The sequence below is a fragment of the Oncorhynchus kisutch genome, linkage group LG6 (assembly GCF_002021735.2).
Source record: "Oncorhynchus kisutch isolate 150728-3 linkage group LG6, Okis_V2, whole genome shotgun sequence".
NCBI lineage: Eukaryota > Metazoa > Chordata > Actinopteri > Salmoniformes > Salmonidae > Oncorhynchus > Oncorhynchus kisutch.
The window spans coordinates 46,293,841-46,365,929 of NC_034179.2; the positions used below are offsets into that span (position 1 = coordinate 46,293,841).

Sequence of the window (72,089 nt, forward strand, 5' to 3'; positions counted from 1 at the left end):
CGCAACCTGGCTCTAACCAGAATAGAAAGAGGAGTGGGAGGCCCCGGTGCACAACTGAGCAAGAAGACTAGTACATTAGAGTGTCTAGTTTGAAAAACAGATGCCTCACAAGTCTCACTGGCAGCTTCATTAAATAGTACCCGCAAAACACAAGTCTCACCGTCAACAGTGAAGAGGCGACTCCGGGATGCTGGCCTTCTAGGCAGAGTTGCAAAGAAAAAGCCATATTTCAGACTGGCCAATAAAAAGAAAAGATGGGCAAAAGAACACAGACACTGGACAGAGGAACTCTGCCTAGAAGGCCAGCATCCCGGAGCCGCCTCTTCACCGTTGATGTTGAGACGGGTGTTTTGAGGGTACTATTTAAAGAAGCTGCCAGAATCCTTTCCAGATCCTTGACATCATTCGTATGCGCTTATGGACTGCCCTCTTCAAGCCAGTTCCGGAGACCGACATGGCCATTGCGTGGTAATAGATCTTTATTTTCATGTCATCCAACAAATGTAAATGCCTGGAGTTTGATGAACAATTACCAGTTGGAGGGACGTTCAAGTGGATTTTTCCACCTTCCCACTTGATTATGAACAAAGCACGTATATTAAAAAGTAAACCAAAAGAAGTTACGCTTTATTCGTCTTTAGTCTGATATTTACTTGGAAATAATATGAGGCTATCCTAATTATACTGTTTAACAATTTCATCCTGGTTTCTTTGGCATTCACTGATACAAAGTAACCAACTATGTAGAATTCTTTGAAGTACTGTGTGTGTGTGTACAGTAAGGATCAGAAAATACCCATTGTTATCCCGTAGGTAAATACCATCTGAAATGGGCTGTAAATAAAGCATTACCAACATAAAGTAAAGAAACCCTTACATTATTACCACAATAAAGCAAAATTACATTATTAAATAGATTTACCCGATAAATACAATTATTTTACAGGGTCTTAGACAGACATGTATTACAGTGCTATGCATAAAGTCAGATTTAACAACAGTCAGCAGGTAACATATGTCCATAAATGATCTGTGTGTACAGTAAGTTTGATTTTAAGCAAAGATAAAAAGGGACAGCATTTTCTTGAAACTGGAGGCATTGAAGCTTTCAGGAAAAAAATCAGAATCACTTTGATAATTATTAATCTGATAATTTTCCCAAAAAATATAACATAAAAACATAGGAGATACACTATGTACTATAACATACACTCTTATCGTAGGTCCCTCAAGATTAAGTTACAAGTCCATGCAATCCTCCATAGTAAATGACGGCTCACTATTTTTTTAAATCCAACCACGATCCCAGCCCACATACACTATATTGCATACTTTAAAATTACCAACCATGCGAACACAACATTAACGGATCAAGAAGCAACTGTGATGTGCCTAAAATAATTCCCAAAAGGTCGAGATCCATCTACTTTTCTAAACAAAGCCTAGTGCTGACAGACTGAGGGCCACGCTCATTTAGCTTTTGCACCGGTGCAAACTTTGCATAATACTTAAAGTAAAAAGATCAAAGAGGAATTCAGATTAAAAAGGGATATATAAATTGGTAGAGTGATTGGTAAATAAACCCAGTTTCATCGTCACCTTGGTTTACTGATTTCTCCCATGTATAAGAAGAGTAGCTAACCTCTGACGCCAAAGCAGAGTGAAATTGACTTTGGACTGGGCAGCAACAAAATATGATTACCATAGGGCATTTCTCACATCCTTCCACCAATTGGAGGTCTCTGAATCTGAAGACACCTATTAGACAATATGAACCAATGGGAGAGCACAAATTCTGGGGCCACATTGTTGACCCAGGGTGTACTAAAACAATGGACACTGGTTCCAGTAAGAGGTGTTGGGTGTGTGAGACGGATGTGAGGTGTGGATGATGGGGAGAGAGGAAGATGGAGAGAGAGAGAGCAAGAGGTGAGGAAGGCCACTGCCCGTTGGGTGAACCCATTGTAATCCAAGCACAGAGGAAGTGACTGTGACACAGCAGCCGGTATGTGGGAACTCAGTGAGGCTGGCCTGGGGTTCACCGCCTCTCCCTCCAACAGCCACTCCCCCTCGGCAGGGGAGAGAGCTGCTCCCTTCATGTGGAATCAGACAGCAGGAAGACCTACAGCAACCCGAGTGCACCTCCTTCTCCAGATCCCCCTCTCTCTCCACCTTTAATAGCAACTGCCCACCAACCCAACCCCTTCTATTTGGCCTCGTCTTGTCCCTTTTCCGCCAGATCGCCTGAGTCAGTGATGTTCCGTGTGGTCTCTATGTGTCACAAGCTCTATCATCCTCAAAGCTCAATGAAGAGTCTCTCTCAGCGCACCACCCCCTGTGATTCTGACTCAGGGGTTATCTTGGGATATCTGAAGCACATGATTTAAGAATTGGGTGAGAGAGGGAGGGTATGCTAATTGTGCTAACATTACTTAAAAACTAATATTTCTGATAAAAAAACTATTCTGGGCTCTATTTAGACAAACCAAATACAATGGAAAATCTCAGTGGTGTGACGTGCCACCAGCGTCTGACAATAGCGATGCTTCGCACCAAGCCAAAATTGGAACACGCACACTAAGTCATATGTGTGTGTGTATATATATTAATATATATTTATATACAGTAAGGTGCTTTACCAAGAAACATCAACAAAATTAAATAAAAGACAGCGTAGACAGTTGGTGTCCAGAAGCTGGTCAGTCTATAAATAAGTCCTGAGTCACACACACACACACACACACACACACACACACACACACACACACACACACACACACTTCTTAGGAGTCCAAGGAGGTGGACGAGATTGTGCGGCTCTTAGTCTTGGGCACCACCAGGATCTCATCTCCGTCTTGGATCATGTACGAGTGGAGTGCCCGACTGCCGTACTTCATCTCCTCAGGTCCCAGCGCGGAGCCTAGCTCGCGGGCGATGTAGTACAGCCGCATGCCGTTGGCTGGCAGGTCCACCAGGGCCCTGAGCTCCTTCTTGAGCTCCCCGACTGTCTGCTCCAACCGCAAGCTTAGAGTCTCCGTCCGCTCGCCCCAGCGCACCTCCAGCGTGGCCATGTAGCGCGGACGCAAGTCCACTTCGGCCAGCGGGGCAAGCCGTCCGTACTTGGACACCAGGACATGGTACCTGTGGAGACCAGACAGAATGGACCGGAGGTTAGGATTTGTCATTTGGTCGAGAGAATGGTGGCGATTGGTCAGTTTTGGCAGGCGCTCTTATGCATATATTATGGCAGGGATTCCAAATTATTTTTGGCCCGTGACCTAATTTTTATTTAAAAATACATTTGACCCCACCATGTGAAAAAAGTGATGTAATAAATGGCCAATGCTTACTTTAAAAAAAATTGGGGCCATGACACCCTAATAGAGCCTTTTGTAGGCCACCAGATCAATCCCCGCCCACATTCGGAAAGTATTCAGACCCCTTCATTTTTTCCAAATTTTGTTACATTACCACCTTATTTTAAAATGGATGAATTAAAAGAAATCCTCATCAATCTACACACAATACCCCACAATGACAAAGCAACAACAACAAAAAAGGTAAAGACAATTTTGCTAAGAAAAATTCTATAAAATAAAAATACCATATTTACAGAATTATTCAGACCCTTTGCTCGCAATTGAGCTCAGGTGCATCCTGTTTCCTTTGAACATCCTTGAGATGTTTCTACAACTTGATTGGAAACCACCTGTGGTAAATTCAATTGATTGGACACAATTTGTAAAAGGCACACACATCTATATAAGGTCCCACAGTTGACAGTGCATGTCAGAGCAAAAACCAAGCCACAAGGTCGAAAGGAATTGTCCATAGAGCTCCGAGACAGGATTGTGTCGAGGCACAGGTCCGAGGAAGGGTACCAAAACATTTCTGCAGCATTGAAGGTCCCCAAGAACACAATGGCCTCCATCATTCTTAAATGGAAGAAGTTTGGAACAACCAAGACTCTTCTGAGAGCAATCAAGGGAGAAGAGCTTTGGTCAGGTAGGTGACCAAGAACCTGATGGAGCACCAGAGTTCCTCTGTGGAGATGGTAGAAACTTCCAGAAGAACGACCATCTCTGCAGCACTCCACCAATCAGGCCTTTATGGAAGAGCGGCCAGATGGAAGCCACTCCTCAGTAAAAAAGACACATGACAGCCCACTTGGAGTTTGCCAAAAAGGCACCTAAAGGACTCTCAGACCATGAGAAACTAGATTCTCCGATCTGATGAAACCAAGATTGAACTCTTTGGCCTGAATGCCAAGCGTTACATCTGGAGGAAACCTGGCACCATCCCTACGGTGAAGCACAGTGGTGGCCATCATGCTGTGGGGATGTTTTTCAGCAGTAGGACTGGGAGTATTGCGTGTAGATTGATTCATTTGTATTTTTTTAATAATAAGGCTGAAACATAAAATGTGTAAAAAGTAAATGGGTCTGACTACTTTCCAAATACGCTGTATGCCAAACTTTATGAGCTAGATTGCCTGTCTTTGCAATTTGTTTATTTTCGTTTGTGCTCATTAGCATATTTAGCTAGCAGCCTCCATGTAAATTCGCTATTACTTATGCAAATGTTGTTAGCATTCTGGTAATAGACGCCCAATTATGTTTCTGGCTGGGTTTTTCGGCGCCCCCTTGTGTACTAAGCTGGTAATACCGTAAATCCCAGGGTGAGAGAAGGACAGTATGACGACATGAGAATCTGGATGCCGCCCAATCCTACTGTTTACCCATATCTATACCCACACATGCAGTCAGAGCCGGCCCTAGATTGTTGGGGGGGCGTAAGCAAAATATATTCGAGTTTCAGAGTTAATTTCCTGCAAATCTATACATTTTGCCATTGGGCAGAGAAAAGACTAGGCAACTTTATAACAAATTTCATGCAATTTTACTCATTTTGCGATGGGACGGAGGGAAAAATGTGCAATTTTACAGCTAATTTACAGAAATTTTACCCATTTTGCCATTAGGTGGAGAGAAATGTTTGCCGTTTTTAATATGATATCTTATGGAGAGTGACTAACAAAATCAATGGGGCCCACCGGTTGTTAATTAGACCATGATTACTACAAGTTTACATAGCTAGCCGCAAGACTAACTTACAATGAAATAAAAGTCAGCTAAGGGCTAATTGAGTGACTGTCAGTGACTGACATACCAAGGGAAAAACTGCTGATGCACAACCTCACCTCGACTGTTCTTCACACACTTTTTTTAAAAGTATTTGGAAATTGATCTGTGGTCCTATAAAAAGGGATGCTGCGGGCCACATGATAGTTTAGCAGTTTTGTATTTTATTAGGATCCCCATTATCTGTTGCAAAAGCAGCACCTACCCTTCCTGGGGTCCACACAAAACCTATCGTATTATCCTTGGACTAACCGCTATCCAAGAAAACAGCTTTCTCTGACACTATGGGGGTAAGTTGGGACAAATGTGTGTGAGTGAATGAGTGTGTGTGTATATTTGATAAGAGTGGTATGTGCTCGTTCGGGAAACACAGCGAGCCATCTACCGCTCTCTCAGCCGTGAGAAAGCGCTCACCCACCTTGAGGGAACGCTGAGTTAGCGATAAGGAACGATTAAATAAAATCCCAGAGGAAAGCCTATTTTCAAAGCTACTGTAACAGTTGGGCCAATCAAACCAATTTCCCCCTCCCTCGCTGAAAACCCCGCCTGGCTAGGGTTTCAGTGTGGGTGTGTGTGTAGCCAGAGTTTCAGCCTAAAGCAGCAAGCGCCACGGGAATTCTCCTCTAACCCCTCAGTCAATGCAGAAAGTGCCATCCTGTGAGAAACCCATTTTTCATTCATTCAAAGGTCTCATTTAATGTGGAAACTTGTATATTGTACCCCTGTAAATTATATTGAGTGAGGTATGGTAATGCTAAATGCAATTTCTAATGGTCCTAGCTTAGTTTGGTGCCTGAAGAAAGCGGTGGCATTCATTTATTCCTGTGTTTCTATACACAGCTAAATGTATTGGGTCCAGGGGAGTCTGGTGGGAGAAGTTATAGGAGGACGGGCTCATTGTAATGGCTGGAATGGAATAAACAAAATGGAGTCAAACACAGTTTCCATATGTTTGACTCCGTTCCATTAATACCATTCCGTCCATTACAATGAGCCCATCCTCCTATAACTCCTCCCACCAGCCTCCTCTGTGTGTGGCTAATACCTTACCTTGTAACTGCCCTAGATCTCTGGTGTTTCATGCTTCTCTCTCTGTTCTTTAATCCACCTCAGCTGCCTAGTCACTTCCCCGGTAATCCCCTCAATTCCTCATCTCTGTCTCTTACTAATTACCCCACGCCGCATCTCACCCTTCTCTTCACACCATAAGCCCCTTCATCTCTCCCTTCTACCCTTCTCTGTAGGCCCTGCTTTCTTTCTCTCTCCTTATCCCAAGCCCAATCCTCTCCCTCTCCCTTCTATCCTTACCCACCCCTCTCATAGCCCCTCCTCTCTCATAGCACCGCCGCCAAAAGGGGATAGCCCGGCCGCCTAAGTCCTTCCCAGTGCTCACTGACCGCATCCAACACACTCTCACACACGTCCACACGTGTACCCACACATGCACACATACACAAAGAAACAGGCTTAGATCCAAGAGCAAGTAAACACTTTCTCTCTCTCTCCTAGCTTTTAAAATGCAAAGAGAAAAAGAAAACCTAAAGAGAATGGTTTGTGGCTTTGAGACACTTCCATTGCAGTACCCTTATTAATCTGAGACACTGTGTCGGTTTGGAGTCAAGTTTTGGGCTACATCAGCTCCGGTTACACACGGAAATGAGTCAACCTCTCGATCCCCCCCTAAGAAAGAAAAAAAAGAGGGTGAACGAGCGAAGGAGGTAAAAAATAAAAATCTACCTGCCACCTTGTGTATCGGTTTTCCGATCTGAGTATTCCAAGGCACAAAGAAGTCATTGAGTGGGCAGAGACTGGCGCCATTGTCTCGCAAATGTTACTTTCCCCCAGTCAGGGACCACGCTCTTCCCCCGCAAATCCCTCCCTTGCATTCTCCTAAGGTTAAGTGGAATGTGGCTGGCAAAAAGCGCGGGCCAATCAGTTTTAAAGCATAGGCCCAAACCAAACCTACCCCCTGAGAAGTCCTGAGATGACAATAGAACACTGGGGGGAGTTAACATAAGCAGAAAGAGGTAGGAGGTAGCTGAGAGGTAGTGAATCAAAGTGATTCCCGTCCATTGTTAAGGTACAGTAGGTGTCTCAGAGGAGGGCTCTTGCTATTATGAACCAGAGATAAGTTTTACATGAGGTTGTTCTTATCAGAAGAAAAACGTATGTATGCGCCTGTTTTACAGTTCCTCTGACAAAGCTCCACTTCAACAAACTAGTGTGTGTCAACAGTACCTATGAGGCAGCGTCTCTTCAGGAAGGTCCAGGTAGTGTCTGATGAAGAACCTCTCAGCGTCTTCTCTCTCCCCTTCCGTCACCACACTACCGTTTAACACAGACACAGATGGCAACCTGCAAAAAGGACAAAGAATATGTATGAGTGTGTCAAATCAAACAGGTGTGTATTCAATTGTGTGTGTGCCTCTTCAAAAGGTATCTTGAATAATCCCACAGCACTTGCCCTCCCCGACCGATTAAAAAACAAATAGATAAAATCACATCCTACCGTTTGTATTTGCACCTTTCTTGAACTAACACAAACACTTGTATTTTCTTACTAGCAGTGACTTTGCTGATAGCCGCTTTATTGAGGAAAGGTTTGACGTACTATGACTGTGCAATGTGGTTGTCTTCCCTAGCTACCTTAACATTAATGCACTGTCACTTTGGATAAGAGGGTCTGCTAAATGACTAAAATGTGTGTGTGTGTACTCACTGTGCCACGGTGAGGCTGCGTCTCTCTTTGTTTGTGTAGGGCTGCAGTAAGGGAAGCCCCATCAGCCTCACCTCCTCCAGCTTAGGGAAGAAATTCAGCCTTTCTATGTCCTCCCATCGGTTCAGCCCTTTAACACACACACACACACACACACACACACACACACACACACACACACACACACACACACACACACACACACACACACACACACACACACACACACACACACACACACACACACACACACACACACACACACACAAAATATCAGAACTCATTCTCTATGGAATCCCAGGATACAGTATTGAATATGGTGTACGGAAGTAGTACAATACATCTATTTTCACATCAGACGGCTCATAGTGTGCTCTTTTCTGAGGTGTGTGTACGTTTTTTTTTTTAAAGACTTGAAATGCCAAATGTACATTTAAAATACTTTGGAATGTAAAAGAGCTTGAGCCCTTCTAACTCGACCTACTGATTTTTAAAGGGTTCCCTGTCCGGCAGAGGGGAAAGAGAGAGGTACAGAAGCAGAGGAGTAGTAAGAACTGGAGAAAAGGGAAAAAAATAGTGAATGGAAAGAGTATAATTGGGTAGAGGAAAGAGGGATATTTGTCTGTATGCTCATCATCATGCTGTGTACGAGTATGTTTGCGTAGGTGTATCTTCATGCTACGCATGTGTGCATGTGATCATGCTGTATGAGCATGTTTGTGAATTTGTGTGCATGCGTGACCCTCCCTTCGGATACCTGAGTTGTTGAGGTTGATGCTGCGCAGGTTAGGAAACAGGCGCTGCAGTGTGTCCTGAGGTGTGTCCTCCTCCACAGAGCCCAGTTTGTTGTTGGACAACACCAGGTTTTGCAGGCCTGGGTACATGGGCCCAAACTTACGCACCTCGTCCCACTCCTGTAGCTGGTTGTCTGTGATCTGAAGCAGGCGCAGGGAGGGGCAGGGAACCGGGGATTCGGCCACTTGGTCGTACTCATTCAGACAAAGGAAGAGCTCCTCTAACCTACAGGGGGCGATGGGTATAAGCATCAAAAAGAGGTAGCTATGTGTAAATGGAATCGAAATACAAAGTATGAGATATGAGTAGGGTGAAGTTGCCCCTAGATGCTGATCTTTGGTAGATTTCACATTTTCCACAATAATGGTTAAGGTTAGGATTGGGGGAAGGGAAGCTGATCCCCAGAGTTACGAGATACATGGAACTACAGTATCCAGGACATACCTGAACATGCCCTGAACATGATACACGGAAATATAATACATGCATTAAACCCAAAATGGACTACGCACCACTTGTTCTGGTATACAGCTATGGGACAGGGCTTGGGAAATGTAACCCCTCAAATTCATAGACATGTATATGGCGTTGAAATACATGTTAAATATGGATACAAGTAAATATAATACATGCCTGGACAAGCCTGAACTTGAGAAGGTCAAAGGTATAATGGCAAAAACACACAAAACACATAGACAAATAGCTAAATACTGAAATACAAAACACACACATTCATGTATTCACGTGTGCCATGTGATTCGCAGTCCAGTGTCTGTCATGACTTACTCAGGGGTCTGGCGTGTGAGTGTGTGTACCGTGTCCCAAGTGACACGCGTGTTGATGAGAACCAGGCGGCGGACCCGGAAGAACACCTCAGCCAGGCCCGGCTCCAGCTCAATCCCACTCAGAGGGTTCATACTCAGGTTAAGGAAGTCCAGGTTGGGGATGTTAGACACAATCGTGCAGATCTCGCAACCAAAAAAAAACAGATTGGAGCTATCACACTTACTGACTGACTGTACTGGCAACCCAATTGTAGATATATGCAGCATCGTGTATACTCTGGCAACCCAAAGACAGATTGGCGCAATTGGAACTGACTGACAGATGAAGGTCTTGTTCGTTGAATGATGTTTTTGGGCAATTGTTTTGTGTGACGTGGTAGGTAGCCGCTCGTGGATACAATCCGTTTCTTTTACCATTGTTACATGCTTATTTAATGCTAGCCAGGAGATACTGGACATTACAAAATAACCAGCTATTGGACTTAAAAAAAAAAAAATTCTGGATAAAACAACACTCTAGATGTGTAGAAGATAAGGCAAAACACTCTGTAGTGCCAGCCTTCCTGCTAATAGCTAGCTGCTGATAAATTAATGGTGCATTACATGACAGCAGGGCTGAGGAGGATGAGGAGAACTACAGTACCCACCTCCCCCCAGTCTTGTAGCTGGTTGTGGGACAGGTCCAGCTCCACCACATGGGCACAAAAGGTGGCCACCTCAGCTTCGTCCCCAGCTTTACTGATGCCACAGCCGTCCAGGACCAGCACACTCGGCAGATTCAGACGATCTGGAGAGAGACAACAATCTTTCTAGTGAATAATTGTTCTTTATTGAATGACATGTACAATACATGATGGACAAAAGCCTGGTATCACTTCTTGTTATTACTCATTTACATCACTACATAGGCAGTGTCCTTGGGGATAAGCTAAGGCATGAGAGAATGACTCATGTGTGTGAATACCATATATAAGGGATACAAGTAGGCCTACATACGGTATTCCTGGGTAACTAGAAGATGAAAACTTGCGTGATTACCTTATATAATACATTTGAGGAGGCCTACATATAGTTGTTACCTCTTAACTATGTTTTTCTAAGAAAAAAGGTAAGTAGGTTGTAGTGTGGCCCTTGACTCTTCTGCTTTGAGGAATAACAACTTTTTCAGACATGTTCATCAGACTATAAATTATCTTCCAGTCACTAAAACAGTTTAGCAGGGAGCGAGACAAAATGCAAGAGAGAAAAGATACATTAAGCCACCTAACCACAAAGTTATTACTTAATCACTGCCTTCAAATGGTCGTTGGAACTGGGAAACATCCCAGTTATGAAGTCATAAATTTGACATGATTGTGTCGGAATAATGACTCATCCAATGATATTAAATCTAAGTAGATGAGCTAGCTAACGTTGCTAATGATAGTTAATTAGCTTGATTAACGTTGACAACAGAGTCAAACTAGCTACATTATCCATATAGACAATGTCAAAAATGTATTTGCTTCATCACCTTTTGATTGAAAAGCTGAAAGGCCAGTGACAAGACATCACAACTCAGGTAAAATTATCACCAACATTCCCACTCGGAAATCCAACTTGGGAGGGCGGTCAAGTAGTTGTTGCCCAATTGGAACCTTGTATTTCCCACTTCTGATGAGCATTTGAAGTAGAGGTCGACCGATTATGATTTTTCAACGCCGATACCGATTATTGGAGGACCGAAAAAATGCCGATACCGATTAAATCGGCCGATTTTTTCATGTATTTGTAATAATGACAATTACAACAATACAGAATGAACACTTATTTTAACTTAAAATAAATCAATAAAATCAATTTAGCCTCAAATAAATAATGAAACATGTTCAATTTGGTTTAAATAATGCAAAAACAAAGTGTTGGAGAAGAAAGTAAAAGTGCAATATGTGCCATGTAAGAAAGCTAACGTTTAAGTTCCTTGCTCAGAACATGAGAACATATGAAAGCTGGTGGTTCCTTTTAACATGAGTCTTCAAAATTCCCAGGTAAGAAGTTTTAGGTTGTAGTTATTATAGGAATTATAGGACTATTTCTCTCTATACCATTTGTATTTCATTAACCTTTGACTACTGGATGTTCTTGTAGGCACTTTAGTATTGCCAGTGTAACAGTATAGCTTCCGTCCCTCTCCTCACTCCTACCTGGGCTCGAACCAGAAACACAATGACAACAGCCACCCTCGAAGCAGCGTTACCCATGCAGAGCAAGGGGAATAACCACTCCAAGTATCAGAGCGAGTAACGTTTGAAATACTATTAGCGTGCACCCCCCTAACTAGCTAGCTATTTCACATCGGTTACACAAGCCTAATCTCGGGAGTTGATATGCTTGATGTCATAAACAGCGCAATGCTTGACGCACAACGAAGAGCTGCTGGCAAAACGCACTAAAGTGATGTTTGAATGAATGCTTACGAGCCTGCTGCTGCCTACCACCGCTCAGTCAGACTGCTCTATCAAATCATAGACTTAGTTATAACATAATAACACACAGAAATACGAGCCTAGGCCATTAATATGGTCAAATCCGGAAACTATCATCCCAAAAATAAGACGTTTATTCTTTCAGTGAAATACGGAACCGTTCCGTATTTTATCTAACGTGTGGCATCCATTAGTCTAAATATTCCTGTTACATTGCACAACCTTCAATGTTATGTCATAATTACGTAAAATTCTGGCAAATTAGGCGGCCCAAACTGTTGCATATACACTGACTCTGCGTTCAATGAACGCAAGAGAAGTGACACAATTTTACCTGGTTAATATTGCCTGCTAACCTGGATTTCTTTTAGCTAAATATGTAGGTTTAAAAATATATACTTATGTGTATTGATTTTAAGAAAGGCATTGATGTTCATGGTTAGGTACACATTGGAGCAACGATACGCACCGCATCGATTATATGCAACGCAGGACACGCTAGATAAACTAGTAATATCAAATCAAATCAAATTTATTTGTCACATACACATGGTTAGCAGATGTTAATGCGAGTGTAGCGAAATGCTTGTGCTTCTAGTTCCGACAATGCAGTAATAACGAACAAGTAATCTAACTAACAATTCCAAAAAAAACTACTGTCTTATACGCAGTGTAAGGGGATAAAGAATATGTACATAAGGATATATGAATGAGTGATGGTACAGAGCAGCATAGGCAAGATACAGTAGATGATATCGAGTACAGTGTATACATATGAGATGAGTATGTAAACCAAGTGGCATAGTTAAAGTGGCTAGTGATACATGTATTACATAAGGATGCAGTCGATGATATAGAGTACAGTATCTACGTATGCATATGAGATGAAAAATGTAGGGTAAGTAACATTATATAAGGTAGCATTGTTTAAAGTGGCTAGTGATATATTTACATCATTTCCCATCAATTCCCATGATTAAAGTGGCTGGAGTAGAGTCAGTGGCATTGACAGTGTGTTGGCAGTAGCCACTCAATGTTAGTGGTGGCTGTTTAACAGTCTGATGGCCTTGAGATAGAAGCTGTTTTTCAGTCTCTCGGTCCCAGCTTTGATGCACCTGTACTGACCTCGCCTTCTGGATGACAGCGGGGTGAACAGGCAGTGGCTCGGGTGGTTGATGTTCTTGATGATCTTTATGGCCTTCCTGTAGCATCGGGTGGTGTAGGTGTCCTGGAGGGCAGGTAGTTTGCCCCCGGTGATGCGTTGTGCAGACCTCACTACCCTCTGGAGAGCCTTACGGTTGAGGGCGGTGCAGTTGCCATACCAGGCGGTGATACAGCCCGCCAGGATGCTCTCGATTGTGCATCTGTAGAAGTTTGTGAGTGCTTTTGGTGACAAGCCGAATTTCTTCAGCCTCCTGAGGTTGAAGAGGCGCTGCTGCGCCTTCTTCACGATGCTGTCTGTGTGAGTGGACCAATTCAGTTTGTCTGTGATGTGTATGCCGAGGAACTTAAAACTTGCTACCCTCTCCACTACTGTTCCATCGATGTGGATGGGGGGGTGTTCCCTCTGCTGTTTCCTGAAGTCCACAATCATCTCCTTAGTTTTGTTGACGTTGAGTGTGAGGTTATTTTCCTGACACCACACTCCGAGGGCCCTCACCTCCTCCCTGTAGGCCGTCTCGTCGTTGTTGGTAATCAAGCCTACCACTGTTGTGTCGTCCGCAAACTTGATGATTGAGTTGGAGGCGTGCGTGGCCACGCAGTCGTGGGTGAACAGGGAGTACAGGAGAGGGCTCAGAACGCACCCTTGTGGGGCCCCAGTGTTGAGGATCAGCGGGGAGGAGATGTTGTTGCCTACCCTCACCACCTGGGGGCGGCCCGTCAGGAAGTCCAGTACCCAGTTGCACAGGGCGGGGTCGAGACCCAGGGTCTCGAGCTTGATGACGAGCTTGGAGGGTACTATGGTGTTGAATGCCGAGCTGTAGTCGATGAACAGCATTCTCACATAGGTATTCCTCTTGTCCAGATGGGTTAGGGCAGTGTGCAGTGTGGTTGAGATTGCATCGTCTGTGGACCTATTTGGGCGGTAAGCAAATTGGAGTGGGTCAAGGGTGTCAGGTAGGGTGGAGGTGATATGGTCCTTGACTAGTCTCTCAAAGCACTTCATGATGACGGATGTGAGTGCTACGGGGCGGTAGTCGTTTAGCTCAGTTACCGTAGCTTTCTTGGGAACAGGAACAATGGTGGCCCTCTTGAAGCATGTGGGAACAGCAGACTGGTATAGGGATTGGTTGAATATGTCCGTAAACACACCGGCCAGCTGGTCTGCGCATGCTCTGAGGGCGCGGCTGGGGATGCCGTCTGGGCCTGCAGCCTTGCGAGGGTTAACACGTTTAAATGTCTTACTCACTTCGGCTGCAGTGAAGGAGAGACCGCATGTTTTCGTTGCAGGCCGTGTCAGTGACACTGTATTGTCCTCAAAGCGGGCAAAAAAGTTGTTTAGTCTGCCTGGGAGCAAGACATCCTGGTCCGTGACTGGGCTGGGTTTCTTCCTGTAGTCCGTGATTGACTGTAGACCCTGCCACATGCCTCTTGTGTCTGAGCCGTTGAATTGAGATTCTACTTTGTCTCTGTACTGGCGCTTAGCTTGTTTGATAGCCTTGCGGAGGGAATAGCTGCAGTGTTTGTATTCAGTCATGTTACCAGACACCTTGCCCTGATTAAAAGCAGTGGTTCGCGCCTTCAGTTCCACACGAATGCTGCCATCAATCCACGGTTTCTGGTTGGGGAATGTTTTAATCGTTGCTATGGGAACGACATCTTCAACGCACGTTCTAATGAACTCGCACACCGAATCAGCGTATTCGTCAATGTTGTTGGCTGACGCAATACGAAACATCTCCCAGTCCACGTGATGGAAGCAGTCTTGGAGTGTGGAGTCAGCTTGGTCGGACCAGCGTTGGACAGACCTCAGCGTGGGAGCTTCTTGTTTTAGTTTCTGTCTGTAGGCAGGGATCAACAAAATGGAGTCGTGGTCAGCTTTTCCGAAAGGGGGGCGGGGAAGGGCCTTATATGCGTCGCGGAAGTTAGAGTAACAATGATCCAGGGTCTTTCCACCCCTGGTTGCGCAATCGATATGCTGATAAAATGTAGGGAGTCTTGTTTTCAGATTAGCCTTGTTAAAATCCCCAGCTACAATGAATGCAGCCTCCGGATAAATCGTTTCCAGTTTGCAGAGAGTTAAATAAAGTTCGTTCAGAGCCATCGATGTGTCTGCTTGGGGGGGGATATATACGGCTGTGATTATAATCGAAGAGAATTCTCTTGGTAGATAATGCGGTCTACATTTGATTGTGAGGAATTCTAAAATCAGGTGAACAGAAGGATTTGAGTTCCTGTATGTTTCTTTCATCACACCATGTCACGTTGGCCATAAGGCATACGCCCCCGCCCCTCTTCTTACCAGAAAGATGTTAGTTTCTGTCCGCGCGATGCGTGGAGAAACCCGCTGGCTGCACCGCTTCGGATTGAGTCTCTCCAGTGAGCCACGTTTCCGTGAAACAGAGAACGTTACAGTCTCTGATGTCCCTCTGGAATGCTACCCTTGCTCGGATTTCATCAACCTTGTTGTCAAGAGACTGGACATTGGCAAGAAGAATGCTAGGGAGTGGTGCACGATGTGCCCGTCTCCGGAGTCTGACCAGAAGACCGCTTCGTTTCCCTCTTTTTCTGAGTCGTTTTTTTGGGTCGCTGCATGGGAACCATCCCGTGGCGCTGGTTGTAAGGCAGAACACAGGATCCGCATCGCGAAAAACATATTCTTGGTCGTACTGGTGGTGAGTTGACGCTGATCTTATATTCAGTAGTTCTTCTCGGCTGTATGTGATGAAACCTAAGATGACCTGGGGTACTAGTGTAAGAAATAACACGTAAAAAAACAAAAAACTGCATAGTTTCCTAGGAACGCGAAGCGAGGCGGCCATCTCATGTGTAGTTAACTAGTGATTATGATTGATAGATTGGTTTTTATAAGATAAGTTTAATGCTAGCTAGCAACTTACCATGGCTTACTTCATTCGCGTAACAGGCAGTCTCCTTGTGGAGTGCAATGAGAGGCAGGTGGTTAGTTAACTGTAAGGTTGCAAGATTGAATCTCCCGAGTTGACAAAGTGAAAATCTGTTGTTCTGCCCCTGAACGAGGCAGTTAACCCACAGTGCCTAGGCAGTCATTGAAAATAAGAATGTGTTCTTAACTGACTTGCTTAGTTAAATAAAGATTAAATAAAGGTGTAAAAAAACTAAATCTGCCAAATCGGTGTCCAAAAATACCGATTTCCGATAGGCCATTCCGATTAAATCGGTCGACCTCTAATTTGAAGGCATCATAAGATATAGCGCCTTGACCGCTCACCTTTAATGGGCGACCCCTGTGGACTGGAAAGCACTACAACACCCATGCCGTTCCCACGGCAGTATGGGAAATTCTCAGGGTTGTACTTCTCACTGACCACTTGGACGAAGGTGCGCAGCGCCTCTTCAGAGGACTCCATGGCCCCAGCTGTCTGATGAGAGAGAGAGTGAGAGAAATGAGTGGAAGACGTACTTCAAATCAAATATTATTTGTCACATGCTCCGAATACAACAGGTGTATAAAAACAGGGAAAATAAAAAAAAAGTGGTCAGATGAAGCACATGCTAAGCTACAGGACTGTTTTGCTAGCACAGACTGGAATATATTCTGGGATTCTTCCGATGGCATTGAGTTGTACACCACATCAGTCACTGGCTTCATCAATAAGTGCATCGATGACATCGTCCCTACAGTGACTGTACGTACATACCCCAACTAGAAGCCATGGATTACAGGCAACATCCACACTGAGCTAAAGGGTAGAGCTGCTACATTCAAGGAGCGGTACTCTAACCCGGAAGGTTATAAGAAATCCCGCTATGCCCTCCGAACAACCATCAAACACGCAAAGCGTCAATACAGGACTAAGATTGAGTCCTACTATACCGGCTCTGACACTCGTTGGATATGGCAGGGCTTGCCAACTATTACAGACTACAAAGGGAAGCATGGCCGCAAGCTGCCCAGTGACACGATGTCACGCCCTGGTCTAAGTATTTTGTGTTTTCTTTATTATTTTGTTCAGGCCAGGGTGTGACATGGGTTTATTATGTGGTGTGTTTAGTCTTGTTTTTTTTGTAGGTATTGGGATTGTGGTATAGTGGGGTTTTCTAGAAAAGTCTATGGTTGCCTGAAGTGGTTCTCAATCAGAGGCAGGTGTTTATCGTTGTCTCTGATTGGGAACCATATTTAGGCAGCCATATTCTTTGACTGTTTCGTGGGTGATTGTTCCTGTCTCTGTGTTAGTTTGCACCAGATTAGGCTTAGGTTTTCGTGTTACATTTATTGTTTTTGTACTGTTCATCTTCATTAAACATGAATCTAAGCAACCACGCTCCGTTTTGGTCCGCCTCTCCTTCACCGCAAGAAAACCGTAACACACGAGCTAAATTGCTTCGAGGCAAGCAACAATGAAACATGCATGAGAGCATCAGCAGTTCCAAACGACTATGTGATCACGCTCTCCATAGCCAATGTGAGTAAGACCTTTAAACAGGTCAACATTCACAAGGCCGCTGGGCCAGACGGATTACCAGCATGTGTACTCCAAGCATGCGCTGATCAACTGGCAAGTGTCTTGACTGACATTTTCAACCTGTCCCTGACTGAGTCTGTAATACCAGATCACCATAGTCCCTGTGCCTAAGGTAACCTTCCGAAATGACTATCGACCCATATCACTCACGTCTGTAGCCATGAAGTGCTTTGAAAAGCTGGCCATGGCTCACATCAGCACCATTATCCCAGAAACCACTACAGATGGCAGTGCGTACAGCCCAGTACATCACTGGAGCCAAGCTTTCTGCCATCCAGGACCTTTATACCAGGCAGTGTCAGAGAAAGGCCTCCAGTCACCCTAGTCATAGTCTGTTCTCTACTACCGCACATCAAGCGATTTCGGAGCACCAAGTCTAGGTCCAAAAGAACCATTTAATAGAATTACCTATTTCAATGACGTAACAAAGATTCACTCTACTCTAATGTTCTTCAACATATCCTGTTCGACTCTCGTGATTTCACTTAACCTGCATAAAGTTTGCCCAACAGTCTATTTGGTGTGGCAAAAGAAAAGCCCATGCACTCTCTCCAACTCCAACTGTCATGGAGTGCTACTGGGTGCGTAGGCTTTAGTGACAGCCCAGCACTATTTCAATTTCAAATAAACAACGAATCATGGTCTTCAGTCTGACTCTGAACCACAATTAGTTGAATCAGGGCCTGGTGTGTTTCTTCTGGGCTGGAACAAAAGTGTACATACTCAGTGGCTCTCCAGGTCTGGAGATAGAGAGCTCTCACCCCTGCTGTAAGGACACAGAGGTCTGATTCTTACAGTGCTTCCTAAATTATCAGACTGATCGGTTTCACTATCTGGTTGGGTTAAGTTCTATCTGTCTGCAAACTGATTCTCTAGCCTGGACCCATCTGAACTCACAATACCCTTTTCACACTACATTGTATCATGTTGACCAGGGCTGGGCGATATATCAAGTTTTATCGTTATATTCACGTTTATATTTTAGCGCGATTTGGAAAATGCCTGTATCGCAAGAATCGATGTTCTGTTATAATGTTGTAACGTTTTACAAATGCAGCATCTCACTGTCTCTTCTCTGTCAGCCCAATGTCAAACCATGTCCAAATTGCATGACAACACGTGCACAGAGGTTATCCACCAAACACAACCCTAGACAGCCTTTCACAAACCACGGCGGAGAAGTGTAGCGGCGGTAAGAGTTCCACCAAAATGGAAAGTGAGGAAGCGAGCTCAGCCTCTCGTGAGGATGAAATCATCCCCCAAAATGGCAGCAATCTTTCAGTAATATGGAAGTGGTTCGGGTTTAAGAGGTCTGATGTTCAGCAAACGAATGTCCTGTGCAAAATGTGTCGAAAGACAATTGCTAGGAAAAGCAGCAGCACAACCAACCTGTTCCATCACTTGCAACTGAAACACGCGGTGGAATGGGAGGAACGCGTGAGACTATGCAATGCCGATTCCAGTCGCCCGATTCCCAAAATGTCTGCTAAAAGACAAACTACCATAGCTGCATCCATTTCAAACGTAATCCCGAAAGACAAGAAAGGTTTGAGGTGGAAGGAGATGCACTGACATATTACATAACGAAAGATATGGTCCCAATCTTTACAGTAGAAAAGCTGCGAGGTACAGTTGACCACAAATATCAGTTGCCAAGCCACAAGTACTTCACGGAAGTAGCCCTGCCTCGATTATACACTGCTACCTGCGAAAGAGTCGCAGAGAAGCTGGCTATTGTTTCTTATTTTTCCACCACAGCAGATCTATGGTCGAGCAGAACGTCAGAGCCATACCTAAGTTTGACAGTCCACTACGTAAATGAAGACTGGAAATGGCAAAATGTCTGCCTCCAGACATCTTACTTCCCCAATGATCATACGGGTGAAGTAATAGCCCAGGTTCTCAAAGACTCTCTGGCATCGTGGAAGATGAGCGAAGACCGACTGGTGTGCATGACAACTGACAGCGGGAGCAACATGATAATAGCATTGCGCTTGAAGAACTGGACCTGCCTGCAGTGCTTTAGTCACAGGCTTCACCTCGCCATCGGATAATTAAAGTGCATTCAAAAAAGTTATGCTCAGGCCAACTGTAGGCTAATGTGTTAGTAGTTGTGTCATTCTGCCAATCCAATAGCAAATAACCACAGGCTGTTTTAATTATAAAAAATGAACTAAATAAATACATTTTCAATCGAAATGATTATATCAATTAAAATCCATGTGTACGTGTGTATACTGGATGTGTTATCGTGTATGTGTATTAGAGGTCGACCGACTAAATCGGAATGGCCGATAAATTAGGGCCGATTTCAAGTTTTCATAACAATCAGAAATCTGTATTTTTGGACACCGATTTGGCCGATTATATATATTTTTTTACACCTTTATTTAATCTTTATTTCATTAGGGAAGTCAGTTAAGAACACGTTCTTATTTTCAATGATGACCTAGGAACGGTGGGTTAACTGTAAGTTGCTAGCTAGCATTAAACTTATCTTATAAAAAATCAATCAATCATAATCACTAGTTAACTACACATGGTTGATGATATTACTAGTTTATCTGGCGTGTCCTGCATTGCATATAATCGATGCGGTGCGTATTCGCGAAAAAGGACTGTAGTTGCTCCAATGTGTAGCTAACCATAAACATCAATGTCTTTCTTAAAAATCAATACACAAGTATATATTTTTAAACCTGCATATTTAGTTAATATTGCCTGCTAACATGACTCGTTGCGAACTGTGAAGACTATTTCTTCCTAACAAAGACAGCCAACTTCGCCAAACGGGGGATGATTTAACAAAAGCGCATTTGCGAAAAAAGCACAATCGTTGCACGACTGTACCTAACCATAAACATCAATGCCTTTCTTAAAATCAATACACAGAAGTATATATTTTTAAACCTGCATATTTAGCTAAAAGAAATCCAGGTTAGCAGGCAATATTAACCAGGTGAAATTGTGTCACTTCTCTTGCGTTCATTGATATACAACAGTTTGGGCCACCTAATTTGCCAGAATTTTACGTAATTATGACATAACATTGAAGGTTGTGCAATGTAACAGGAATATTTAGACTTAGGGATGCCACCCGTTAGATAAAATACGGAACAGAACTTCACTGAAAGAATAAACGTCTTGTTTTCTAAATTTTTGTTTCTGGATTTGACCATATGAATGACCTAAGGCTGGTATTTATGTGTGTTTATTATATTATAATTAAGTCTATGATTTGATATTTCATAGAGCAGTCTGACTGAGAGGTGGTAGGCAGCAGCAGGCTCAGAAGCATTCATTCAAACGGCACATTCCTGCGTTTGCCAGCAGCTCTTCGTAATGCTTGAAGCAAAGCGCTGTTTATGACTTCAAGCCTATCAACTCCCGAGATTAGGCTGGTAATACTAAAGTCCCTATTAGAACCAATAGTCAAAGGTATATGAAATACAAATGGTATAGAGAGAAAAAGTCCTATAATAACTAAAACCTAAAACTTCTTAACTGGGAATTTTGAAGACTCATGTTAAAAGGAACCTCCAGCTTTCATATGTTCTCATGTTCTGAGCAAGGAACTCAAACATGAGCTTTTTTACATGGCACATATTGCACTTTTACTTTCTTCTCTAACACTGTGTTTTTGCATTATTTAAACCAAATTGAACATGCTTCATTTTTTATTCGAGACAAAATTGATTTATGTATGTATTATATTAAGTTAAAATAAGTGTTCATTCAGAATTGTATGAAATAATGACAATTATAACAATTCTGAATGAACACTTATTTTAACTTAATATAATACATAAATTAAAATCAATTCAGTCTCAAATAAAAAATGAAACATGTTCAATTTGGTTTAAATAATGCAAAATCAGTGTTGGAGAGGCAAGTCGGCCGATATACATTTTTTTATTAAAACTGACGATTTTGATCCTCCAATAATCGGTACCGACGTTGAAAAATCATAATCTGTCGACCTCTAATAGATAGGCACACAGGCTTTACTCAGAGTCAGTGGCAGGGCATTAGTAAAGATTTTTAAAAGTAAGGGGCCTAGAAAGCTGCCCTGGAGAATGCCTGTCCACCTGGATTATGTTGGAGAGGCTTCCAGTAAAGAACACCCTCTGTGTTATGTTAGACAAGTAACTTTCTATCTACAATTCTAGCAGGTTATGTAAAGCTGCACTGAAGTCTAACAAAACAGCTCCCACAATATTTCTATTATCAATTTCTGTCAGCCAATCATCAGTCATTTGTGTAAGTGCTGTACATTTTGAATGCCCGTCCCTATGAGCGTGGTGAAAATCTGTTAAAAGGGTTAACTGTGAAATTGAATTGTATGTAAGGGTTGGTAACAGGCTGATTGGCTGGCTATTTGAGTCAGTAAAGGGTGCTTTTCTATTCTTGGGTAGCGGAATTACTTTTGCTTCCCAGGCCCGAGGGCCTGCAATCCTCAGTAATTTTCAATCTTGTAGGCCTAGATTGAAGAGATGGCAAATAGGAGTGCCAATAGCGTATGCTGTCATCCTCAGTAATTTTCCATCCAAGTTATCAGAGCAAGGTAGCTTGTAATTGTTGATAGACAAACAAACCATCTGTACTGACAAATCATGGGTTTCACCACACAGGCAACAAAACAACACGGTGCTCAGTATCCTTCGCTCCCACAATAAGGAAAGGGAAGTAGCTAGATAGTGTAGCCAATATCAGGCCAGGGTGAAGGCTAAAGCACATTTATTGTAGTGATTTTTACTAATAATGAAGAGCAACCAGATGCAGCACTTGACACATTTGTGAAATTGCTTATTCCAGTTACTAATAAGCATGCAACCATTAAGAAAAACTGTTGTCCCTGACACAACCATGAGATGGACCATGAAAATGTACAACTACGTTACAATTTTGTAAAAAACAATTACTCATAAAACAGAATGAATCTGAACACTCACAATTCCCAACTTCGGCAGACTAATTTCTAATTCTTGATTAAGTTTCTATAACCCTTACCGAACCTGAACCATTTTACATTTTAACTTAAATGGGGAAGGGATGTGCAAAGGATCCCGGATAGTACGGACCGGGCGCGCAGGGAGCAGCGACGACATCACTACGTCATCCAAAAACATGGCAGACATTGGATTAATATAAAAGGTTAATATCGTCGGCTGTGAGCGATGACATTTTTTGGGGATCTCTGCTACAATTATTTGAATTATTCAATTCATGTTTTGTGCACAAAGGTGATGACTTAAGAGTCTTAGAGAAGTCCGATTTCAAAATGTCTGTGGCCGTCAAAGGAAATTGTCTTTCTGGTTCGGGTCTCAGTTAAACTGCAGTACTGAAGCATAACTGTATGTCGAAAACGTGATTCTGTCGAAAACGTGATTCTATACCGGAACCGTGGGCCACACAAACAAAGGCTATGTTCGAGAGCATCAATATCACAATGTATCATGGGTAAATTGTCACCGACTAACCTACAAATGATAATGATATTTATGATGAAAGGTGATTTGTAAATAATAATTATTATTATTATTACTTTAATTTGTAAAGCACTTTCATACACCCAAAGCGCTGAAGAAAATAAAACATTTTATAAAAATAATAAAAACTATTCAAAACACAGAACATCTTAAGCAGACAACAATCAAAGCTGTCGTCAGATCTGATAAACAGGAGAACAGAATTGACATAGGCCCTTGAAAGCTTTACTGAACAGCTCAGTCTTTAGCTGTGCCTTAATAAGGATTAAACAGGACCAGAGACTCTGCAGCCTGACCAGGGTTGCCATGTTTGCACTTTTCTTGAAAGATTTGGCTACTTTCAGAACGATGTCGCAGGTGAAAATGTATTGGTCGCAGGTGGCAGGTTTTTGGACTACTTCTAAAATGCACCGAAGCCACCATGGCATTTCGTTTAGATATATATTTCATTGTGACCTGCTGCTGACTATCAGGCAGTGAGTAGGCATTGAGAACACTGTAGGTAGACTGTTTAGATTGGTCATTATGCAGACACCCTCTTTCCATAAAACATATTAATGCGCTAGAACTGCTAGAACTAATACAAAGGGGACAAAGCATTTGATAAGGACTTAAGGCGCTCTAGAGCTCTTTAGATGAATTTGTTCAGAGGTGGTTTAAAGTAAACTTCACTCTAATGTTGACTTTTCTTATGGATAACAATATCATTCAAAGGGATTTTACTCATGCTCAGTTCCTGGGTCCGGAGCGCTGCGAGAGTGGACATTTGAAATGGAAGTTACGGAACTCCCTCGCATGCTTCTGTTATGGGGAAAAAGTCCACAATGAAAATTACATTAAACGTGGAGAATGATAGGCTATATTTGATGGGAAATGATCTGGCAAGTTTAATGAGGGCAAATTATATTTTCTCCTGTGGCATATTCTTAAACTAGCAAGAATGGTGATTTTAATGGTAAAACTAATTTAGCTTCTTAGCCTACCTCGTTAAAAATGACATCAATAAACCCTGAATTCTCACGGTAACTTTATGGAAAAGGGGTTTCATGGGTGTAAATGTGGCAACTCTCTTGCTGGAACAAAAAAAAACTGTGCTAGTTTTCAGGCCTTGTGGGCAGGTTCAGGGGTCATTGGGCTTTACACTTTAGCTTGACATGGCAACCCTGGCCCTGACAGTGACTGAAAGTGTGTTCCACAGCCAAGGAGCCGCACAACCTAAATCCCTGTCACCCATAGTTTTTATTTAGACTGCTGTTGGGCTGCTGAAGGTAGATGGAGTGGCAAAGGGTGCGTGTGGGGTGCCCATAGGGTAGGAGGAGTTCAGACATTTACTTGGTTCCAGAGTTGTGGATAGCTTGGTAACTGTGAACCAGGATTTTAAAGTCAATGTGTAAGTATAATTGATAATAATAGATCAGTCAGTTGGCAGTCGCTTTGATCCGAATACGGCCATAAACTAGATAAATGGAAAGGGCTCATCATCAAGACTGACTGACTGAACAGAATCTGTTCGTATCCACTCGACTCTCGCTGTGCAACAAACGTCATCAATTTGTAAATTTGGGCACCAGGTGTGTCCATATTATAGGCTCTTCAGGGTAGAAGGCAATCTACGACATAACAAGTATTATATGGATGGGCAATGCGACGTCATTGTTACATTGTTATAAACAATGGCATAATGTATCCGTTTTTGTATTCTGAACTGGTTGGTTGTTTTTTGATACAGTGCGATCACCAATTTGTTTAAATAGAGAATCTGGTTCCCAAAACAGTAGCTACTTGGACGGGTAAAGAAATGCTCATGTACTTAAGGCATATATTGCACATCAATCAATGGTGCATAACAATAATAATCAGACAACTGGACCACATCTCTGTCGAAAAGGCATTGAGAAAACATTCCTTACCTTTCTCTGTCGTTTCCTTCGAATGGTTGTTATTGTTATTCAGACCGCTGTGAAGCAGGCTAGAATAAATAAGTACTTCCGGGTCACGGATTTTTAAAATTCCTTCAGGATAAAAGTCACGTCCGGTATACTTTATAAATGAATAATTAGGGCGAAAATGTGCTAAATTATCTATATATTTTATGCTAGTTATCATAGAATGATTTAAAGAATTTATATAAGATATACTTTTGTGTACTCGTGTCATTTTTCCTCCAGAGACAGCAATTCATTTTTGTCATCCCTAGTGAACGTCAGTTCTTGTTTCGTATCTCTGAGGCCATATGAGCCACTGTCCTGTTGTCCCTTTGAGAGGACACTCTGGCGTTTTCAATAATATCACGTGTTGGGGTGTGACCTTGACATAAGAGCTTATCAAGAAATGTCCTCTGTTGTGGACACCCTGATATCCCAACTATGTTTTTCACCTCCTTTTCACCCATTGACCTTAATGGCAATTACAATAAAATATAAAAGATATATATATATATATATAAATAAACATAAATATAAAATCTTGGTAACCCCAAATGTTTTTTTTACATTGGACATACATATTGCACCATTCAAAAGTATCTGTACGTTGTGTCGCACTAAAAGGTGAGTCCATTATAGTTTCCAAATCCACAGATACTTTTGTACGGTGCAATGTGTATGTCCAATATGAAAAACGGATTGGATTTAAGCCGTTAGGCTACTATTTAAGGGCCGCAGAATGAGTAGTGGCACTCCTTGGGTTGTACACTCTGTGGATTTGGAAACTAGAGGGGTTCCTAAGTAGAATGGACCCCCCTTTTTACTGTAAAACAATGTACAGGAAATTGAGTACTACGGTGCATTATATCCAATATGAAAAATGTACTGAATGGCCAATATGAATCGGCTAAATAACAATGCAATTTAAAAGTGTTTTGACTATTATAATAATAATATTATTAATATTGTTACTACTATTATTATTAATAGTAGTAGCATTATTAATAATGTTTTGTTATTTGTATTACTGTTGGTAACAGAATTCCTTTTTTAATATTGTTAAACAAAATTCTAAGTCTGCTCATGTCTGAGGTCATGCTAGGTCCTGCTTAGCCCCTGCTTAGGTCAGTGGTTCCCAAACTGTGGGGCGCCTGAGGTGTAGGCTTTTTTTTTTTTAAGAAACTCAGTCCAGCTTTACACTTAGTCTGGAAAGTTGTAATAGTAGAAATTGGGTAGTGCATCATTAGTTCCTAGTGTAATGTTAGTTATTGCATACCTTAGAGAGCTATTTATAACTTGTCAGAAATGTCTAGATCAACTAGGCAATAAGCAAAACATTTTTATATCAACTAGCCCGTCAGCTAACATTCTTTTATAAAAACATGTTAGCTGACGGGCTAGTGGATCTGATAGTGTTTGTTGAATGACAACAAACACTTAATTGAAGCATCCCTTCCATTGATCAATCACTGACAAAGGGGCGTAGACTTTGGCTACCGACTTCGGCTTGCACTAACAACCAAAAAATAATAATAACAACCAAAAAATTTTTAACAAAAACGTCACAAAATGTCGTCAGTATAATATATGCACAAACTGTTCCGAACTGTTTCATCTGGGAAGCATTCGGACACCTTTACAAGGACGACATGTCCTGAACAGAATCAGCCTATGTTTGTTGTATTGTGAAAGAAATTAGCTGCGGAACAGGCACTTGAACGCACTCATGACTCCATTCTATGCGCATTAAAGTTATAATCGGTTTGTCTGAAGTGCCTTTTGAAAGCCTAACACGTTGAGATCGGAATTTATAACTTAGTTAGCCATGTTGGCAATAGAATAAGTATTCAAATGATGCCCACCTGACCCAGATTGCGATTTATATTTTTTGGATTGCGTAAACAACTACAGTAATTACGTAGGGCTGTGTGCCAAACAAAAAACAACAACAAGTGTATCAGTTCCTCAATGGCAAAGCTAGGAGAGCTAAAAAAACAACACCTTTATAGTAGAAGGGTCTTTCCTTGAGTCATAAAAGTGCATTGACATTACTTAGGAAATGTACACAGTTTGGAGAAGTGTGTGGCCACTTGGAGACACAAGTTAGACCTCACTCAAACCCTTGTAATCCTTATTTCTTATCTTATCTTATATTTCTTATCTTGCACCTATGCTCAAATGTAATTAGTATTCTTATTAGTATCCAGAGTATTTTTTTATTCTGTTTTTTAAACTGCACATAAAATCAACAGTGGAAATGTTTTCAGGGGAACTGTTGTGTCCTCACCTTCTGGTCTGATAATTTCCCCATAATCTCCAAAGAGTTCTCTTTCAAATGCTGCCATGGTCAGGCATATGCTTTTTATTGTTCTTCTGTTAGAAACATTTACATTTGTCCCTGTACATATAGGCCAATTTCCACAAGTGTAAGGGCTAAACAAAAGTCCCCCAGGAAGAAGATACTATCTCAATAGGTGCTAAAGGTAGTTAGCTTCTGTGAATGTCCTAATTAGCTAGTTAGCTAATTTACCAAAAGTTTTCATTACATTTCATATTCATATATTGTAAATGATGATAAACTACTACATGCATTTTGATTGTTGACATTTAGTGCTGTTTGCTGCAATACTTTTTGTTGACATGTTGAAATGAATCCCATACATCCTTTCCGTTGATTTTAAATGTTAAATGAAAGGTAAAAATATCATATGTTGCAATTCTTCTTGTAGTTGGTGTGAATGCCATGTATTATCATCAAGTTCCTCTGCAGTCGATATGAGAAGAACTGAGTAGTTTTCTTAGTTATAACTAGAATGACACATCAAAGGCTTTTCTTCAATGAAGTGCCTTATGTCCTAATATAAATAACAATAACAACCCCCTATTTCTCAACACAGATCTAAAGAACCAGTGAAAAGCGTTCAGGGTGAAGGCAGCGGACGCCATGCCTGGCAATGACTGGACACCGTTTGAGAAGAACCGCTCCTACGGACATCGTGATTGTAGGAGGGGGCGTGGTGGGCTGGTCCATCGTCTACTGGCTGAAGCAGAAGATGATTCTGGACAGGGTGCTGGTGGTGGAGAGGGATCCCACTGTGAGTGGCCTAGGCTGTGTCATGTGACCTCACTCATGCCCTCCAAATACATCTGAAACTCCTGTCTACCAGCGCTTTGGATAAGTTTGTGCCTATGCCAATGTCACAGCATTGTGGAACATACAAGCCATGTACACACTACTGAGCCAAGCAAAACCAAACCAACTGAGCTGAATATTGATGATGTTGATTTTGGTGATGCTGTGTTTTAGGTATGCCACAAACACAATGACTACTGCAGAAGGTGACCAGGTGGATTTCAGAATAATCAAATATGCTAATGCAGGTATGACTCCTGATTTGTACAAGGACACTTTTCACTAAACATTAACTCTCCAATTAATAACTTTCAAGTTTTAATGTTACATGCACAAGTACAGTGAAATGCCTTTCTTGCAAACTCAAATCCCAACAATGCAATAATCAATAATAATGTAATGCTAGAAATAAAAAACACGAGAAATAAGAACAAATATGATGAACACAATAAGTAAGTAAGCATATTATATACAGGGTCAGTTCCAATACCATATTTACAATGTTCAGGGATAGTGGAGTGATGGAAGTACAGACCCCTTGGCTTTTTCCAGATATTGTTGCGTTACAGAATTATTCTAAATTGGATTTGATTTGATTTTTTTTTGTGCAAATGTCTGAAAATGTATTAAAAATGATTATTTATGAGTATTTAGACCCTTTACTTAGTACTTTGTTGAAGCACCTTTAGCAGCGATTACAACCTTGAGTCTTCTTGGGTATGACGCTACAAGCTTAGCACACCTGTATTTGGGGAGTTTCGCCCATTATTTTCTGCAGATTCTTTCAAGCTCTGTCAGGTTGGATGGGGAGCGTCGCTGCACAACTATTTTCAGGTCTCTCCAGAGATGTTTGATCAGGTTCAAGCTCTTGCTGGGCCACTCAAGGATATTCAGAGACCTGCCACAAAGCCACACCTGCATTTTCTTAGCTGTATCCTTAGGGTTGTTGTCCTGTTGGAAGGTGAAGGTCCTGAGCACTCTGGGGCAGATTTTCATCAAGGATCTCTCTGTACTTTGCTCCGTTCATCTTTCCCTCAATCCTGACTATTCTCCATGTCCCTGCCGCTGAATAACATCCCCACAGCATGATGGTGCTACCACTATACTTCACCGTAGGGATTGTTCCAGGTTTCCTCCAAACTCCAAGCGGGCTGTCATGTGCCTATTACTGAGAAGTGGCTTCTGTTTGGCCACTCTACCATAAAGGCCTGATTGGTGGAGTGCTGCAGAGATAGTTGATCTTCTGGAAGGTTCTCCCATCTCCACAGAGGAACTCTGGAGCTCTGTCAGAGTGACCATCTGGTTCTTGGTCACTCCCCTGATCAAGGCCCTTCTCCCCCGATTGCTCAGTTTGGTCAGGCGGTGTTAAGGCTTTCTTTCGTCGAAGGAGAGGCGGACCAAAATGCAGCGTGGTTATTTCGATACATGTTTAATAAAAGATAAACACGAACAATACAAAACAATAAACGTAACGTGAAATCCTAAACAGCCTATTCTGGTGCAAACTAACACAGAGACAGGAACAATCACCCACGAAACACTCAAAGAATATGGCTGCCTAAATATGGTTCCCAATCAGAGACAACGATAAACACCTGCCTCTGATTGAGAACCACTCAAGGCAACCATAGACTTTTCTAGACAACCTCACTATACCACAATCCCAATACCTACAAAAACCCCAAGACAAAACACACCACATAAATAACCCATGTCACACCCTGGCCTGACCAAAATAATAAAGAAAACACAAAATACTTAGACCAGGGCGTGACAGGCGGCCAGCTATAGGAAGAGTCTTGGTGGTTCCAAACTTCTTCCATTTAAGAATGATGGAGGCAACTGTGTTCTTGGGACCTTCAATACTGCAGACATTTTTTTGGACCCTTCCCCAGATCTGTGCCTGGACACAATCCTGTCTCGGAGCTCTACGGACAATTCCTTCGACCTCATGGCTTGGTTTCTTCTCTGATATGCACTGTCAACTGTGGGACCTTACATAGACTGGTGTGTGCCTTTCCAAATCATGTCCACTCAATTGAATTTAATACAGGCGGACTTCAATCAAGTTGTAGGAACATCTCAAGGATGATCAATGGAAGCAGGATGCACCTTAGCTCAATTTCAATTCTCATAGCAAAGGGTCTGAATACTGATGTAAATAAGGTATTTGTGTTTTTCATTTGTAATACATTTGCAAAAAAAATTATAAACCTGTTTTCGCTTTGCCGTTATGGGGTATTGTGTGTAGATTCATGAGGAAACAAATTAATAGAATTTTAGAAAAATGCTGTAATGTAACAAAATGTGGAAAAAGTCAACGGGTCTGAATAATTTCAGAATGCACTGTAGATATGTGTCAGGGTAAGGTGACTAGGCAACAGCATATAAGATAAACAGAGTACCCACTGTGACTATTAAAACCTACCCTAACCAGCATTGTTTAAAGTGGCTAGTAATATATTTTACATCAATTTCCATCAATTCCCATTATTAAAGTGGCTGGAGTTGAGTCAGTGTGTTGGCAGCAGCCACTCAATATTAGTGGTGGCTGTTTAACGGTCTGATGGCCATGAGATAGAAGCTATTTTTCAGTCTCTCGGTCCCTGCTTTGATGCACCTGTACTGACCTCGCCTTCTGGATGATAGCGGGGTGAACAGGCAGTTGCTCGGGTGGTTGTTGTCCTTGATGATCTTTATGGCCTTCCTGTAACATCGGGTGGTGTAGGTGTCCTGGAGGGCAGGTAGTTTGCCCCCCGGTGATGCGTTGTGCAGACCTCACTACCCTCTGTTCGTTAAGCCAAGGAGTGCTTGGTGATAAAGGAGGAAGCAGCCTGCACAAAGGGGAGGAGTAAGGTGAGAACAAAGTGCGTTATGAAGAGTGGGAGAAGAGAGAACAATATCTGTGTGATTACCCATTATGACGTGGACTGTCGGATTACGCCCCTCGTGTACCGAACCGGATTGGCTGAGAACCCGAGTGTGAGGATTACCCCTGGAGAACTGAACGGACAACGAGAACGGCTTGCGGACTGTGAAGTAATTGGTGAATTCCCCCTCCTTCCCCCAGTGTACCTAAATCCCTAATAAACTCACCATTTGCATTCTAGTTGTGCTACTGGTTCATGTTTTGTTATTGAACTTGTTGACGTGGAAACCCCACACCCTTGAGCCTTCTACAATACATATGAGATGAGTGATGCAAGAGATGTAAACATTATTAAAGTCACATTATTAAAGTGACTAGTGATCCATTTATTAAAGTGGCCAATGATTTTAAGTCTGTATGTAGGCAGCAGCCTCTGTGTTAGTGATGGCTGTTTAACAGTCTGATGGCCATGAGATAGAAGTTGTTTTTCAGTTTCTCGGTCCCAGCTTTGATACACCTGTACTGACCTCTCCTTCTGGATGGTAGTGGGTGAACAGGCAGTGGCTCGGGTGGCTGTCCATGGTTCGTACTTTCAGTTTTGCTCGAATGCCGCCATCTATCCACGATGTCTTATAAACTCACTCACCAAATCACAGTATATGTCGATATTATTCTCTGAGGCTACCAAGAACATGTCCCAGTCCACGTGATCAAAACAATCTTGAAGCGTGGATTCCGATTGGTCAGACTAGCGTTGAATAGCCCTTAGCACGGGTACATCCTGTTTGAGTTCATGCTTTTAGGAAGGAGCAAAATGAAGTTGTGGTCAGATTTAACGAAAAGGAGGGCGGGGGAGGGCCTTGTATAAATCGGAAGTTCTAGTAGCAGTGATCCAGTGTTTTAAACCAGCACGAGTGCTACAGGCAAAATGCTAATTGAATTTAGGTAGCCTTGTCCTCAAATTTGCTTTGTTAAAATCGGCAGCTACAATAAATGCAGCCTCAGGATATATGGTTTCCAGTTTGCAAAGTTCCTGAAGTTCCTTGAGGGCTGTCGTGGTATCGCCTTGAGGGGGATATACACGGCTGTGACAATAACCGAGGAGAATTTCCTTGGGAGGTAATACGGTTGGCATTTGATTGTGGGGAATTCTAGGTCAGGTGAACAAAAATACTTGTTCCTGTATGTTGTTACAATTATTCCATGAGATGTTAATCATGAAGCATACACCACCGCCCTTCTTCTTCCCGGAGAGACGTTTATTCCTGTTGGCGCGACGCACAACGAATCCAGGTGGCTGTACCGAATCCGACAGAATATCCCAAGAGAGCCATGTTTCTGTGAAATAGTATGTTACAATCCCTGATGTCCCTCTGGAAAGCAACCCTTGCCCGAATTTCGTCTACCTTTTTATCTAGAGGCTGGACATTAGCGAGTAATATATTCGAAAGTGGTGGGGGGTGTGCGCGCATCGGAAGTCTGACCAGAAGACGCTCCATCTGCCTCTTCTCTGGCGCCATTTGGGTCAGCCTCTGGAAACAGTTCAAATGCCCTGGGTGGTTGGGAACAAAAGATCCGCTTTGGAAAAGTTGTATTCCTGGTCCTAGGACTGACGTCGCTCTGATATCCAATAGTTCTTCCCGCCTGTATGTAATAGCCCAGAAAATCTTAAGTGTTAACAATGTAAGAAATACATAAAAAACTAAATAGTGCAAGGACTAGAAGCGAGGCAGGCCTCTCTGTCTGTCAGACACTAAAAAAAGTGTCAATAAATAAGTTATTACCATTCTGCTGATTTATGAAGGTTCTCTCATGAATCAAAGGTTGCTGTTGGGTGTGAGTTATTTAAATAGGTTCACCCATGCTGGAGACCACGGCTTGATTAAACCTGTTACAATGGTGCCAACATTTTGTGGCTGATCTTTCAGCGGGTGAGTGGTAAATGTGTGTGTATTTGTTTAGCAAAAAAAAAAAAAAAAAATACTATTTTGGCATTAATGCGTGTCTCATGAGTTTGTAAACATTGTAAAAAAGCAAAAAAACAAACATTGAGTTAATAAAGCTGCATACAAACATGGTCTTTTTTTGGCTTTCTTGAGTAAGGCAGCTCCAAAACGCAGGTGTTTCAGCCTAGCTCAGTGCTTTCTGTGGTGGTGGGGAAGCCAGCGGAAAATACAGCGCGTTGGGGTTGGTAATGTTCTCTATTTGCGCCGTGATTGGCTCAGTGTTCTGTCATTCATGGGGACACTACATCACCGCAAAATCTATGGGTAGTGCTTGAAAATTCAAGCCCCTTAAGTGCTGCCATATTTACATTAGAAGTGCCCATTCAAGAAGGCTCAAGTTCATTGTCCACAGATAAAATGTCAAATCACATATGTACCGTAGCTTTGGCTGGACTGATCGTGTCAACGAAAAAATCATACTTTCAAAATCTTAGCTAGTAAACTAGCAGTCAAAATCATGAATCAAGTTGACAATTTACTGGCAAATCATTTTCAATCCTTGTCATATGAAGAGAAATTATGAAGAGATATCATAGATAAAATGTATCCATGCTCATCGGCCAGTGGACATAACATTATACAACAAGTTGGAAATCGCTAATTCAACAATGAGTGGTTTGGAAGGAATCAGTGGCTAACTGCAAGCATTGCAAAGCAATCACTAGCTTGCTATTCAGTGGAGTGGGTGTGTGGTCCAAGTCTGGGTTTAAGGGTCTCTTTTCCAAGCGTTAAAGGATAAACACTCAAAATGTGCCATTCTGTCAATCCAGCATGACTTCTGTCGCGTTCAAAACAACTGGAAACTCGGAACTGGCTAATCTCAGAATTCGGTGAGTTCAAGACAGTGGTCCTAAAATTCTGAATCAAATGGCTAAATTATACATATTATGACCATCTTAAAACAATGCCTTATGTTAGCTTAGTAATTATTGCGATCTAAGTGCTTAGACCTAGGTCAAAACTGTAAATAGGCCACACAGGAACATTTCATGTCATCTTGGTAAGCCACTCCAGTGTAGATTTGGCTTTGAATGATTGACCTGCTGAAATGGGAATTCATATCCCAGTGTCTGTTGGAAAGCAGAATGAACCAGGTTTTCCTGTAGGATTTTGCCTGTGCTTAGTTGTATTCCATTTATTTTTATCCTAAAAAAACTCCCTAGTCCTTGCCGATGACAAGCATACCCATAACATGATGCAGCCGCCAACATGCTTGAAAATATGAAGAGTTGTACTCAGTGATGTCTTGTGTTGGATTTGCCCCAAGCATAATGCTTTGTATTCAGGACAAAAAGTTCATTCCTTTGCTTAAAGCACATCAGAAGGTTATAAACAACTTCTCTGACAGAAAACAGCCTATGTGACATCGATATTAGTTTATGTCATAAACTCAGTGTCGTCCAAAACTGAGTTTTTTAAGTCAGTTCATCACTTGAGGGTTGGGTTTTGATTTAGACTATGCTCACTTGCCAACTAACACGGGATACACAGCTGGGGTGTTTGCACTCTATCCAATCCTACCACATAACACACAAACAGCAGACAGTTTCCCAACAGTGCAGAGGATTTGTCAAATTTTTACATAAGACAACACATCACGAATTTTTTACTTGTGAAATACTGGACCAAACATGTTAGCTAGATGTAAAATTGATGTAAAACTAAAACCTCTGCAAAAATGCAAAAATGTATTACAGATTTCTTGAGTTACCTTATTTTGAGGAAGTGATACTGGCTTTGTTCCTATGGTGTCTCATGGGGGACAAACATTACATCAATAACTGCCACATCGAAATCCTGACACCCACTATTATTGAACACAGAATGAGTTCATGCAACTGATTTGTTAAGCACATTTTTACTCCTGAACTTATTTAGGCTTGCCATAACAAAGGGGTTAAATACTTGACTCAAGGCATTTCAGCTTTTCATTTTAAAATTAATTTGTTAACATTTCTCCAAACAAAATGACATTTTTGCTTCATGGGGTATTGTGTGTAGATCAGTGACACAAATACTTAATTTAATTCATAACATTCAGGCTGTATCAATTTTTTTGGGGAAAAGTTAAAGGATGTGAATACTTTCTGAAGGTGTTGTATATGGTTCTTATCATGACACAAGGCGAGACCCAGATGCAGACACAGGAGGCAGATGGTTGGAGTCAAATTTTTTAACTTAATCCCAAAAAGGGGTAGGCAAGAGAATGATCGTGTACAGGTAAAAGGTGAAAACTAGTTCAGAGTCCAATAGGTACCGAAGGGCAGGCAGATTCAAGGTCAGAGCAGGCAGGATGATCAGGCAGGTGGGTAAGTAGTCCAGAGTCAGGCAGCAAAAGAGAATAGAAAAGGGGTACGGGGGAAAAACACGCTGGTTGACTTGACTAAACATAAAGGACGAACTGGAACAGAGAGACAGGAAACACAGGGATATATACACTGAGAAAAATAAGCAACACCTGGAGTGGGTGGAGAAAATCCCAGGGACAGGTGAAACAGATCAGGGCATCACAGTTCTAGCCCAGCAGCTTATTTTGATGTAGGCCCAACCAATGGTCGTTTGGAGCTGAGATAGGCCTACTCTTATTTTCAGGCCATCACATTCTTTGTCAACACGACTTGTTTTGTCACATTCAGAACATGTTTAGCTGAAGTGTTTCACTGAAGGCCTGTTTCAGGGCTTTAGTGAACCACGAAACGAACATACGTTTCAGAGCAATGGAAATGTGTAATCATATATTGAAAAACAAACTCATTGTATTGTGATGGACATTTTATGGTGTGTATGTGATTGTATGTTTAGCACAATGCTGCATTGTAATAACCTGTCTTGGTTGGGTTCACGCGAGTGACTGGTTGAGTGCACAGAGGAAACCCCACTTTCACTCATAAGCAATTTGGTAGTACGCCCAGAACATTGCTCTGCAAACTAGAAGAAGTGATACACTATGTCAGTTTCAAGGTAAGAATCCTTCATATGGTATCAGTCAGTCAGTCCCATACAGAAACCATCTATGCTTATAACTTGTTTGTGTAGCAGTATAAAATAACTGAATGGGAACATCCTCTTCAGAGTTTTCATCAAGCTTGTATTGAGTTTGTGAACCTCTACTTGCGTTAATAAAGATTGCTTAATTTACTTTGAGTTTGAGTCCTTAGTGGTGAATTTCCACGACAGTATTTAATAACTTGGCCTGGGTGTATACGTTTGGTGTGTGGTCACGTAAGAATGAAAGGAATTTCCATATTGGCTGCATAGCAGAAACAACACATTTGTAGTTTCCTCCTTTTCAGAACTTCCCATCAGAGACTGAAAGAGTTAGATTCTGCAGCACTCTCTCAAACACACAGATGAGCTTCGAGATGAATTACTCTGTGATTATACTGATTCTCACTGGAGCCGCTTGCACTTCTGCAGAAAGTAAGAGTTTGATTGATGTTTTATGCTGTACCAGTGTAAATGCCTTTGTTCATGTTTGATATACATTACCGGTCAAAAGTTTTAGAACACATACTCATTCAAGGGTTTTTCTTTATTTTTTACTATTTTCTACATTGTAAAATAATAATGAAGACATCAAAACTATGAAATAACACATATGGAATAATTTAGTAACCAAAAAAAGTGTTAAACAAATCAAAATAAATGTTATATTTGAGATTCTTCAAATAGCGCCCTTTGCCTTGATGACAGCTTTGCACACTCTTGGCATTCTCTCAACCAGCTTCATAAGGTTGTCACCTGGAATGCATTTCAATTAACAGGTGTTTTCTTCTTAAAAGTTCATTTGTGGAATTTATTTCCTTCTTAATGCATTTGAGTCAATCAGTTGTGTATTATGGCAAGAACAGCTCAAATAAGCAAAGAGAAACGACAGACCATCATTACTTTAAGACATGAAGGTCAGTCAATACCGGACATTTTGAGAACTTGGAAAGTTTCTCCAAGTGAAGTCGCAAAAACCATCAGGTGCTATGATAAAACTTGCTTTCATGAGGACTGCCACAGGAATGGAAGCTCCAGAGTTACCTCTGCTGCAGAGGATAAGTTCATTAGAGTTACTAGCCTCAGAAATTGCAGCCCAAATAAACACTTCACAGAGTTTTATTTTACCTTTATTTAACTAGGCAAGTCAGTTAAGAACAAATTATTATTTTCAATGATGGCCTAGGAACAGTGGGTTAGCTGCCTTGTTTAGGGGCAGCACGACAGATTTTTACCTTGTCAGCTCAGGGATTTAATCTTGCAACCTTGCGGTTATTAGTCCAACGCTCCAACCACTAGGCTACCTGCCGCCCCAGACACATCTCAATATCAACTGTTCAGAGGAGACTGTGAATCAGGCCTTCATGGTCAAATTGCTGCAAAGAAACCACTACTAAAGGACACCAATACGAATAAGAGACTTGCTTAAGCCAAGAAACATGAGCAATGGACTTTAGACTGTTGGAAATTTGTCCTTTGGTCTGGAGTCCAAAATGGAGATTTTTGGTTCTAACCGCCCGTGTCTTTGTGAGACGCAGTGTGGATGAACGGATGACCTCCGCATGTGTATTTCCCACAGTTCTAATGCTTCCGTAATGACAGACGCTGGGAGACGAGAAGCAAGAACAGGGTGTGGATTTAATAATAAATAGACTTGAAACAAAACAATAACAGCTTCTGGACAGAAAAACACAACAACATCAATGCTGACTCCGGAATGAAAGTGACAGATAAAGGGGAGGTAAATCCATGTGAGTACAGGTGAGTCCGATAATTAAGCGCAGGTGCGCGTAACAATGGTGGCAGGTGTGCGTAATGATGAGTGAACTGATGACACACCTCGAGCACCGGAGAGGGGGCACGGGAGCGGACATGACAGTACCCCCCCACTAGTGGCGCCACCTGACGTCCTACCTGGGCGAGCCTGACGGTCTGGCCGAGGCGTGGGAGCCTGACGAGCAAGCTGAGGTATCCCCGATTGCGTCGGTAGTGGCACCCGGACCCGACGTCATCCCCCCCAAAAAATTATAATAAAAATAAAAAAACATCCCTGATGCCTCCAATTGTGGAGTCAGCATTCTATAACAGTTCCGTATTGACAGACGCTGGGAGACGAGATGCAAGTACAGGGTGTGGATTTAATAATAAATAGACATGAAACAAAACAAGAACAGCATCTGGACAGGAGAAACATATCAACATCAATGCTGACTCTGGAATGAAACTGAGGAGGTGACAGATATAGGGGAGGTAAATGACGTGATGGTGTCCAGGTGAGTCACAAAATTAATTGCAGGTGCGCATAATGACCGTGGTAGGTGTGCGTAATGATGAGTGAACTGATGACCTCGAGCACCGGAGAGGGAGCAGACGTGACAACCCTAAAGCATGGAGGAGGAGGTGTTATGGCATGGGGGTGCTTTGCTGGTGACACTGTCTGTGATTTATTTAGAATTCAAGGAACACTTAACAAACATGGCCACCACAGCATTCTGCAGCGATACGCCATCCCATCTTGTTTGGGCTTAGTGGGACTATCATTTGCTTTTCAACGACCCAACACATTAAATCAAATGAAATTGTATTGGTCACATACACATGGTTAGCAGATGTTAATGCAAGTGTAGCAAAATGCTTGTGCTTCTAGTTCCGACAGTGCAGTAATATCTAACAAGTAATCTAATGATTCCACAACAACAACCTAATACACACAAATCTAAGTAAAGGGATGGAATAAGAATATGACATATGGATGAGCGAACACACTTCAAGGCTGTGTAAGGGCTATTTTACCAAGAAGGAGAGTGATGAAGTGCTGCATCAGATGACCTGGCCTCCACTATCCCCTGACTTCAACCAAATTGAGATGGTTTGGGATGACTCGAACCGCAGAGTGAATGAAAAGCAGCCAACAAGTACTCAGCATATGTGGGACCTCCTTCAAGACTGTTGGAAAAGTATTCCAGGTGAAGCTGGTTAAGAGAATGCCAAGAGTGTGCAAAGCTTTCATTAAGGTAGCTATTTGAAGAATCTCAAATGTAAAATATATTTTGATTTGTTTAACACTGTTTTGGATACTACATCATTCCATATGTGTTATTTCATAGTTTTGATGTCTTCACTATTATTCTACAATGTAGAAAATAGTGAAACATGTAGAAAAACATTTGAATGAGTATGTGTTCTAAAACTTTTGACTGGTAGTGTAGATATTACCATCCTGGACAAATTATATAAACCTCAGTTGATTAATTTGAAGTAATGTGTTTTCCCCCCATTTCAGCTCATCATGAAATTCACTTTATCTTCGGATGCTTTGAGTCAAGTGATCCTGCGGTGGGACTTGAGATTGATGGAGATGAAGTCTTCTATGGCGACTTCAATAAAAACAGTAATACATGTCTAATAGCAGATGTAGTGTTTACATTACCTAAATTCGTATCTATTACACCAGAGGATAAAGAAAGGGCTTGTGAATATGCTACCATTAGCAGAGTTTGGTGCAAAGACGGCATCGCATGGGGCAAAAAGTCTGAACCGAAAATACCAAAAATCAAAGGTAAGTGAAGATTGATGGAAATGTCTCACATAAATTGATAAATAATCAGTGATTCAATATGATTTGTGCGTCTCCAAAATCAATCTTTGTTAGAGTGGTCTGTCGAGCGGAGTTAATGTCATTTACTATGCATGCCAGTCTCTCTTGGCTAAGGGTTGAGGAGAGACTGACTGCATCACTTCTTTTTATATGAAACATTAATGAGTTGAAAATCCCAAACTTACACACAGCCCTGACACACACTTAACAAACCACACATGCCACCAGGGGTCTTTTCACAGTCCCTGAATCCAGAACAAATTCAAGAAAGCGTACAGTTCCATCTCATATTGCTCAAATGAACAGCAAACCTGGTTTAAAAAAAACAGATAAAGCAACACCTCACAGCACAACGCCTCTCCCCTATTTGACATAGATAGTTTGTGTGTACATTATGTGTTGATATGTAGGCTACGTGTGCCTTTTTACAATTGATGTAGTTCTGTTCTTGTCTATTAATATTCTTTATTATGTCATGTTTCATGTTTTGTGTGGACCCCAGGAAGAGGAGCTGCTGCTTTCGCAACAGCTAATGGGGCTCCTAATAAAATACCAAATACCACATATGCTATTTTTTGATTGGGTCTATGTACAGTATCTGCCTTAATCCCAAATTAATGGGACAATAGGCAGTGACATTTCGAAAGTCTGACAAACTTCAATTTTTTGAGTGAATACAGTTTCAGGCTTTTGTTGCCCTCTAGATGCCCCTGAGAGCACCATCTACCCCAGGGATGAGGTGGAACTGGGGGTGGAGAACACCCTCATCTGTTTTGTGAATGATTTCTTTCCCCCACCTGTCAAAGTCAACTGGACCAAGAATGGAATGGAGGTGACTGAGGGATTGTCTCTCAGTCGTTACTATCCTAATAAAGATGGAACGTTCCACCAGTTCTCCAGCCTGAGTTTCACCCCACAAAAGGAAGACGTCTACATCTGCGCTGTGGTGCACACGGCCCTGAAGGACCCCAAAACCAGGGGTGAGAGAGGACATCATATTTTTGTACATGTGTACATGGTTCTATACTGAACAAAAATATAAACGCAACATGCAACAATTTCAACGAGTTACAGTTCATATAAGGAGTCAATTGAAATAAATTCATTAGACCCTAATCTATGGATTTCACATGACTGGGAAGGCAGCGCAGCCATGAGTGGGCCTGGAAGGCCATTGGCCCACCCACTGGGGAGCTAGCCCCAGCCAATCAGATGAGTCCGGGTAGCTGGTCTTAGACGATCCCGCCAGGGAAGAAGCCGGATGTTGAGGTCCTGGGTTGGCGTGGTTACATGTGATCTGCAGTTGTGAGACCTGTTGGACATACATCAAATTCTCTAAAATTACGTTGGAGGTGGCTTATGGCAGAGAAATTAACAATAAATTATCTGGTAACAGCTCTGGTGGACATTCTTGAAGTCAGCATGCCAACTGCATATTCCCTCAGAACTTGAGGCATCTATGGCATTGTGTTGTGTGACAAAACTGCACATTTTAGAGTGGTCTTTTATTGTCCCCAGCACAAGGTGCACCTGTGTAATGATCATGCTGTTTAATCAGCTTCTTGATATGCCACACCAGTCAGGTGGATGGATTATCTTGGCAAAGCGAAATGCTCACTAATAGGGATGTAATGAAATTTGTGGACAAAATTTGAGAGAAATAAGGTTTTGTGGAAAATGTCTGGGGTCTTTTATTTCAGCTCATGAAACATGGGATCAACACTTTACATGTTGCGTTTATATTTTTGTTCAGTATATTTACTTTAATATTAAACCTTAAGTAGGAACTCAAACAACTCTGAAATTGAGACCTGAAACAAACCATTCCAAGGCAGTGTGTGATGAGTGGTTGTGTATTGTGCTGATTCTGGTGACACATCTTGTCTTCCAGAATATAAGGTCAGTGGGTCCAGTGTTGGTCCTGGTCCTGCTGTATTCTGTGGAGTGGGCCTCACTCTTGGGCTGCTGGGGGTGGCTACTGGAATATCCTTCATCTACAAAGGAAAGAGAGCCACTGAGTCTCAGGAATAATGATGGGAAGTGAGGCACTGGACTAGAGTGATCTAGCCATTATGATTTGAGCCATTAAGTGTCATAATCATCACATTAAATTCTGCGCAATATTGGTAAATCAGTCAACACTGTACGCCATTACTCGCTGTTGATTTCTGTCTATTCGAAAAAGTGTAGAAGGTGAATTGTATTTTTTAGAAGTGTTTTTTTTTTACAATGAAAAATAAATAAATTGGGAGATACTGTAAGGTTCTGCTTTTCTTTGTAAACCTTGTGTTCTGGAATGTAGCCCTGTCTTTCATTCTTGTTCACTGATTTCTCCTGTGTTTATTTCTCACCTGGTCTCATCAGCTCCCTATTTAGTTCAGTTCTTTCTGTTTGTATGGTTGTGATGTATTGTTTGTTGTTGACTGCCTAACTGTGTTTGACCATTGCCTGCATGTGACCAAGATTCCTGCCTTATGGGAAGGCTTAATAAATCCTCTTTGGGCTAGGTGGGACACTAGCGCCCCAACTCAACAACATCCGGTGAAATTGCACAGCGCGAATTTCAAAATACAAAAATCGTAATATTAAACATTCATGAAAATACAAGAGTCTTACATCGTTTAAAAGCTTAACTTCTTGTTAATCCAACCGCGTTGTCATATTTCAAAAAGGCTTTATGGTGAAAGCATACAATGCAATTATCTCAGGACAGCGCCCCGCATACACCAGCATTAAAAAGATTTTCTAAACAAGCAGAGGTGTCACAAAAATCAGAAATAGCGATAAAATAAATCACTTACCTTTGAAGATCTTCCTCTGTTTGCAATCCCAAGGGTCCCAGCTACACAAAAAATGGTTGTTTTGTTTGATAAAGTCCTTTATATCCCCAAAAAGTCAGTTTAGTTGGCGCGTTTGAGTCAGTAATCCACCCGTTCCACTCGTTCAACATGCAGACAAAGGAATTCCAAAAGTTACCCGGTAAACTTCATCCAAACATGTCAAACAACATTTCTAATCAATCCTCAGGTATCCTAATATGTAAACAAATGATCAAATGTAGTATGTTCAATACCAGAGATAAATAACGAAGTGCACACCCTCATCCACGAGCGCCACAAGACTACAGTCCAATTGAGAGCCACCTTGAAAAACTACAACTACTCTGTCATTTTTCAAAAAACAAGCCGGAAACTCTTTCTAAAGACTGTTGACATCTAGTGGAAGCCATAGGAACTGCAATCTGGGAGGAATTCCTTTGAATATCTCTTAGACAAGCATTGGAATGGCCTGTGACCTAAATAACTACAATAAAATAGGATGGATTCTCCTTGGGGTTTCACCTGCCATATCAGTACTGTTATACTCACAGACATTACTTTAACAGTTTTAGAAACTTCAGAGTGTTTTCCATCCAATGTTACCAATTCTATGCATATCCTAGCTTCTGGGCATGAGCAACAGGCAGTTTACTTTGGGCACGTCAGTCATCCGAACTACCGAATACTGCCCCCTAGCCTTAAACATCTGCTGCGTTCTGCGCGTGAATCTACACCTTTTTCTCCCGGAGTATTCATTACAGATAGAGTACCTGTCAAAAGTTTGGACACACCTACTCATTCAAGGGTTTTTTCTTGTAGTAACCAAAAAAGTGTTTATATACTGTGTATATATATATATATATATATACAGCGTGGAGAACAAGTATTTGATACACTGCCGATTTTGCAGGTTTTCCTACTTACAAAGCATGTAGAGGTCTGTAATTTGTATAATAGGTACACTTCAACTGTGAGAGATGGAATCTAAAACAAAAATCCAGAAAATCACATTGTATGATTTTTAAGTAATTAATTTATATTTTATTGCATGATATAAGTATTTGATCACCTACCAACCAGTAAGAATTCCAACTCTCACAGACCTGTTAGTTTTTCTTTAAGAAGCCCTCCTGTTCTCGACTCATTACCTGTATTAACTGCACCTGTTTGAACTCATTACCTGTATAAAAGACACCTGTCCACACACTCAATCAAACAGACTCCAACATCTCCACGATGGCCTAGACCAGAGAGCTGTGTATGGACATCAGGGATAAAATTGGAGACCTGCACAAGGCTGGGATGGGCTACAGGACAGTAGGCAAGCAGCTTGGTGAGAAGGCAACAACTGTTGGCGCAATTATTAGAAAATGGAAGAAGTTCAAGATCACCCTGGGTCTGGGGCTCCATGCAAGATCTCACCTCGTGGGGCATCAATGATCATAAAGAAGGTGAGGAATCAGCCCAGAACTACACGGCAGGACCTGGTCAATGACCTGAAGAGAGCTGGGACCACAGTGTCAAAGAAAACCATTGGTAACACACTACGCCGTCATGGATTAAAATCCTGCAGCTCATGCAAGGTCCCCCTGCTCAAGCCAGCACATGTCCAGGCCCATCTGAAGTTTGCCAATGACCATCTGAATGATCCAGAGGAGGAATGGGAGAAGGTCATGTGGTCTGATGAGACAAAAATAGAGCTTTTTGGTCTAAACTCCACTCGCCGTGTTTGGAGGAAGAAGAAGGATGAGTACAACCCCAAGAACACCATCCCAACCGTGAAGCATGGAGGTGGAAACATCATTCTTTGGGGATGCTTTTCTGCAAAGGGGACGACTGCACCGTATTGAGGGGAGGTTGGATGGGGCCATGTATCGCAAGATCTTGGCAAACAACATCCTTCCCTCAGTAAGAGCATTGAAGATGGGTCGTGGCTGGGTCTTCCAGCATGACAACGACCCGAAACACACAGCCAGGGCAACTAAGGAGTGGCTCCGTAAGAAGCATCTCAAGGTCCTGGAGTGGCCTAGCCAGTCTCCAGACCTGAACCCAATAGAAAATCTTTGGAGGGAGCTGAATGTCCATATTGCCCAGCGACAGCCCCGAAACCTGAAGGATTTGGAGAAGGTCTGTATGGAGGAGTGGGCCAAAATCCCTATGATCTCTGTAATTGCAAACAAAGGTTCCTGTACCAAATATTATGTTCTGCTTTTCTGATGTATCAAATACTTATGTCATGCAATAAAATGCAAATTAAATACTTAAAAATCATACAATGTGATTTTCTGGATTTTTATTTTAGATTCCGTCTCTCACAGTTGAAGTGAACCTATTATAAATATTACAGACCTCTACATGATTTGTAAGTAGGAAAACCTGCAAAATCGGTACTGTATCAAATACTTGTTCTCCCCACTGTATGTATATATATATAATATTTGAGATTCTCTAAGTAGCCACCCTTAGCCTTGATGACATCTTTTCACACTCTTGGCTTTCTCTCAACCAGCTTCACCTGGAATGCTTTTCCAACTGTCTTGAAGGAGTTCCCACATATGTTGAGCACTTGTTGGCTGCTTTTCCTTCACTCTGCGGTCAAATCAAATCAAAATCAAATCAAATTTATTTATATAGCCCTTCGTACATCAGCTGATATCTCAAAGTGCTGTACAGAAACCCAGCCTAAAACCCCAAACAGCAAAAGCAATGCAGGTGTAGAAGCACGGTGGCTAGGAAAAACTCCCTAGAAAGGCCAAAACCTAGGAAGAAACCTAGAGAGGAACCAGGCTATGTGGGGTGGCCAGTCCTCTTCTGGCTGTGCCGGGTGGAGATTATAACAGAACATGGCCAAGATGTTCAAATGTTCATAAATGACCAGCATCGTATAATAATAAGGCAGAACAATTGAAACTGGAGCAGCAGCACGGTCAGGTGGACTGGGGACAGCAAGGAGTCATCATGTCAGGTAGTCCTGGAGCATGGTCCTAGGGCTCAGGTCAGTTGAAACTGGAGCAGCAGCACGGCCAGGTGGACTGGGGACAGCAAGGAGTCATCATGTCAGGTAGTCCTGGGGCATGGTCCTAGGGCTCAGGTCCTAGGGCTCAGGTCCTCCGAAAGAGAGAAAGAGAGAATTAGAGAATTAGAGAACGCACACTTAGATTCACACAGGACACCGAATAGGACAGGAGAGGTACTCCAGATATAACAAACTGACCCTAGCCCCCCGACACATAAACTACTGCAGCATAAATACTGGAGGCTGAGACAGGAGGGGTCAGGAGACACTGTGGCCCCATCCGAGGACACCCCCGGACAGGGCCAAACAGGAAGGATATAACCCCACCCACTCTGCCAAAGCACAGCCCCCACACCACTAGAGGGATTTCTTCAACCACCAACTTACCATCCTGAGACAAGGCCGAGTATAGCCCACAAAGATCTCCGCCATGGCACAACCTAAGGGGGGGCGCCAAACCAGACAGGATGACCACATCAGTGAATCAACCCACTCAGGTGACGCACACCGTATCCAAAGGAACATACAGTAGTGAGTGCCAACATTGATACACTTTTTCGTACTTGTCCCCTATGGGAATCGAACCGACAACCTTAGAATTGCATGCCGCTGCTCCACCAACTGAGCCACATCATCACAAACCACTTTATGTCTCAATGTACTCAATTACTGTATTGTGCATTGTTTTTCTTCATGGTGATGGAAAGTCTACAGGTACAAACCTAGATGACCAGCCTATGTACAACACAGTAATGTACATTTACATTAAGTGGTTTGTAAGGATGGTCAATTAATACTGCACAAAAGTGGTTGTTTTCCTTGTTATTGAATAAAAATAAATACAAATATTTGATGTGGATGTTTTGTGTATTTGCCCATATTATGGCACCTTTTGATGTACACTACAGTTCAATAGTTTGGGGTCACTTAGAAATGTCTTTGTTTTTGAAAGAAAATCAATTTTTTTGTCCATTAAAATAACATCAAATTGATCAGAAATACAGTGTAGACATTGTTTATGGCATTCAATCAGATCCCATGTTCTTGCAATGAAACAACACATTTGTATGGCTAGTTATAAGCTAGTAATTTACACACTATAAGATAAGGATGGGCAATAATTATGGCTCGAGAGCCACATAGGGATTTTGAAATTCAATGGAGGGCTGCACAAATTATTTTTGGACCAATTTCTTCAGGGGGGCATTTAATGGCTGGCGGCCAGATATATCCTAATAATTATATTTCTGAAGTGTGCATAACTTCAAATCCGTCTATTAAAAAATACTTTTACATGTCCTTTTTCTGTTATTATAGTTGATTCCTCAGATGAAGATTTTGCACACAATGATGCATGGTGTCGGTTTAGCTCCAGCGATTTACATGATATGGAGTATATTTTAGAGCATCATTTTAACAAGATCATGGTGGCTCAGTACAACAGCACCACAGAGAGGTGGACAGGATACACAGCATGGGGAGTGATATCTGCAGAAAAGTGGAATGAGGACCCAGATGAGATCCCCAGGAGGAGATCAGATATGGATGTGTTATGCAAGCCATATGCTAATCGGATCTACAACACAACAGAGATGTTTATGGGTGATTATAACAATTCACTAACAACTGGAAGTTATCCTTCACTTGATTTGTTTTATGTCTATAGCATGTGCTCTGCAGTACTTGATAACATGTCCCAAAAAATTCAGTTACATTATTGCGCTTCAACAAAACATAGACCATGGAGTAATACTGTAGGTCAGTTGTAATAATCTAGTAAAGTACAGTAGTTCAAAGCCATATTCTTCTAAATAAAGGAGAAATTGTTGGAATGAACCATAAACAACTGGAAATCTTACTGACTGTGGATTTAACTGCTTGAGCTGGGAAGGGACAGTCTAAGGAGACTTTTCTGACTAGCATCCCATTGACAGCCCGACTAGCCAAAATCTTAAACTTACCCTTTACCAACCAAACCCTTAACCTAATTTAGACACATTTGGAAATTCAACATTGGAGTGCTGGTCAGGCACATTTCCCACCATTTTAGGCTACAGATCTCTGTAGCAAGCACTCAACATTTCTGCTTGAAACCTTATTTTTCCTGTTATAACGTATCATCATTGATTCATTGACCTCCTTCTCTAGTTGAGCCCAATGTCACACTGAGGCTAGAGGGGCCATCCAGTGACTCCAGCCTTGTGTGTAGCGTCCACTTCTTCTACCCCAAACACATCAGAGTGACGTGGCTGAGGAACGGGGAGGAAGTGACCTCAGATGTGACCTCCACTGACGTACTGGCCAATGGACTCTAGAGCTACCAGATACAGTCCTATTTGAAGTACACACCCACAACTGGAGAGAGAATCACCTGTATGGTGGAGCACATCAGCCAGACTGAGCCCAAACTGTATTACTGGGGTAAGGGTATGGGTGGAGTAAGGGTGTGTGGGTGGAGTAAGTGTATAAGTGAGAATGACTTCACCTGACTCCCCAACAGGGCTGCAGAACAGTGGCTATTTCATCTTAGGGCTCACTAATATGAACATGGGGACAAGGAAAGACAACTCTTAACTCATCAGCTGGAGAGTAGAACAGTCACAAGTCATCTCTGAAATGTTCACCAGTTTGTGTCGTATAGCCCAATGTCTCTGTTGAATAGGGAGATTAAAATACTATTTTCTTTTGCGTGTGGTTTGGAGACCATAATCTTTGTTAAACGTGTAATTGCAGACCCCTCCTTGCCTAAGTCTGAGAAGAATAAGATAGTGATCGGTGTCTGTGGGCTGCTGCTGGGGGTGGTCTTTGTAGTAGCTGGACTGATCTACTGGAAGAAATCTACTGGTGAGGAACTACAAGACTCATTCAAAATGACTGAAAAGCCACAGATAATGCTACTCACTGTATATCTCTGGTTGTACTGCTATCTGCCTGTACTACTGTTGTAGACTCAGTGCTCGATGAAGGTTTATTCTCATGCCTCTTAATTCAGTATCTCTGTTTTACTTTCAACAGGACGGCTGTTGGATCTTATTGGTGAACTTGATTATGGGACTTGTGATTGAGGCCATGTGGACAAAGGCTTGCTGATCAAATCCCTGTCGTTAACTGATGGTAGCTGATATAGTTAGCTTTTTAGCTGCTGTTGCCTCTAGCAGCTGTCCCCCCCCTATTCAAAATGCCAACATTGCACCAATCATGGCCTGCTTGCAAAAATGTAAATATTATAGTTTAATTTTAAGACATTAGCTTGCCTAAACACACAAGTAAAGGTTGGGCTGGTGGATAAAGATACATGAACTGGATTTAGATTCGATGATGAATAGGATCCTTGAGTACATTTGCACAAATGACAGTGAAGGCTACTCCTCCACAAATTCCCAGGCTACACGTGCCTGAATTGCTTACCCATATGGAAAAATATTATAAGAATCTTATGAGGTCCTTTGTATGTTGAAGAAAATATGAATAATATTTTTATATATGTCAGTCTATACTCATAGAAAAAAAATATTATTTGGGTTTCTATATAGAACCTTTTATAGAACCCCTAAAAGGTGTCGAAAGCATTCCACAGGGATGCTGGCCCATGTTGACTCCAATGCTTCCCACAGTTGTGTCAAGTTGGTTGGATGTCCTTTGGGTGGTGGACCATTCTTGATCCACACAGGAAACTTTTAAGTTTAAAGGTTGACCCAAACCGGTAAGCCTGGCACCTACGACCATACCCCGTTCAAAGGCACTTCAATATTTTGTCTTGCCCATTCACCCTCTGAATGGCACACATACACAATCCATGTCTCAAGGCTTAAGAATCCTTCTTTAACCTGTCACCTCCCTTTCATCTACACTGATTACACTTTATATACATCACAGAAGACTAAAATGTACTGTTTGACATTGAAACACCAGATTTGAGATTTAAAAAAAAGTTATAATCTTTATTATTTATGAAATTATGAAAATATGAATAACATTCCACCCATGAGACCAAAGAAGGCGATTTTGGTCATTGACTGCAGGAAAGGGCTACCTCATGTTTTTGCACTTTTTTCCCCTTCTTCTTCTCTGGAACCACAGGCAACAATCCAGCCTAAAACCCCAAACAGCAAGCAATGCAGGTATAGAAGCACGGTGGCTAGGAAAAACTCCCTAGAAAGGCCAGAACCTATGAAGAAACCTAGAGAGGAACCAGGCTATGAGGGGTGGCCAGTCCTCTTCTGGCTCTGCCGGGTGGAGATTATAACAGAACATGGCCAAGATGTTCAAATGTTCATAGATGACCAGCAGGGTCAAATGATAATAATCACAGTGGTTGTCAAGGGTGCAACAGGTCAGCACCTCAGAAGTAAATGTCAGTTGGCTTTTCATAGCCGATCATTCAGAGTATCTCTACCGCTCCTGCTGTCTCTAGAGACTTGAAAACAGTAGGTCTGGGACAGGTAGCACGTCCGGTGAACAGGTCAGGGTTCCATAGCCGCAGGCAGAACAGTTGAAACTGTAGCAGCAGCATGACCAGGTGGACTGGGGACAGCAAGGAGTCATCAGGCCAGGTAGTCCTGAGGCATGGTCCTAGGGCTCAGGTCCTCTGAGAGAGAGAAAGAAAGAGAGAAAGAAAGAAGGAAATTAAGGAAGAGAGAGAGAAAAAGAGAGAGCATACTTACATTCACACAGGACACTGGATAAGACAGGAGAAATACTCCAGATATAACAGGCTGACCCTAGCCCCCCGACACAAACTATTGTAGCATAAATACTGGAGGCTGAGACAGTAGCGGTTGGGAGACACTGTGGAATGGCCGATTGTCCAATGGCCGATGAGCTCCGATACATTTTATCTATAATTTCTCTTCATATGACAAGGATTAAAAGGATTTGCTAGTAGATTGTCAAATTGATTCATGATGAAAACTGCTAGCTAATATTTTGAAAGTATGTCCAAACAAAGCTACTGTAGATAATATGATTTGAAGTCCTTTTATCTGTGGCCAATGACCTTGAGCCTTTTTGGATGGGCACTTCTAATGTAATTCTATGGCAGAACCCAAGGGGCTTGAATTGTCTAGCTCTACCCTTGGACTTGGCGATGACATAGTGTCCCCATGAGTGACAGAACACTGAGCGAATCACGGCGCAACGCTCCGTATTTTCTGCTGGCTTGCCCAACCACCACAGAAAGCACTGAGCTAGGCTGAAACACCTGCATTTTGGAGCTGCCTTACTCAAGAAAACAAAAAAGAGACCATGTTTATATGATTTTTTTTTTTTTTACATGGTTTGCAAATTGATATGTGACACGTATTAATGCTAAAATAACATGCAAAACAGACATAGCCCCTCAAAAACTGCTTTTGTACTGTTTAATAAGAACTGTTTTGCAAAACGTTGATGTTTAAATAAATGTTTTTCAAGAATTGCTGGTGTCCTGATACCTTTTCTCTTATGTGATCTGATCGAGTAAATCCAAAGTAAACATGTGAACCTTTCTGAGTTGGTCTAAATTAATACATCATGTAAGAATGAATATATAATAGGATTAATCATTCAGCTAAAATAACACAATTTCATGGATCTATTTGAGTTCAATCAACTTAATATAATATTTTTTTCCTCAATTTATTTGACCACATCCAAATAACATACTCAAGCTTATCTACTCATAAAACCAATCGAAACGTAACAATATTATGTGTACATTTGTTGCCTATAATATTTTGAGTAGATTCAACAAATCACTTTTTACAGTGTGCATTTCAGTTACACCATGCCCAAACCGGACGCACACAGATTTTGTCCCCACACACAAAACACGATCATGATGCGCAGGTTGAAATATCAAAACAAACTCTGAACCAATTATATTAATTTGGGGACAGGTTGAAAAGCATTAAACATTTATGGCAATTTAGCTAGCTAGCTTGCAGTTGCTAGCTAATTTGTCCTATTTAGCTAGCTAGCTTGCTGTTGCTAGCTAATTTGTCCTGGGATATAAACATTGAGTTGTCATTTTACCTGAAATGCACAAGGTCCTCGACTCCGACAATGAATCCACACATAAAACGGTCAACCAAATCGTTTCTAGTCATCTGTCCTCCTTCCAGGCTTATTTTTCCTCTTTGGACTTTATATGGCAATTGGCAACTAACTTTCATAATAAGGTGCATTACCACAACCGACCTCAGTTCATCTTTCAATCATATGCACAACAGTTTCAACAGTTGAAACTGGAGCAGCAGCATGGCCAGGTGGACTGGGGACAGCAAGGAGTCATCATGTCAGGTAATCCTGGGGCATGGTCCTAGGGCTCAGGTCCTCCTCCGAGAGAAGGAGAGAATTAGAGAACGCACACTTAGATTCACATAGGACACCGAATAGGACAGGAGAAGTACTCCAGATATAACACACTGACCCTAGCCCCCCGACACATAAACTACTGCAGCATAAATACTGGAGGCTGGCCTCCAACTGCTCTTAAACGCTAGTAAAACCAAATGCATGCTTTTCAACCGGTCGCTGCCTGCACCTGCATGCCCGACTAGCATCACCACCCTGGATGGTTCCGACCTAGAATATGTGGACGTCTATAAGTACCTAGGTGTCTGGCTAGACTGCAAACTCTCCTTCCAGACTCATATCAAACATCTCCAATCGAAAATCAAATCAAGAGTCGGCTTTCTATTCCGCAACAAAGCCTCCTTCACTCAAGCCGCCAAGCTTACCCTAGTAAAACTGACTATCCTACCGATCCTCGACTTCGGCGATGTCATCTACAAAATGGCTTCCAACACTCTACTCAGCAAACTGGATGCAGTATATCACAGTGCCATCCGTTTTGTCACTAAAGCACCTTATACCACCCACCACTGCGACTTGTATGCTCTAGTCGGCTGGCCCTCGCTACATATTCGTCGCCAGACCCACTGGCTCCAGGTCATCTACAAGTCTATGCTAGGTAAAGCTCCGCCTTATCTCAGCTCACTGGTCACGATGGCAACACCCATCCGTAGCACGCGCTCCAGCAGGTGTATCTCACTGATCATCCCTAAAGCCAACACCTCATTTGGCCGCCTTTCGTTCCAGTAGTCTGCTGCCTGTGACTGGAACGAATTGCAAAAATCGCTGAAGTTGGAGACTTTTATCTCCCTCACCAACTTCAAACATCAGCTATCTGAGCAGCTAACCGATCGCTGCAGCTGTACATAGTCTATTGGTAAATAGCCCACCCTTTTCACCTACCTCATCCCCATACTGTTTTTATTTATTTACTTTTCTGCTCTTCTGCACACCAATATCTCTACCTGTACATGACCATCTGATCTTTTATCACTCCAGTGTTAATCTGCAAAATTGTAATTATTTGCCTACCTCCTCATGCCTTTTGCACACATTGTATATAGACCCCCCCTTTGTTTTCTACTGTGTTATTGACTTGTTAATTGTTTACTCCATGTGTAACTCTTTGTTGTATGCTCACACTGCTATGCTTTATCTTGGCCAGGTCGCAGTTGCAAATGAGAACTTGTTCTCAACTAGCCTACCTGGTTAAATAAAGGTGAAATAAAATAAAATAAAATAAAAGGAGGGGTCAGGAGACACTGTGGATAATCTGGATATGTGTGCAACAAAAATTCAACATTCACCTTTGCTACCATTTCAATGGAATGCTATATTTGCCTTGCAGCATTGGGTTGCAGAAGCAGTTGCAGCACATTCTCTGTGGTGCATACCTTTGATTTATCGAATATATGCCTCAAATTGTGTGTGTAGAAGGCTTGACAGAAATGGTAGCAGAAAGTGAATGTTGAACTTTTGTTGCACACATATCTAGATTATGCTGCGTATCATTTTGCGCAAATAGGCTCTAGGTGTGATCGAGGCTTCAAGCCATTAGACAATTTGATGCTTCAAACAATGCAACTAGTTTAACAGCAAAGTAGCTGAATTTGCATTTGTTTAAGCTGTTTTGGTACATCCATAACAATGAGCTAATGATGCGCGATTTCGCCTGGCATAGAAAATGTGCTCTCTCGTTAGAACACAGTTCAGAGGAGCTAGCCATCTACACAGCTAACGCAATCACTTCAAACTGAAGCTTGTAAGACAACAATTACCTGCATGTCATGTCAATTGACCTGTTTTTCAATTGAAATTTCTTTGTATACATTATACCCATAAAATTATGTTGATTCCTGATTTCGACTGGCTGAGAATATATGTCTGTTCATTCGATCGGTTAGGTTGCCAGAGACTCGACCCAGTCATGAAGTCTTTTTGTTTTATACTGAACAAAAATACAACAACATGCAACAATTTCAAAGATTTTACTGAGGTACAGTTCATATAAGGAAATCAGTCGATTGAAATAAATGCATTCGGCCCTAATCTAGGGATTTCACATGACTAGGAATACAGATATGCATCTGTTGGTCACAGATACTTTTTTTAATGTAGGGGCATTAGAATGTTGTCCCACTTCTCTTCAATGGCTGTGAGAAGTTGCTGGATATTGGCGGGAACTGGAACACGCTATCATACACGTCGATCCAGAGCATCCTAAACATGCTCAATGGGTGACATGTCTGGTGAGTTTGCAGGCCATAACTGGGACATTTTCAGCTTCCAGGAATTGTGTAAAAGTGGGTGAATTATCTTGACAAAGGAGAAATTCTTACTAACAGGGATGTAAACAAATTTGTGCTCAACATTTGAGAGAAATAAGCTTTTTGTGGTATGGAACATTCCTTTTATTTCAGCTCATGAAACATAGGACCAATACTTTACATGTTGTGTTCATATTTTTGTTCAGTGTATATATCCATAACAATTATGCTGATTCATGATTTCGACTGACTGAGAAAAGATGTCCTTCGCGTCTAGACACGTTAATTGTCAATTGGACAGTAGAGATCAAGATTCACTATTGAAACAATGCTGCAAATGTTGAGAGACAGACAGCAACGTTTGTACAAACCCCCCTTGTTTCAAACCACATGTTAGGCTAGAGGCAAGGGGAAATAATGTCTAGATGCTTTTTACATTGGAGATCAAGTTCATTCATTGGCTGGCTGGGCTGATGGGACAATGGATGAGCAGGGATTTCTCAGATGCAATAGAAAACAAGATTACTATTTTTTCGTCATAGGCTTACCCGTGCGAAACAGTTTTTTTTGGTATGGCTTAGAATGTATTTTAACCAATCACAATGCTTGTTTTGACCAAGCAGTCGTAGAAATCTATTTTAAGATACCTTACTGGAATTATGGAAAATCACCCTCAAAATGAACCTTTCCTTCAAACGAGGAGAAACTATTTTACCAGGTGCCATCCTGCTGCACAGTTGTGATATGTACACTGGGTGAAGTATCACTGTACAGGTGCATGTGGACATTGCATTTAAGTGGAACTGACAGCGTTTTAACTACTTTGCGGATATGAAACAGACAATCATAATATCAGTCAAAAATATCAAATTCACAGTTGATGCTGCATAAACAACTTCATAAGAGGTTTTAAAAAGAGATTCTTCTTGACTCAATATTCCATGGCGTACACTAAGGCATTGTTGGCAGAATAGATGGATGCAGTTCAATGCATGATTAATACATTATCACAATACAGATACAATACATTTCTTGGTAGTCCCAAAAATATTGCTAAAAGGCTGTAAATCACTTCTGGCCTGGTACATTGTTTGCTGCCGCCATTCGGGATGCACTGTTTCAGTTTCAAAGGCTCAATATTTTGGACATAAACGGACGAATGTAACAAAGGCTGGGAATGTCAATGCATTCAAACTAGCAAGGGCAATGATAGCTAGCTGTAGTTTATGCTTTCAGTACTAGATCAATTTTCTGATCCTTTGATGGGGTGGACAACATGTCAGTTCATGCTACAAGAGGTCTGATAGGCTGGAGGACCTCCTCTGGAAATTGTAATAATTACCGTGTAAGTCTATAGAAGGGGTGAGAACCATGAGCCTCCAAGGCTTTGTATTGAAGTCAATGTACCCAGAGTACGGAAGCCAGCTAAATAGTGTGTTTTAATCAATTATTTGGTGATGTGATTATATTTAGTATAGTTTTATCTAAAAAGGATTCACATTTTTATGTTTTACATTTTAAATCTTTATGAAATTCACTGAGGAGGATGGTCCTCCCCTTCCTCCTCTGAGGAGCCTCCAATGCTGTCAACACACAGTCCGTTTCTAAGTGAATGATGGCAGGCCTGTGTGGCAATGGCTTGTTTGCATTACGGCCTACTGTAGCTCTGATTGACTATGGTGCACCAGTCTGTGTAGACTCTTCTCCTGGGTGAGACAGATGTTTTTATTAGGTTTTATTAACTGCAGGGTCTATTAATTGTCCAAATGCACTTTCCCTTTTTATATTGCTATAGAATTTTCACAAATGCCTTAGTATACATCATTCCCAAACATTCTAAGAATTTATGAAAATGTGAAAACGACCATATCCAAGTGATTGCTTGTCAGAAAATTTTAAAAAGTATCATATTCTTCCTTGGGGTGCATATAAACAAATTTTAATAAGATTTCATGTTTCTAAAATGCTGTCAGTTCCACTTTAAAGGTGAATGGAAACACTTAAGGAAGTACAGCTTAGCAAAATATGTATTCCATCCACGAATACTAAACATGTGCATTTAACACACACACATATATATATATATAATATATATATATATACAGTACCAGTCAAAAGTTTGGACACGAGTTGACACTTGCAGGACAAGGGGCAAGGGAAGAATTCATTAATTTTAAATTTTAAACAAAAACATAATTACTTTTATGATACGTGTTTGAGCCGTCATGTGCATTAGTAGAACAATTTCTAACTTAATTACATTCATTTTACTTACACTTGTATGTTGACTTCTCCATATTAATGTTGGTTTTAAGTTTTGCCTGACTTTTCTTAGCGGATGTACAATCATCACAAATTGAATTATGGGGCATTTCAGGCCTGGAGTGAAAATAATTGTACACTCGCAAACTGAGGGGCTTACGTTGCCAACTTCCCTTGCTTGGCTACTTGGCACCACACGTCCTGCTAGGGCACCTCCCCCCACTGCTCAACTGACACAGTAGCACACAGAACGCAAAAAATATTCTTAGAAATATTTAACCTCCACACATTAACAAGTCCAATAGCTCAAATGAAAGATAAACACCTTGTTCATCTAGCCACCAAGTCAGATTTCTAAAATGTTTTACGGCGAAAACATAGCACATATTTATGTCAAACCACCACCAAAGATAGGCTAATTTACATAGCCATTTTGTAGAACAATAGATGCAATCACAAAAGCAGGATTAAAAGTAAAATAATTCACTAACCTTTTGAAAGTCTTCATCAGATGACAGGAATAGGACATGTTATACAGTACATTTATGTTTTTTTCAATAATATGCTAATTCTATCCATAAATCACGGTTTACATAGAAGGTCATGGCTAAAAAATGCTACAACAATGCCTGGAGAAATTATGGTAACTCTGCCAGATAACAGAAATACACATCATAAACGTTGACTAAATATACATGTTCTACATATACTTAGAAAGATACACTTCTTCTTAATAAAACAGCTGTGTTACATTTATTTTTAACTTTACAGATTTCGTTCACTAGGCTATAATGTGAGTCGGCGCTCAGGAATTAGCATTTTGGCTCCTCCACAGAAACCCAAATTTAACACATAAATGTTCCCTTACCTTTGCTGTTCTTCCATCAGAAGACCTGGAAGGGTTTATACTTACCAAAAACAGCTTTAGTTTTGAAGTCTGTGTCTTTCGCTTATCAAACACGACATATTTCGGTTGAAATGCAGCCAAAAAGTAAAGTTAGTTCGCACCAAAACGTCGAAATTACATATTATATGTCACTAAACTTGTCAAACTTGGTTCAGAACACAGCGTTAGCATGCTATATAGCTTCACCGCAATTCTCAGGACAAAGAGAAACACACGCATCGTTTAATCAATCTTGAAAGAAAGACAGCACAGGCGCAGATTGCGCGTGAGAGTAACCTGTATTCTCGCGCCACCGAAAGGATTCGGCCCGTCATTAATCTCGTGAAGCGCGATTTACACAATGAGAAGCCCCATTGAAAGCGGACACCGCGCTGAAGGCATAGGAAGTGTTCCCAGGACCGTAGGTGCTTGGGAAGGGTGAGGGCGATGACGTCAAAGTTGGGCCAACTTTTTGGATGACAAGAGAGAGTTTGGGAGAATGAGTGCCCTGAGAGTTCTGCTTTACTTACAGACATAATTTAAACGGTTTTAGAAGCTTTAGAGTGTTTTCTATTCAATAATATTTATTATATGCATATATTAGCAATTCTTTACAGATTTGTTTCCTGTTTACTATGGGCACGCATTTCACCAACGGGGGCAGTATTCTGCCCTAGCCTTAACAGGCTAATCATTTGGACCAAAGACAAAGATGGCCGCGGGGATTCCCCCGAGAGAATAAGGCGAGGGTAAGTTGAGGAGGGTGTGTCTTTTATGAGTTTGAAACGCAGCATATATATTTTTAAAGTGAGCACAATTTTTGCGTTTACTACTTGTCCAGTCATCCATGTTTTATTCATGTCATGTAGCTAATAACCGTATCTGAGCTGGCCAACCTAGCTAGTGGTATGGTAGACTCAAAGACGGTACCATAGATTTTTTATAATTAGCCTAAGATAGACCAGAGCTTGTTGTTTCCAATGGGAGCAAATTAATCATAGTGGGCAGAACAAGCATGGAGGTGGGTAGAGCCAAGCAGGAGCTAGGGAGATCATATTGGCTAGTTATATCATTTATTTGCATACTTCCGTTAGTGAACACCTACTCTGTGAAGTGTACATGTGCAATAACTAAATTTGCCCTTGCACTCCTTCTAAACAACACAATTTTTTACAACTTTGGTAAAGTCTACAAAATGCAGTCCACTCTGTGATTCGAGTTTAAGAAACAGAAAATTGTATGGAGATAAAATGTTTAATCAATGAGAAAATTAGCAGGCTTCCTGTCATCAACATATTTGGTGTTGAGTGGAAACGTTAACCGGATGCTTCACATTTATACATCTGGTGAAATATCTGTGACAGTACAGTGGTAGATTGAAAGGTATATTAGCTAGCTTATCACATTACTGTGTGATGCGATGACCTACTTGATTATATTAACTTGCTAGGCTAGTACAGAAATTTGCATCCTGTAGTACAAACTCAAAAAGTTCTGGGACACTGTAAAGTCCATGGAGAATAATAGCACCTCCTCCCAGCTGCCCACTGCACTGAGGCTAGGAAACACTGTCACTACTGATAAATCCCAAATAATTGAGAATTTCAATAAGCATTTTTCTACAGCTGGCCATGCTTTCCACCTGGCTATCCCTACCCCTGTCAACAGCCCTGCGCTCCTCACAGCAACTCGCCCAAACCTCCCCCACTTCTCCTTCACCCAAATCCAGATATCTGATGTTCTGAAAGAGCTGCAAAATCTGGACCCCTACAAATCAGCGTAACTAGACAATCTGGACCCTCTCTTTCTAAAATGATCTGCCAAAATTGTTGCAACCCCTATTACTAGCCTGTTCAACCTCTCTTTCATATCGTCTGAGATTCCCATAGATTGGAAATTTGCCGCTGTCATCCACCTCTTCAAAGGAGGATACACTCTAGACCAAACTGCTACAGACCTATATCTATTCTACCCTGCCTTTCTAAGGTTTTTGAAAGCCAAATTAACAAACAGATTACCGACCATTTCGAATCTCACTGTACCTTCTCCGCTATGCATTCTGGTGTCAGAGCTGGTCATGGGTGCACCTCAGCCACACTCAAGGTCCTAAACGATATCATAACCACCATCGATAAGAGACATTACTGTGCAGCCGTATTCATCGACCTGGCTAAGGCTTTTGACACTGTCAATCACTGCATTCTTATTGGCAGACTCAACAGCCTTGGTTTCTCAAATGATTGCCTCGCTTGGTTCACCAACTACGTCTCCGATAAAGTTCAGTATGTCAAATCAGAGGGCCTGTTGTCCAGACCTCTGGTAGTCTCTATGGGGGTGCCACAGGGTTAAATTCTCGGGCCGACTGTATTCATCAATGATGTCGCTCTCACTGCTGGTGATTCTTTGATACACCTCTACGCAAACAACACCATTCTGTATACCCTTCGTTGGACACTGTGTTAACTAACCTCCAGATGAGCTTCAATGCCATACAACTCTCCTTCCGTGGACTCCAACTGCTCTTAAATGCAAGTAAAACTAAATGCATGCTCTTCAACCGATCGCTGCCCACACCTGCCCGCCCGACTAGCATCACTACTCTGGACGGACTGAGAATATGTGGACAACTACAAATACCTAGGTGTCTGTTAGACTGTAAACTCTCCTTCCAGACTCATATTAAACATCTCCAATCCAAAATTAAATCTAGAGTCGGCTTCCTATTTCGCAACAAAGCATCCTTCACTCATGCTGCCAAACATACCCTCGTAAAACTGACCATCCTACCGATCCTCGACTTCGGTGATGTCATTTACAAAATAGCTTCCAACACTCTACTCAGCATATTGGATGCAGTCTATCACAGTGCCATCCGTTTTGTCACCATAGCCCCATATACTACCCACCACTGTGAACTGTATGCTCTCGTTGGCTGGCCCTCGCTTCATACTCGTCGCCAAACCCACTGGCTTCAAGTCATCTACAAGTCTCTGCAAGGTAAAGCTCACTGGTCACCATAGCAGCACCCACCCGTAGCACGCGCTCCAGCAGGTATATCTCACTGATCACCCCAAAAGCCAATTTTTCCTTTGGCTGCCTCTCCTTCCAGTTCTCTGCTGCCAATGACTGGAACGAACTGCAAAAATCTCTGAAGCTGGAGACTCTTACTAGCTGAAGATGGAGACTCTCACTAGCTTTAAGCATTAGCTGTCAGAGCTGCTCACAGATCACTGCACCTGTACATAGCTCATCTGTAAATAGCCCATCCAATCTACCTCATCCCCATACTGTATTTATTTATTTATCTTGCTCCTTTACACCCCAGTATCTCAACTTGCACATTCATCTTCTGCACATCCTCCCATTCCAGTGTTTAATTGCTATATTGTAATTAATTTGCCACCATTATTGACTTACCTCTCTTATCATACCTCATTTGCACATGCTGTATATAGATTTTTCTACTGTATTATTGATTGTGTTTGTTTATTCCATGTGTAATATATTTTGGACTGTGATAAAACATTCCAAAAAATGCACACCCTCCCACCCTATTTCTCTCTATCACGCACGCACGCACACGCACACACGCATGTACACGTACACACACACGCACGCACACACACACACACACACGCCCACCCACCCTATTTCTCTCTATCACGCACGCACACGCACGCACACGCACACGCGCACGCACACACACACGCACACGCACACACACACACGTTTAAATGAGTTCAAGCACACAGTAGAAATAGAGCAGCAAGCAGCAATGCCAGGGTTCAAGCTGTGGGCCTTCTGTGCCACCATCAGGAGAAATTGGACATCTCCTATAAGACATGTCTATGTCCTGGAAAGTTGGCTGTTGTATACAACATTTTCGAGCCACATTATTGCATATTGAGCAACAACCATCCAGGTTTAGGGACACCGACCTCGTAGAGGTTAATATGAGTTACTTCTATACTTCTTACCACGTTTGACAAATATCAGAACTCAAAATCAAACATGATCATGCAATATGCTTTTGATGTATTTTGGACCACTTTAAACGTCTTCTCCAGAACCGCTGGACATATTGGCACCACATTTTGTATAATCTATGTACAGTGCCTTGCAAAAGTATTCACCCCCTTGGCATGTTTCCTATTTTGTTTCATTATAACCTGTAATTTAAATGGATTTTTATATGGATGTAATGGACATACAGTACACAAAATAGTCCAAATTGGTAAAGAGGAATTTTAAAAATAACTTGTTTTAAAAATTAAAAAAAATTAAAAAATTGAAATGCGGTGCGTGAATATGTATTATATTCCCGTTGCTATGAAGCCCCTAAATTAGATCTGGTGCAACCAATTACCTTCAGAGGTCATATAATTAGTTAAATAAAGTCCACCTATGTGCAATCTATGTGTCAAATGATCTGTCACATGATCTCAGTGTATATACACACCTGTTCTGATAGGCCCCAGAGTCTGCAACACCACTAAGCAAGGGGCACCACCAAGCAAGTGGCACCATGAAAGCCAAGGAGCTCTCCAAACAGGTCAGGGACAAAGTTGTGGAGAAGTACAGATCAGGGTTGGGTTATGAAAAATATCAGAAACTTTGAACATCCCACGAAGCACCATTAAATCCATTATTTAAAAATGGAAAGAATATGGCACCACAACAAACCTGCCAAGAGAGGGCCGCCCACGAACACTCAAGGTCCAGGCAAGGAGGGCATTAATCAGAGGCAACAAAGAGACCAAAGATAACCCTGAAGAAGCTGCAAAGCTCCACAGTGGAGACTGGAGTGTCTTTCCATAGGACCACATTAAACCGTACACTCCACAGAGCTGGGCTTAACGGAAGAGTGGCCAGAAAAAAGCCATTGCTTAAAAAAAATAAGCAAACACGTTTGGTGTTCGCCAAAAGGCATGTGGGAGTCTCCCCAAACATATGGAAGATGGTACTCTGGTTAGATGAGACAAAAATGTTGCTTTTAAGCCATCAAGGAAAATTCTATGTCTGGCGCAAACCCAACATCTCACATCACCCCAAGAACACCATCCCCACAGTGAAGCATGGTGGTGGCAGCATCACCTGCGTGCTTCTACACCTGCATTGCTTGCTGTTTGGGGTTTTAGGCTGGGTTTCTGTACAGCACTTTGAGATATCAGCTGATGTACGAAGGGCTATATAAATAAATTTGATTTGATTTGATTTGATGCTGTGTGTATGTTTTTCCATTGGCAGGGACTGGGAAACTGGTCAGAATTGAAGGAATGATGGATGGCACTAAATACATGGGAATTCTTGAGAGAAACCTGTTTCAGTCTTTAAGAGATTTGAGACTGGGACGGAGGTTCACCTTCCAGCAGGACAATGACCCTAAGCATACTTCTAAAGAAACACTAGAGTGGTTTAAGGGGAAACATTTCCAATTGAAAATCTGTGGTATGACTAAAAAACAACTTGAAGGAGCTGGATGGAGCAGTTTTGCCTTGAAGAATAGGTAAAAATCCCAGTGGCTAGATCTGCCAAGCTTATAGAGACATACCCCAAGAGACTTGCAGCTGTAATTACTGCAAAAGGTGGCTCTACAAAGTATTGACTTTGGGGGGCTGAATAGTTGCTCAAGATTTCTGTTTTATTGTCTTATTTCTTGTTTCTTTCCCAATAAAAAATATATTGCATCTTCAAATTGGTAGTCATGTTGTGTAAATCAAATGATACAACCCCCCCCAAATCAATTTTAATTCCAGGTTGTAAGCCAACAAAATAGGAAAAATGCCAAAGGGGGTGAATACTTTCGCAAGCCACTGTACCCATGTCATTAAATGCAATATCTTCCAGGAATGTATCTCAAACAAATCAAATCAAATCTTATTTGTCACATACACATGGTTAGCAGATGTTAATGCGAGATGGTATTGAGTACAGTATATACATATGAGATGTATATGGCCAATATGAGCCAATGAGCTTGCATTCAGTTTTTCTGAACCATACTTTACAGGTCAGCTAGACTCATATCACTGAGCATATGTGCCAAATTTCATCACTCTGAGTCAAAAAGATATAGAGATATAAACACAGAGTTTTGTTACAAATGTCTGTGTCTGATTTATATGCATTTATGTACCAGCCCATTTTAATGTTTATGTTGTTTGACTTATTAGCCTGACAAATGTAGACCTTGATCCATAGATTTTCAGTGCATTCGGAAAGTATTCAGACCCCTTTACTTTTTCCAGAGGTTGTTATATTACAGCCTTTTTTCATCAATCTACACACAATACCCCATAACGACAAAGCAAAAATGGGTTACGAAATTTGTGCAAATTTCTTCTAGATAAAAAACTGATATCACATTTACATAAGTATTCAGACCCTTTCCTCAGTACATTGTTGAAGCATCCTTTGGCAGTAATTACAGCCTAGAGTCTTCTTGGGTATGTCGCTACAAGCTTGACGCACAGTATTCTTGGGGATCTTCAATGCTGCAGACATTTTTTGGTGCCCTTTCCCAGATCTGTGCTTCCACAAATCCTGTATCAGAGCTCTACGGACAATTCCTTCGACCTCATGGCTTGGTTATTGCTCTGACATGCACTGTCAACTGTGGGACCTTATATAGACAGGTGAGTGCCTCGCTCGCACGCACGCACGCACACACACACACACATCAATTGTGATTCTAAGAGCAGCTAGGTAATACACGTAAATTGTTACAACTGAAATGCACTTACTGATGGGGTTTCACATGTCTCCAAAGACACCAGGATGGTCATTAAACCTCAGAACGTATCCTCCAACGCAGGCATCTTTCCAGCTGTGATGAACACAGACACACACAGATTAGACCTAGAGAAAGGAGTCCATTATCAGGTTGGCTTCAAAAAGTATTCCTGGCATTATTCCACATTTTGTTGTGTTACAGCCTGAATTGAAAATTAAATAATTAAATAATTTTCTTTTTCTCACCCATCTTGACATAATACCCCATAATGACAAAGTGAAAACATGTTTTTATTTATTTTTGCAAATGTATTGAAAACGTAATACAGAAATATCTAATTTAAATAAGTATTCACACCCCTGAGTCAATACTTTGTGGAAGCATCTTTGGCGGCATTTACAGCTGTGAGTCTTGCTGGGTAAGTCAAAGAGGTTTCCAAATCTGGATTGTGCAATATTATCCTGTTATTCTTTTCAAAATTCTTCAAGAGCTGCCAAATTGGTTGTTGATCATTGCTAGACAACCATTTTCAGATCTTGCCATAGATTTTCAAGTAGATTTAAGTCAAAACTGTAACTCGGCCACTCAGGAACATTCACTGTCTTCTTGGTAAGCAAATCCAGTGTAGATTTGGCCTTGTGTTTTAGGTTATTGTCCGGCTGAAAGGTGAATTCACCTCCCAGTGTCTGGTGCAAAGCAGACTGAACAAGGTTTTCCTTTCGGTTTTTGCCTGTTCTTAGCTCCATTTATTTTGTTTTTATCCTGAGAAATTCCCCAGTCATTAATAATTACAAGCATACCCATAACATGGTGCAGCCACCACTACGCTTGACAATATGGAGAGTGGTACTCAGTAATTTCTTGTTTTGAATTTGCCCCAAACATAACACTTTGTATGTAGAACAAAATGGTAATTGCTTTCGTCACATTTTTTGCAGTATTACTTGTTTGTTACTTGCCTTGTTGCAAACAGGATGCATGTTTTGGAATAGTTCTATTCTGTACAGGCTTCCTTCTTTTCACTCTGTCAATTAGGTTAGTATTGTGGAGTAACTACAATGTTGATCCATCTTCAGTTTTCTCCTATCAAAGCCATTAAACTCTGTAACAGTTTAAAGGTCACCATTGGCCTCATGGTGAAATCCCTGAGTGGTTTCCTTAGTCTCCAGCAACTGAGTTAGGAAGGACGCCTGTATCTTTGTAGTGACTGGGTGTATTAATACACCATCCAAAGTGTAATGAATAACTTCACCATGCTCAAAGGGATATTCCATGCCTGCTTTATTTTTTTATTTTTTTTTATACCTATCTACCAATAGATGTCCTTCTTTGCTAGGCATTGGAAAACCCCCCTGGTCTTTGTGGTTGAATCTGTGTTTGGAACTAACTGCTCGACTGAGGGACCTTACAATAATCTATGTGTGGGGTACAGAGATTAGTTAATCATTCAAAAATCTAATTGTAGACCTCCACATGCCACATTTCCAAATGCCTGAAGGTTCCACGTTCATCTGTACAAACAATAGTACGCAAGTATAAACACGATAGGACCACGCAGCCGTCATACCACTCAGGAAGGAGACGTGTACAGTCTCCTAGAGATGAACGTACTTTGGTGCGAAAAGTGCAAATCAATCCAAGAACAACAGCAAAGGACCTTGTGAAGATGCTGGAGCAAACAGGTACAACAGTATCTATATCCACAATAAAACGAGTCCTATGTCAACATAACCTGAAAGGCCGCTCAGCAAGGAAGAAGCCACTGCTCCAAAACCACCATAACAAAGCCAGACTACAGTTTGCAACTGCACATGGGGACAAACATTGTAATTTTGGGAGAAATGTCCTCTGGTCTGATGAAACAAAAAAATAACTGTTTGGCCATAATGACCATCGTTATGTTTGGAGGAAAAAGGTGGAGGCTTTTAAGCCGAAAAACACCATCCCAACCGTGAAGCACGGGGGTGGCAGCATCATGTTGTAGGGGTGCTTTGCTGCAGGAGGGACTGGTGCACTTCACAAAATAGATGGCATCATGAGCTGAGAAAATTATGTGGATATATTAACGCAACATCTCAAGACATCAGTCAGGAAGTTAAAGCTTGGTCGCAAATGGGTCTTCCAAATGGGCAATGACCCAAAGCATACTTCCAAAGTTGTGGAAAAATGGCTTAAGGACAACAAAGTCAAGATATTGGAGTGGCCATCACAAAGCCCTCACCTCAATCCTATAGAAAATTTGTGGGCAGAACTGAGAAGCGTGTGCGAGCAAGGAGGCCTACAAACCTGACTCAGTTACACCAGCTCTGTCAGGAGAAAATGGGCCAAAATTCACCCAACTTATTGTGGGAAGCTTGTGGAAGACTGCCCGAAACGTTTGACCCAGGTTAAACGATTTAAAGGCAATGCTACCAAATACTAATTAAGTGTATGTAAACTTCTGATCCAATGAGAATGTGATGAAAGAAATAAAAGCTGAAATAATTCAATCTCTCTACTATTATTCTGACATTTCACATTCTTAAAATAAAGTGGTGATCTTAACTGACCTAAGACAGGGAATTTTTACTGGGATTAAATGTCAGGAATTGTGAAAAACTGAGTTTAAATGTATTTGGCTAAGGTGTATGTAAACCTCCAACTTCAACTGTATATGGGGGATACAATCTTCCCAGCTCTGCAGATTTTGCTGCAAGGAGGCAGAATCCTTCTATCATTTATTTTGGTACTGTCCATATGTAGCTCGTTTTTGGTCACAGGTCAAGGACTGGCTGAAGAATTGCAACATTTACCGAGAACTAACGCTGCAGATAGCCATACCGGGTGATTTGAAGTCACTTTACAAATGAACTCGGATAACCTGTACCCCCTCACATTGACTCGATACCAGTACACCCTGCATATAGCCTCGTGATTGTTATGTAATTTTCTTGTTAATTTAGATTTATTTTTTAATCTACTTGTTTATTTAGTAAATATTTCTTGAACTTTATTGTTGGTTAAGGGCTTATAAGTAAGCATTTCACCAGTTGTATTTGGCGTAACTGACAAATCAAATTTGATTTGATCCTAGCCCAGGCCAACACACCCTGTACCACTCAACACACCCTGTAACTCTTCTGAAGTCAATTCTCGTACCTACCTCCAAGTACATCTCTGCCGCTGCCACCACAGCATCTATTTTCTGTGATTTCTGCGGTACAGTTGATAAAAAGCCAACCATACTCAAACATATTTCTCATTGGCCTATCTTTCTTCACTGCCTCAGCATAGAGCAGACATCTTCTGCACTTCTCTGACCCTGGCAACCTCAACCTGCTCTCACAGGACACCTCCAATGACCAGCAACATGAGCACCCCTATCGTTGACACACATTTTCCCACTAAAACTACACATTCCTCTTTCCCATGTCCTCCAGCACACTTCCCACATCTTGGATTCTCCCTCCAACACACTGCTGCAACATGCCAATAAAGATGACACCTATAACACAGCAGTCTTTTTGGCACTAAAGCTCTAACAGCATAACTCATGTTTAACATTACTTTGTCAGGTAAAGACTCTGAATAAAAGCTGTTTCACCATGCTCCCTACCAGGTCTGCGTCACACCAAAAGGCGGGCGCCACAAACACAAGGAATCTTCAACATAAATTGCTCTACCTCCACACTTACAGCTACCGCAGAAATCACTCTCTTCAATGGTGCCCTGTACCTAAGCGCAAAGTAAGATACAGGTCTTCCACAAGTTGCCTCGCATGAAGCGCCAGCTTCATCTGATATGAAGAAACACAAACCAACATCAAGCTCCACCCACTCAACAGCACCCACCATCTTTCCCACCCAACCTGAAACCACCCATGGATCAGCCGAAAGGCTTGGTTCCACCTTCTCCAAAAATCTCACACCCACTGGACCAAATGTATCTTTAACAGTTAGGTTTGATAGCTAAACGTGAGAATTGTGTTCCATCGTGCAGCGTATAATGTCTGAAGGGAAACAAGTGCTTTCCGCTCTGGTGTAGTTTATTTATTTACACATTGGCTCTTTTAATGTTTTGATCACATGAGGAATGGAACTCCATAATACACTGAACAAAAATTAGGCCCTACTCTATGGATTTCACGACTGGGAATACAGATATGCAGCTGTTGGTCACAGATACAAAAAGTAGGGACGTGGATCAGAAAACCAGTCAGTATCTGGTGTGACTACCATTTTCATCATGCAGCCCGACATCTCGTTTGCATAGAGTTGATCAGGGTGTTCATTGTGGACTGTTGTCTCACTCCTCTTCAATGGCTGCGCAGTTGCTGGATATTGGCGGGAACTGGATCACGCTTTCATCCACGTTGATGCAGTGCATCCCAAACATGCTCAATGGGTGACCTGTCTGGTGAGTGTGTAGGCCATGGAAGAACTGGGACATTTTCAGCTTCCAGGAATTGAGTACAGATCCTTGTGTCATTGGACCGTACATTATCACGCTGAAACATGGGGTGATGGCGGCGGATGAATGGCAAGACAATGGGCCTCAGGATCTCGTCATGGTATCTCTGTGCATTCAAACATCGATCCCCCCAAAAAAACTGTTCATTGTCCGTAGCGATTGCCTGCTAATTCCATAATCCCGCTAACAACATGGGGGCACTCTATTCACAATGTTGACATCATCAAACCGCTGGCCCACACGAGGTCTGCCATCTACCCGGTACAGTGGAAACCAGGATTAATCCGTGAAAAGCACACTTCTCCAGTGTGCCAGTGGCCATCAAAGGTGAGCATTTGCTCAGTAAAGTCGGTTACGATGCCGAAATGCAGCCAGGTCAAATTCTCTAAAACGACGTTGGAGGCGGTAGAGAAATTAACATTAAATTACCTTGCAACAGCTCTGGTGGAAATTCCAATAGCACACTTCCTCAAAACTTGAGACAACTGTGGTATTGTGTTGTGTGAAACTGCACGTTTAGAGTGGCCTTTTTTTGTCCCCAGTACAAGGTGCACCTGTGTAATGATCATACTGTTTAATCAGCTTCCTCATATGCCACACCTGTCAGGTGGATGGAAAATCTTGACAAAGGAGAAATGCTCACTAACAGTAATAAACACATTTGTGCACAACATTGAAAAATAAGCTTTTTGTGCATATGAAAAATGTCTGCAATCTTTTATTTTAGCTCATGAAACCAACACTTTACATGATGTGTTTATATTTTTTTTTCAGTGTAGCCATCTCTGTGATATCCAAGCCAACGCTGCATGCATTTAACATAGCACAACCTTCAAGTATCAGACTACGTTACATAGAATTCAACACAACCATTATGTGGTGTTCTAATAGAAAAGACGCAATTATCACAATTTTCCAACCAAAACATTTACATAGAGGAAATTTGAAACAACACTCAAAATAAGAGGCCACTTGACCATGCCAAAATTAAGTTCTATGAACTTTTTTTTGTTTTTGTGTGGAGGGAGGCAGGTGCAGTGTTCTCAGTTTATACAAAATAAAGGGAGGGAGGGTAAACTCTTCCTTGGTTGGCCTGCCCTTGTCTTAAGTCCAGACACATGTGAATGTGATGTCCAGTCATAGTGCCCAGCCTGCTCTCCATCACTGGAGGGCCTCTGTGTTCCCTGGCTGAGGGCCTGTCTCAGGGAGCTCCAGCTTTTCACACTTAGTCAGTTTCAGGGTTAAGTGCTGGGAGATCTCATTGGGGTCGGTGTACAGAGCAGCAGGGACATTCTGGAAGACAAGGAGGGAGATTTTGCAAATGACTAACCCTCTACGATAGTATGATAGTATCAGCTGCACAGTGACATGCATGAAGTAGCATGAATGATTTGGACAATATGTTTTAGACAAAATCATACATACTTTTTAGCAAAGGGTGGAAATGCTGACCACTTGTGGTTAAAAATCGACCTGAGATTTTGGGAGCTCAAACCCTGGCCGAGTCATACCAAAGGCCTTATAGTTGAATGCTCTTTCCTTGAGTCATAGAATTGCATTGAAATGACTTAGAATATGTGCAATTTGGCGGTGTGGCCACTTGGAGACAAAAGTTAGACCTCTCGCTCAAACCATTGTAATAGTTTTTTCTTATCCTGCACCTACTCCAAAATGTCAATGAATATTCTTATGTTACTGAATGTATCCAGAGTATTTTCAGATTTCGTTATTGACAAATGCTTTAAAAAGTTCAGCAAATGTAAAACGCCCATCAACAGGTTAATGTTTGGATTTAATCCCCTGTCAGGTGAACTGTTGTGATAATTTCCCCATAACCTTCAAAGTGTTTTTGTTCAAATGCAACACTGGTCACACATGTTTTTTCCACAAGTATAAGGGGGTTTAAGGATCTGAGGCATCAGTGCTCCAAGCTTTCAGGGAGAAGACTATACTAAACTACACATGTACTCTCCAAACAGAAAATACAATTCTCACCTGCAATTCTGAAATGTTGCTTTCTCGAGTACTATACTCTCTGATCATGTAATTCTTTCCAGCCTGTAAAGAAAACCAGGGTAAGTGATGACTCATTTCATAAGTAGGCCTAGCCTTTTCATAGTTGAACTTCTTAACAGTGAATATTGTCCATTTCCTGCTAAAGATATCCACAGAAAATGACTCTCATGCACATCCACTCTGGTGGTTAATCGATTGTCATTTCTCAGGACAGCCCAGTCCACTTGCCTCGTGGTAGAGCCGCGTGTCGTTTATACGGATCAGAACTCCATCCACTCGCAGGAAGAACCTCAGAAGCAGGAAGAAACTGGTGGGCATCACTCTCTGTATCACACAAGTGGGTAACAAGAGGATAAGTCATTCTTCAAAACCTCATCAGCCTCTCAGAAAATGCATTTAACATAAGTAGTTGAATAGGAAAATTGCCTTTTTAAAAATGTTTATTCCTGGTCTTACAGCCCCCGCAAGAGCATGTCCTTTGGTGCTTGTCACGGAGACGGACATATGTTATCATAAAGTATCAGTTCCTGTATGAAAGTACCACTCACTATTTTGACGCTGATCATGGACACTCCGTGGTCATGCAGCTCGTCCTCAAACAAAAGCACGTCGTCGAAGAACATGATCTGCTCTCGCGCCTTCAGCTTCTCCATGTCAATGCGCTCCGACGTTTCTGTCGCCTGATGGAATAGCAGGTGTGTATTCATTAGTGCAGACCATAGCAAAAATAAAATACTTTGCCACGAATATAAAAGTTTCTCATTAGACACATTCAGGTAGGCCCCTCCCCATTTCAGCCCGTTTCATTCCTAGTGAATGCCCCCCCAGACAAGAGACATCTTGAGACCAAAAAGCTTTAGAATATTAAGCCTATGCGGAAAAACTATTGCGTTCCAGGCTAACTACATTGCAGTCATTGCATTTCATCAACCGATGGTTGTGTGACATCAGTGACAGCACAGTCGGGCGTCAGACTGCCATATCATATGGCGTGGTTAGATGACATGTTAATCACCTATCCAAGCAATGTGAGATCTGGCAGGCATCTGCAACAAAGTCTGTCTTAAACACAGCCAATGGCTTACGAGAAAATCTTCCACTTAGTCATGCATCGATGTCAATATGAGTCTAAGTTTAATTTGGACTTAAAAGTTAAGATGTGTCCCTTATGTTGTAATGTTTGTGTTTGGGATATTGTGTTGTATCCACAGTGTGAACCCGAAAAGCCTCTCACCGTCATCTGCAGGTCCTCTCCTAACAAGGTGCCTCTGTAGTCTGTGGTGTATGTCCAGTCGTAGCGTTTCACTACCTCTTTGGAGTGTTCAGAATCAGCCCTGGGAATACAGCCACATCCACTCACTGAGATCATTCCCCATAATAGGACTGATTAGGACTAAACCATTTAAAATGCCACTGTTTTTTCTACTTCAACAGCATTTACAGTGAAGGTGGCTAGTGTATTATCACAGAGGTCTTATGATATGGGTTGTACCTGCTCTCTTGCCATTCCTGTGCACAGGCCACTTTCACAGAGTCATGCATGTTGTTGACCCTCTTGAGGGCATCGATGGCATTGAACTCAATGCCATAACCGTCTGTGTGCTGGATGCGTAGGATGTTGTCCCCAAACAGCATCTCTGGGAGCGAGGGCATGTGCATCTCCTCCCCTAACCTGGGACGAAACTGTCAAGCTTGAAACCTGAACAACTAACCTCAATGCAGCTTAGTTGGTAAA

General features: G+C 41.8%; 4 protein-coding genes across 6 annotated transcripts in view; 2 read left to right on the forward strand and 2 right to left on the reverse strand.

Moving 5' to 3' along the window:
- Nucleotides 1–461: 461 nt before the first annotated feature.
- On the reverse strand, nt 462–25,268 carry LOC109892916 (tubulin-specific chaperone cofactor E-like protein). The gene is made up of 8 exons (XM_020485799.2): nt 24,968–25,268; nt 16,314–16,464; nt 10,085–10,224; nt 9,439–9,620; nt 8,615–8,877; nt 7,861–7,987; nt 7,380–7,496; nt 462–3,141 (listed from the first exon to the last, which is right to left on the reverse strand). The coding sequence occupies exons 2-8, from the start codon at nt 16,450–16,452 to the stop codon at nt 2,784–2,786; spliced, it is 1,326 nt and encodes a 441-aa protein (XP_020341388.1). The 5' UTR covers nt 16,453–16,464; nt 24,968–25,268; the 3' UTR covers nt 462–2,783.
- A 10,607-nt stretch (nt 25,269–35,875) lies between these two features.
- LOC109892157 (H-2 class II histocompatibility antigen, A-Q alpha chain) lies at nt 35,876–41,834 on the forward strand. Its single transcript, XM_020484591.2, has 5 exons — nt 35,876–35,951; nt 36,284–36,410; nt 39,259–39,534; nt 40,278–40,553; nt 41,465–41,834. The coding sequence occupies exons 2-5, from the start codon at nt 36,341–36,343 to the stop codon at nt 41,602–41,604; spliced, it is 762 nt and encodes a 253-aa protein (XP_020340180.1). The 5' UTR covers nt 35,876–35,951; nt 36,284–36,340; the 3' UTR covers nt 41,605–41,834.
- A 4,836-nt stretch (nt 41,835–46,670) lies between these two features.
- LOC109891836 (HLA class II histocompatibility antigen, DQ beta 1 chain-like) lies at nt 46,671–49,551 on the forward strand (the record flags this gene model as incomplete). Its single annotated transcript, XM_020484312.2, is given in 4 exon segments — nt 46,671–47,010; nt 47,557–47,829; nt 48,142–48,252; nt 48,424–49,551. Coding segments are annotated over 4 exon segments (774 nt in total), but the record flags the coding sequence as incomplete, so codon positions are not given.
- A 19,487-nt stretch (nt 49,552–69,038) lies between these two features.
- The window catches only part of LOC109892917 (TIP41-like protein), a 10,711-nt gene continuing 7,660 nt past the window's right edge, over nt 69,039–72,089 (reverse strand). For all 3 annotated transcript variants that reach the window (XM_020485801.2, XM_020485800.2, XM_031826810.1), the window contains exons 3-8: nt 71,847–72,026; nt 71,589–71,688; nt 70,903–71,034; nt 70,583–70,678; nt 70,334–70,396; nt 69,039–69,631 (exon numbers count right to left, since the gene is read on the reverse strand). In XM_020485801.2, the coding sequence (XP_020341390.1) occupies nt 69,500–69,631; nt 70,334–70,396; nt 70,583–70,678; nt 70,903–71,034; nt 71,589–71,688; nt 71,847–72,026 (703 nt within the window). In that variant the 3' untranslated portion in view covers nt 69,039–69,499. The remainder of the gene's footprint in view (nt 69,632–70,333; nt 70,397–70,582; nt 70,679–70,902; nt 71,035–71,588; nt 71,689–71,846; nt 72,027–72,089) is intronic.

Excerpts from the sequence above, each read along its gene's own strand:
- LOC109892157 (XM_020484591.2), top strand. The coding sequence starts at position 36,341 with ATGAGCTTCGAGATGAATTACTCTGTGATTATACTGATTCTCACTGGA. Across the intron at positions 36,411-39,258 it reads CGCTTGCACTTCTGCAGAAA|CTCATCATGAAATTCACTTT; the intron begins GTAAGAGTTTGA and ends CCCCCATTTCAG. Across the intron at positions 39,535-40,277 it reads GAAAATACCAAAAATCAAAG|ATGCCCCTGAGAGCACCATC; the intron begins GTAAGTGAAGAT and ends GTTGCCCTCTAG.
- LOC109892916 (XM_020485799.2), bottom strand. The coding sequence starts at position 16,452 with ATGGAGTCCTCTGAAGAGGCGCTGCGCACCTTCGTCCAAGTGGTCAGT. Across the intron at positions 7,497-7,860 it reads CGCAGCCTCACCGTGGCACA|GTTGCCATCTGTGTCTGTGT; the intron begins GTGAGTACACAC and ends TCCTTTTTGCAG. Across the intron at positions 3,142-7,379 it reads GAAGAGACGCTGCCTCATAG|GTACCATGTCCTGGTGTCCA; the intron begins GTACTGTTGACA and ends TGGTCTCCACAG.